General features: G+C 39.8%; 5 protein-coding genes and 1 long non-coding RNA gene across 6 annotated transcripts; 1 reads left to right on the plus strand and 5 right to left on the minus strand.

Annotated features, from left to right (window-relative positions):
* Positions 5,036–6,718, minus strand: LOC109948065. The gene is made up of 6 exons (XM_020559970.1): positions 6,619–6,718; positions 5,916–5,977; positions 5,650–5,709; positions 5,460–5,545; positions 5,185–5,252; positions 5,036–5,064 (listed from the first exon to the last, which is right to left on the minus strand). The coding sequence occupies exons 1-6, from the start codon at positions 6,716–6,718 to the stop codon at positions 5,036–5,038; spliced, it is 405 nt and encodes a 134-aa protein (XP_020415559.1).
* LOC109948340 lies at positions 24,482–24,750 on the plus strand. Its single transcript, XR_002270995.1, has 2 exons — positions 24,482–24,572; positions 24,666–24,750. It is a non-coding gene; the product is annotated as an uncharacterized LOC109948340 (long non-coding RNA).
* LOC109948066 (protein FAR-RED IMPAIRED RESPONSE 1-like) lies at positions 35,861–36,936 on the minus strand. The gene is made up of 2 exons (XM_020559971.1): positions 36,038–36,936; positions 35,861–35,954 (listed from the first exon to the last, which is right to left on the minus strand). Exons 1-2 carry the CDS (start codon positions 36,934–36,936, stop codon positions 35,861–35,863), a joined length of 993 nt encoding a protein of 330 aa, XP_020415560.1.
* On the minus strand, positions 44,660–46,377 carry LOC18765975 (protein ACCELERATED CELL DEATH 6). Its single transcript, XM_020559972.1, has 2 exons — positions 46,243–46,377; positions 44,660–45,316 (listed from the first exon to the last, which is right to left on the minus strand). Exons 1-2 carry the CDS (start codon positions 46,375–46,377, stop codon positions 44,660–44,662), a joined length of 792 nt encoding a protein of 263 aa, XP_020415561.1.
* Positions 46,426–48,244, minus strand: LOC109948261 (protein ACCELERATED CELL DEATH 6-like). The gene is made up of 3 exons (XM_020560703.1): positions 48,202–48,244; positions 46,941–48,107; positions 46,426–46,777 (listed from the first exon to the last, which is right to left on the minus strand). The coding sequence occupies exons 2-3, from the start codon at positions 48,073–48,075 to the stop codon at positions 46,524–46,526; spliced, it is 1,389 nt and encodes a 462-aa protein (XP_020416292.1). The 5' UTR covers positions 48,076–48,107; positions 48,202–48,244; the 3' UTR covers positions 46,426–46,523.
* LOC18766075 (protein ACCELERATED CELL DEATH 6) lies at positions 54,675–58,144 on the minus strand. The gene is made up of 7 exons (XM_020559973.1): positions 58,102–58,144; positions 57,090–57,845; positions 56,860–56,966; positions 56,434–56,721; positions 56,264–56,343; positions 55,587–55,701; positions 54,675–55,145 (listed from the first exon to the last, which is right to left on the minus strand). The coding sequence occupies exons 1-7, from the start codon at positions 58,142–58,144 to the stop codon at positions 54,675–54,677; spliced, it is 1,860 nt and encodes a 619-aa protein (XP_020415562.1).

The raw sequence follows: 71,662 nt of genomic DNA on the forward strand, positions 1-71,662 counted from the left end.
TGTTTCAGTCTTCTCTCCTTCAGTAATTGAAAGCGTTGGGTTTGGTGTGAGGTTATGGTCCATGGTCTTCGATATTTATTGTAGCCTGGTGTACAACTTAATTGGAAAAAAAGGGGACTAAATGCGATGGGAGTGAAATCAGTGGGGAAGGTAATGGCTGTAAGCATGAGTTAATGTGATGGAAGTTTTCATTTCAAACAGTTGGGTAGATTAATATAGGCAGGTTTTAATGACCTGGAGTAACTCAGAGAGTTATTGGCAGGAGGGATTAAGGGGAGTAATTGGCGGGAGGGATTGGCGGGAGTCTTAGGCGGGATAGTATTGGGCGGGAGTTATTACCCAGTTGACTGTATGCCTTTTTGTAATATATTTGTATGTTGGACGTTCCGAACTTGGTAATTTTCCCATTATGTAATTCAAATAAGGGATTTGCCTATTTGCCTAATTGACCAACTCATTCAAATTGACCAATATGGTTATTGTCTTATTTCTCATTTCAGCAATCTCAATTCGTTTCCATTTTTCCATTCTTCATATTTTCCTATTTTCCATGTGTCATCCAATTTTCCAATTTTCCAATTTTTCATTATTTTTGCCTATTTTTTCTATTCCCTATTTTCCTATTGTGCAATTTCCCAAGTTTCCTTTTGTTGTATTTCTAGTTTTCCAATTTTTCAATGTTCCCATTTTCCCATTATGTAATTAAAAAAAAGTTGCCTACTTTGCCTAATTCAGAAAGTAATTAAAATTGTCCAATATGGTAATTGTCTTATTTCCCATTTCCACAATTTCAATTCGTTTCCAATTTTCTTATTTCCATGTGTCCTTGTTTCCTATTTTCATTTTTCAAATTTTAAGTTTTTGTCCAATTATCCAATTATCTTTTTTCCAATTGGACTATTTTCTAAGTTTCCTTTTTATCCTTTTTCCAATTTTCCAATTTTTCAATTTGCTAACTTTCCTTTTGTTCTATTTCCAATTTTGCTATTTTCCAAGTTGCCTTATTTCCTATTTTTCAATTATACAGTTATCCAATATTCCAATTTTCCAATTATCCAATTTTCAATTTTCCAATTTGCGAATTTGCCTGTTTTCCAAGTGTCCTTTTTTCCTATTTCCTATTTCGAATTTTCCAATTTTCATGTTTTTAGAGTTTCCTTTTTTTTTTTTCCTATTTTCCTATTTTCCAAGTTTCCTTTTGTCCAATTTCAAAATTTCCAATTTTCCAAGTTGCTTTATTTTCCAATTACCCAAATTTCCTATTTTCCAAGTGTCCTTTTTACCTTTTTCCAATTTTCCAATTTTCCAAGTCTCATTTAATCCTATTGCCTAGTTTCCTCTTTCCAATTTTTCCTTTTTTCCTATTTCCAATTTTCAATTTCCCAAATTTCCAACTTTCCATTTTTTCGTATTTCCGATTTGCCAATTTTTCTTTTGTTCTATTTCCAATTTTCCAAGTTTCCTTATTTCCCATTCTCCAAGTTTTCACTTTTCCTATTTTCCAATTTTCCTATTTTTCAATTTTTCAATTTCGCTATTTTCCAATTTTCTGTTCTGAAATTCGCAATAAATGCTTAGTTACATAGTCCTATTTTGGGTTGAAATCCACAATTTTCAATTTCCCATTAAGGTTTGCTTTTTTGTCGTTTGGAAGCCAATTTTATTGTTGTTAATGTAATGTTGTACTGTTGTAAATTACAGCCAATGAGTTAATGGTGTAGTTTGCAATCCCATCAATTGAATGCACCAACTAAATACCCAATATACTTCATATAAGTTCGTACATATAACTGAACCTTCCTATATAGAACTGCAACAGAGGCACCTTCTTAACGGGAAAGGTAATTAGTCTTACTAAAACGCAAATATTCTCCACTACAGCTAACCAATTGTCGTTTACAACTGGAGACTGAATCTACCTTTATTTGTTTTGTTGCAGGCATCAGCTGTGAATTGTCCCCAGCAATACTTAAAGATGTCGGATGTACGCCCTCCAAACGAACATGTCAGTTGCCCGGGGGACCAGCCCTGGCATGTGCCATTCCCATCTCCACCTCGGACTCCCAATCATGATCCCACTTCATCTGGAAGTGAGGCTGAGTGCAATGATCCGCTTGACAAAATCTCTGCCGTCAAGCACCACCTCCAATATATGTCAAAGGCAACGGATTGGTGGGAGAGTAAGTGCGATATTCATGGCCAAGTTATAGGAAACTTGGCCAACAAGTTGAACAAAGCATACGCTGGAGAGGTGAAGCAAACTCTAAAAGCAAAAAGTCGGAGCAAAGAGTTAGAGTCCTTGAAGTTGAAATTGGAAGAGAGAAAGAAAAATGACGTCGAAAAATTCGCACAATTTGAAGAATATAACCATGAAATGGTTGAATGTTTCAACAACGGCTTCGAAATGTTTCGAGATTATGCTTCGGTCATCTCACCAGACTACAATTGGAGTGAAATTGATGTAGCTGGTGTCTGGCAGGTGCTGAATATAGGTGCTGAGGGAATGGCTCATCATAGCCTCATGCATGCAGCAAGGAGAAAGGACAAAGACATGGATCTTTTGATGGACCTGTAGTAACGGTGAGTGCTGCTTCAGTTCAGCTCACCCGAGTACATGAATCTTTTGTTGCCTTCATTTTCCCTTCGTGGGCTAGTATTGTTAAGGTTCGGTGGCGATTTCTTTTGCATGTGTAAAATGTTGTCTGTAATGTGTATGTATTGTATGTAGATTGACTTAATATTGTAGTTCTATTGTATGTATATTGCCTTAATATTGCCTTTCTATTGCATAGATAATGTTTGCATATTGCCACCATATTGGATGTATCAATATAACTATTGGTATCGTATTGCCCTTATATTGCTCTAATATTGCCTCTATAGTGCACCTATATTGACCTAATATTGCTCTTATATCGTATGTCAATGGCATGTGCTCTAATAAGTCTCCACTTCGTTGAAAGTAATCCTGAATTCAAATATGATGGACACGACAATTGTTATCCATCCTTATATTACCTTGAATTGATTTGGACCTTTCAAATGATAGTTGGAGTTGCACATGGATTCATATTCAGAAGGAAAGTAATTCTCTCCCTCAATGAATTGTCGTTCAAAAGAAGGCAGCTATCAAATTTTGGGTACAAAAATGCAACATGCACGGTAAATTAATTGGGCACAAACCACATATTACAAAACCAGGATGATTTTTGGCATGCTTCAAAAGAGAAGGGCCAAATACAACAGAAAAGAAAATCCATTCAAGCTTGTACAATAGAATGCACAATAACCCTTTTACATGTCCTTCCAACACCAGTGTTTTGCCTACTTTAGAGTCGCAAGAGGAGAGCATATTGCCATTGCGCAATTCGAGGGTTTGGAATGGTGGCATAAACATGTTTACTTCACGGATCACCTATAGGACAGAGCTTCCTTCTTCCCTTGTCGTCTGTAGGGTTCAACTTCACACTTTTTATATACATGTATGAGAACTGTGGCTATTTATTTATGGCCTTTCTAACACTTGTCTGCCATTCCAAAGTGGGTTGGAGACTTTTTGAGTTGAATGACTGGAAAGACTTCAGATGACAGAAACTAGAGAGTTTGAAGAAAAAGGGTTACCAAGAACAGCAGTCATAGCCACAAAATAAACTAAACATGCTGTAAGCTCCACAGTAATATTTACTTCATCTCCATAATCAGAATATTGGGGAAAAAATACCACGGAGAAATACGTGAAATGAAAAACAACTCGGCAGTTACTGTGAGATTGTGTACATAAAACTTGGAACAACCAAACCAATTAAAGCTAAGCCATCTCATACGTATACCTACATCAAATAACAGTGTATGGTCATCTTGTTTACAATATTGCAATCAACACTTGGTTGAGACCGACCTGCAAAAACAACTGGGTTAAGTACAGATGAAGCCATTTATGAAGGGCAGTTCCAGAATTAAGACCTATGTTAATTTGTAACTGCCACCGAATCAGTTCGTAGTGCCAAATGCATCTACCAGGCACACAGATATGACCAGCCAAAAGAAAAAAAAGCAAAGGAAAAAAGATAAAAGAGGCATGCCATAAATGGGAACCTCAGCAGAAATCATCAGATATGCATACAAGCAGATTGAGTAACATCTCACTAAGTAGAGGTCATGTTGGTAATCGCATGTTGTGTTTGCACACAGACATTTTGGTTTTTGCAAACACAACATGCAATTGCATGATGTGTGTGTTGTGTTTGCACACAGACATTTGGTTTTTGCAAACACAACATACAATTGCATATTGTGTGTGTTGTGTTTGCACACAGACATTTGGTTTTTGCACACACAATATGTAACATTTAGTTTTACCCTTTTATTCTTATTTTCTTCGTTCAAACATGGTGGTGAGACAAGCTCCAAACCATCCCATCATATAAAGCAAAACTCATACAATATTTTAGATGCAAAAGTTATATATTTTATATAATGCATCATCCGCATGGCTTGAAATTACAAAATCACGTTCACATATTACTTTCCACAAGCGCACAGACTAACAATAATAATAATCAACCAAGCAGCTGCGACATTCATCCTATTACGTCCATATTGATAATGTCAGAAGTTTCATCGATAGGCCTCATCAAACTAGAAGTTTTTTAATTTGAATTATGAATTCAGAACTAAAAGCTCATGATATGCAGAAAATGACATACATTGTCCACAATCGACTTTTCGATATATTTCTGCTCTAGCAATTTATCGTCCAAATTCTGGACTCTCTGTGTCAGGTGCTTCTTTGTGTTCTGTCCAGCATAAGAATGTTTAATACTGTGATTTCAATTGTTTATACAAATTGTATAAGTAATATTGATGAGTGCTGTAAATCTATTTGATGTTGGGAACAAACATGGTCCCATTAACAGAAACTCAAACAAAACAGGAATTGTTTATATTTTTTTTGGCATAGACAGCCGAAAAGAAACTTACAGCAATAGCCTCTGTCACGCTCTCAGACGTTTATGCAAATTTGAAACAGCAGCATTCATACTACGCTTGTCACATACACAAGATCTGAGAATTTTAGACCCTAACCCATTTGTGAAGAGCAAATATTAGATTTGCTTAAAGAAGACAACAACTCACAGAACCAATGGATGAAATAATATGAACATAAATATATCATCTGGATACCTTCCACCACATGTAACCATAACCCAATGCCCCCAAGGTAGCTGTTGGCATTATTAGTGATGTCAAACCTATTAAAAAAATCAAAGAAAAAATATAACCAAGTATAAAATGTTTCTATTGCATTATGAAATACATACGTGTAAGGAATTAATCGTTTTACAACTTAACCAAAAAGTCAGGGCAGGAGCATGCATTCATTGAGTGGTTATAAGCAAGAGGAAAAAGCACAAAGCATGCTAAGAATTCATTTGAACACAGAAGAGAAAGTAAGCTACCTTGCAATTTGGCTATCATTCCCCTTCAGGACGGCTCTCTGTAGTGACGAGTCTAGTTGCCGGACCACAGCTGCCAGTCGGCGCACCTAAAATAAAGTAACACAGAAAAATTGATATCCATTACAAAAAACAAAAATTGAACACGAGAAAGCATCCTTCGACACTAAATTTATAGCAGTTTTTCCAATACCTGTGATGCGATCGCATAAAAGTCACCTTCTGATTGTTCTCCGGTTCCATTGAACAAAGGCTGCAAACAAATCCGAAATAAATAAACTATCTAACTGATCGAACAAAGGCTGCAAACAAATCCGAAATAAATAAACTATCTAACTGATCAAAACCCTAGTTTACCAAATGCATTACAAAATTAAAAACTCATACAAAAATAACACCAAATACAAATGTTCTGCGAGTTCCACTAGCAAAGCAGAGTACAAATCATGAAAATGGTACCTGAAGTTCACTGATCAATTCAGATAATTGACCATTCTTACGCAGGATGGTGCTAGCATACCCTGTAGAAAGAGAACAATCACTCAGATCGAATGCAGCTAAATACACAAGGAAACTAATCCAGTATGCAAGATGAAAGAGGAGTGATTGGTACCTACTCCAGCGAAGATCAGCAAACACAGTATGAGGTTCCAAATTCAAATAACAACATAATGCTAAGCAGAAAAGTAGAATTGCTGCCGAAATTATTTAAAACGAACTAAGTCAAAACTAAATGGAGAAATGTTAACAAAGTTGTATGCTTCAGTAAGTCCAGTAACAGATTCCCAAAACCACAGAGACAAAATGTGAACAATGGCTACAAAAGCATCCATAAAAAGCAACTATGTTTATATATGGAGGTGTACAAAATAGTTAACCTTCAAAATCGAAACAGTGTGTGTGCCATGTAAGGCAATTAGCCACTGCTTCTAGACTGTACAATATTACACCTCACAATAATAACTAAACCAACTAGCTCTAGCAAAAAGGCAGGATGACCATATAAAGTACCCCCAGCAAAGCATCTACGTCTGCATCTTCATATCAAGGAGTTCCTGACATAAGTAATGAGCAAAGTGAATTCCCAAGTCATAAGTCCAGAGTGAGGTGAATTCACGGACATTAAGACATTTACCTCATAAATATGTCTCCCCCCTTAAACCCTCAATTGCAAGCTTCAGTCGGTAATATTTGATCTTCAAAGGGTCAAATTTATCTACCGAAATCCCAGCACTGAGATACTCCATGAATTTGACGGTCATGATTCCGCAAGACGTACTGTGAGGCCAATAAGTTGGGAAATTAGAACTGCAATTATGTAAAATTTGGATAAACTGCACTAAATTCACAAAGCTTGCCCATCTCGTCGTTTTGGCACATCTGCAATGCTGCAAACTGAGAATGGCATAAACGTCGACATCTTCAGCCCCTTTTGCTTAACCTCTTCAACCTCAGAATCTTCATAAAAGTGCATATCGTACAGCACTCGTGCCAGCGTATCGCTAATAGGGTGCAGAAGTGTAACCAGCTTCGAACATTTGGTAAAAGCAACATAGGAGTCATACACAGTTGCAGTATGTCTGATGAAATCAATTTCGATTGCAACCCAGTGAGACCCTTTAAGATTATATAGAAAATAGACCTTCCGGACTTTTGTCCAAGCTTGGCCATACCCGTGTTGCCAAATACCGCGCACAAAGTCATGTATATTCTTCAGCTTGCTGGGTGGAAGGTCAACGGTGTTTGAAGCATCTGCCTTCTTCAATCCACGTTTCTTGGCAGTCGGTTTGAACAGCTCTAGAAATTGCTGCATAAATTGAAATGAAGGCATATTAGAAAATCACAACCGAAAGCAAATGAAGCAGTGAATGTAACATGGTAACATGTTTACCTGCAAGCAACAATCTGTCGTTGTCCAGTCAGTTCCAAATACCAACAGATGAGAGAGTTGCCTTTTCCGGATAAGAAAGGTTGCCATGTCCAGGTGCTGAAAGTTGACACATATAATATCAACACAATTTCATACAACTGTACACTTAAAAAAGGTGAGAAAACAATTGAATTATCGCAATAAAGTAGAGCTTTGTGTATTCTTACCCTTGAGCTAATCCATTCCGTTTCATCGATAAGTCTGTAGAAAAAATCAGCGCCCACTGAAAATAATTCCAGCTGCACCTCCGCACTACAAAAGGCAAACTTGCAACGGTTACTTTTGTAGTCATCTCATAATTCTGACTTTGTTGATGACAAAAATACACATGTATATTAAAGCAAACTCTACATTTTCTCATTAGTCTATGACTACATACTAGAATAGGATGAAGATTGGATTTCAAAGGTAAAGAATCCTAACCTGATATCGTTTTTCCAGGCAGTGCAAAACTCTATTACTGCCTTCACATCTTCAATGGGCACGGATTTTGATGGATCAAAACATGGCGGGGTTGCAGTCGGGAAAGAATTGATTGACTTCAAGGTATAATGTAATGGAACATCCTATGAATTAGTGGCAACCACAATAATAACTCCACTATGGCCCTCCTTTCAAATGTAAGAAAATGAATGAAATTGGCACCATCCCTTCAGTTTTTTCTTAACAAAATAAGAGGTTTGTATGTATTCTCTGCTTTATCGATATCAAAGATAAATTAATAAATAAACCATCAAAACTGTATAAAATGTTTGTTAGACATGTACAATTACAAAATTATAAGTTCTCCTCAGAAACAAAGTTCTCTACGTATCCATACACAAACAAGAAAAGCAAAAGCTTATAGCAAAATCAATGTCCCCATTTCTCTAAACCACACCTGCTGGTGGTAGGTTCCCATCTTCACTCATTTCCCGCTTTCTTTTAAGCAGACAATGATCAAGCACAAAAGAGTAAACTTTTAAATAACTCATATTACACCACACATAGTTTTAAAGAAAACTTATCCATATCCAATATGCAACCCCTAAAGTTAGTAAACAGAGTTATAAAAAAAAATATGTCAAATTAACAAGCATTATTCTCAAACAAAAAGTATGATATGGTTGGGAGTTTACAAGTTCAAAATGATATACACAAGTTAATTGTCTTAGACTTTAGATATCATCTTCAACAAAGAAAATAGATACCGATTAGACTTGTAAGAAGGTTAAATGCAATGGTCATAAAGACCCATAGTAAGCCACCAAATACCAATCAATAACTGCTACAAAAACCATAATAAAACCATAATAAACTAAAAAAACAACAACACTAAAATGCCAACACAACATCACTACATTAGCAATACAGTAGCAACAAAACAACAATACGACATCAATAGCAACAGCAAAACAACAGCAGTGCAAGCATCAGTCCACAAAGAACAAACCCATTCACTGTTTCAAACAAGGAATCATCATACTAAGATCATTTCAGAGAAACCCCAAAACCAATTTCAGTGAAACCCCTAAACCAATTTCAGAGAAACCCCTAAACAATTTCAGAGAAACCCCTAAACCTTCAACCAATTTCGAACAAATCCCTGAACCAATTTCATAGAAATGCATAAACCCTAAACCAACTTCAGAGAAACCCTAAACTGTAAGAAAATGACGATGAACAGTACTTGTTCAAGGTGAACGATGGAGTTGAGCTTCGATGAACAGATTTCGCTCGGAGAGGAAGAGAGAAGAGAGAGTCAGAGCTGAGCGACGAGAGATTGAGGGCTGAGCGACGAGAGAGTGAGAGCTGATCGACAAGAGATGAGAGAGTGAGAGCAAAGCGACGACAGAGTGAAGAGAAATTGAGAGACGGAGCCAAGAGAGAGAGCTGAGAGAGAACTTCAGCAAAACTGATAGAGAACTTCAGAAAAAGTGATATGTGTACAATAAGGGGACAATAAATATATATTTATAGGTTATAGTTCCAAATTTTTTAAAAAAGAGTGGTATTTTCAGTTACAATTATAAAAATGGTGGCATTTTGAGCTATTTCCCTTAATTTTTTCAGCATACTCCAAGTGAAACGACGTCGTTTCACTCAAAGATTTTTTTTAAAACTCTGCCTTGCCAAACGACGTCGTTTGGTCAAGGCTCAGTCAAATTTTTTTTAATTGACCTGGCCTCAAAACGACGTCGTTTTGGGCCTGTTTTATACATTAAAAAAAAAAAAACTGCACAAAACAGAACAGCAAAACATGCTTCGACATAACAGAACCAAAGCCATTTCCACAGCCCCTCTTCTCCCACCATCTGAAACCCTAACCTCCCCAACCTCCCACTCTTCGGAACTTTTACACTAAGCCCCCTTGGCCACATAATCCTGGATCCGCCACTGTCCATGTGTTATTATATTAATTTAGAGAAAAGAAAGAAAAAAAAAAAAAAGGTAAGAACAAAAGCTGTCGGTGGGAGTTAGGGAAAAAAAAAAGAAAGATATTACATAAAAGGTAAAGAAAAAAAAGAAAATAAAAAAGGGTAAGTACAAAAGCTACACTTTCACTCAAAAAGACTTGCGTTTTTTTTTTTTAAATTTTTATAAAAGGTAAGTACAAAAAAAAGGTAAGTACAAAAACTGGAAACTGGGTTATTTTTCAGCATACTCCAAGTGAAACGACGTCGTTTCACTCAAAGATTTTTTTTAAAACTCTGCCATCAAAACGACGTCGTTTCATTACGCTTAAAAAAAAAAAAGTAAATTTAGGTTTTACCCATAAAAAAACTTTCACTTTTGGAAAAAGCCAAAGCTTTTTCAAAAAAGACAGAAAAACCTCTCGACTTTCAAATTAAAGACATGCAAATGTAAATGATTCATTAAGAAATCCAAAAATAAATAAGGGCAACTTTGTCCATTTTAACTTCTTTTAAAAAATTTCTCTCTCCTTTGGGTTTTTCCAAAGTCTCCCAAAAAAAAAAAGGGTCATCTTCCTCCTCGCGCCGTCTTCCTCGCAAAGCAGTTTCAGATTTCCAGATTCTGAAATTTCTTCCAGTTCAGAAGTTTCCGAATCTGATACGCGTCGCTCCGCCTAGCCACGCCTTCCAACGCCTCTCACGCCTTCCCAGCGCTAAACGTGCAACTCGCGAAACGGCCGACCGCCTCAGGCGTTTTCCTCCCGCCTCGCTCCGACGCGCGCTCCGACGAGCGCGAAGGCATGCCTTTGAAAACACTGCTGTCAAGGTATCGGAGGGGCTTTGACAGTTCCAAATTTGGTGGAGCTTACACGGCTCCACTCTCTGGATTTGGTGATTTTGCTAGAGACTTAAGAATAAAGGACGGAAGCTTGAGTTTTTAAAAAGAAGGCTGGATATGCCGTACATGTGTGCAGTAGATGCGCCTGGATTTAGTGGTGGTTTATGTGCTTTTTGGAAGGACCCACAATTGGTTGTTTTGTCCAAGTATTCAGATTGTTTTATTGAACTTTTAATCCACGACTTGAAAAAAGGAGATTTATGGAGGCTAATGGCAATTTATGCTAGTGTTGACACGAAGACGCGTGCACAACAGTGATTAACTCTTCAGACAAGGTTGCTGAATTTTTCGGAACCGATCGTTCTTTTGGGTGACTTTAATGACATCCCGCAAGCTACGGAAAAGCAAGGGGTACTCCCCGTAGCCCCAGTAGTATGCGCAATTTTAGGAATTTTGTGGCCAACTGCGGGTTGCTCGATTTAGGGTTTGTTGGTTACCCTTTTACTTGGAGCAATAGGCGAGAGGGAGAGCGTATACAAGAACGCCTTGACCGCGCTTTAGCATCATCCTCCTGGGTGCATCGCTTTGGGGAGGCCAAGGTTTCACACCACTTGGTATCAGGCTCTGATCATGCTGTGATCCTCTTGGAAGTGGAGCCAGTCCAGGTGACACACCGAGGAAGATTTATTTATGATCACAGGTGGGGTAAGGAAGTGGGTTGCAGAACAGCTGTACAGGATAGTTGGAGGTGGAAATGTAGGGGCTCTGCGTGTTATCGACTGGTGGAAAAATTAAAGGCAGCGCGGGGGAATATGCGGCAATGGAGGAGAGGTGCCAAAACAAACACGCAATGTAGAATTCGGGAGATTAATAAGGAACTCCAAATAAGTTATCAAGCCCCGGGTTTTGATCGGTCTAAGGTTTGTGCGCTAGAACGAGATCTGAAAGTGGTTATTAAAGAAGAAAAGTGTATTAGAGGATGAAATCTAGAGTCCAATGGTTTGTGGAGGGTGATAAGAATACGAAGTTTTTTCATGCCAAAACTGTGACGCGGCGGCGACGAAATAAAATTAGAGGCTTGGAGAATGAATTGGGGGAATGGCATGATGATGAGAAGGGGATACAAGACATCGCAGTTAAGTATTTTGACCAGCTCTTCACATCTGCAGCTTCTCTCCAGTTTGAGGAGATTATTAACTGTGTGGATCATCGCGTATCGGAACAGCACAATTTTGAACTCACCCGAGAAGTTACAGCGACTGAAATTAAAGAGGCTATATTTCAAATCCCTCCAACCAGGCCAGATGGCCTCACTGGGGGTTTTTTATCACAATTATTGGGACATTGTGGGAGAGGATGTGGTAGCTGCAGTTTTGGCATTCTTCCGAACAGGGTATATTTTGAAGAAAATTAATCATACCCATGTTGTGTTAATCCCAAAGGTGGCGAGTCCTACTCGAATGACACAACTACGACCAATCTCGTTATGTAATGTCATATATAAAGTGATATCGAAGGTCTTAACGAACCGCCTGAAACGGGTGCTTCCCCACTTTATTAGCCCGAATCAGACGGCATTTGTCTCCGGTCAGCAAATAACAGACAATGTCTTGATTGTCCATAAAGTACTCCATTCGTTAAAGACAAAAACACGTGGGTTGGAGTCTGATGTCGTGGTTAAGTTGGATATGGCGAAAGCTTACGATCGTGTGGAATGGCCCTTTCTTCTGGCCATGATGCGAAAGTTGGGGTTTGCTAATCGCTGATGCGATTGGGTGATGGGGTGTGTCACTACAGTTTCTTACAGTATTATGGTGAATGGTACGCCGACGGGTTTCATCCAGCCCCAACGAGGCTTGCGGCAAGGGGACCCATTGTCTCCATATTTGTTCTTGATTTGCACGGAGGGAATGACAGCGCTGATACAACACTTTGCGGGGAGGGAGCTGTTGCATGGTATTAAGGTGTCCAGCAGCAGCCCACCTCTCTCCCACCTTTTATTTGCAGATGATTCGATATTATTTTGTAAAGCCTCTGAAGGAGAAATGGACATGGTTAAGCACGTCCTTGATCTGTATGCAAAAGGCTCTGGGCAGCAAGTGAACTTTGACAAAAGTTCTCTCTTTTTTAGTACCAATTGTTCGCAAGAAACTCGTGATCGTTTGGCAAGAAGTTTAAATATTCCCCAGGGGCGGGGATTTGGGAAATACTTGGGACTCAAATTTGAATTTGGCCACTCCAAGAAGGAGGTGTTTGAAGAGATCAGGGAGAAGGTGGCGACACGGGTGCATGGATGGGCAGAGAATTTTCTAACCACGGCTGGAAATGAGGTGTTGTTGAAAGCGGTGGCACTTGCGCTACCCACGTATACTATGTTCTGCTTCCTACTTTCGCAGGGCGTGTGTGCGGATATCCTTCGTGCGCTCTCTTCTTTTTGGTGGGGTAGCCAAGGTACTGGCAAGGGGTTACACTGGGCAAAATGGAAGACGCTGACACAGAGGAAGGAATGTGGGGTGATGCAGAATGCATATTATTAGTTTTCCTAATTCTACTTGGATTAGTTTTCCCATCTCTTATTAGTTAATTTGTTTTCCTAATTCTTAAAGATTCCTTCTTGTTAAAAGGATCTCTTATTAGTCAATTTCCTTTCCTATTTCTTAAAGTTTACTTTTCCTTTTCCTAGATTAAAAAGGGTTTTGCCTCTATAAATAGAGTTGTTTGTAATCTTTTAAGGCAGACTTGATTAATGATAAATTTCCTTGCTTTAAACTCTCTGATTCCTTCCCTTTCCCTTCGTCTCTTCGATCTCTAATTCTTCTCCTCGATCCCTTATTTCTTCTCTGTTCTATTGCTCAAAGCGTGTACTCTAAACTTACGGGCTGTTTACTCTAAACCTACGGGCTGTATTTCTTCTCTGTTCTATTGCTCAAAGCGTGTACTCTAAACTTACGGGCTGTTTACTCTAAACCTACGGGCTGTTCTACATCAGGGGGGCTGGATTTTAAGGACCTGTTTTGCTTTAACCGTGCTATGCTTGCCAAGATTGGTCGGCGCTTATTATCGCAGCCAAATTCGCTGCTTCATCAGGTGCTGCAAGCGAAATATTTTCCTAATGGCTCTTTTATGGAGGCCCAGCTTGGGCGAAGGCCATCATGGGGATGGTGAAGTATTTTAAAAGGCCGGCAGGTGTTAATGCAGGGCTAAGATGGTGTATTGGAGACGGAAAGTCAGTCCATGTTACACGAGATCCGTGGTTGCCGATGCCCTACCACTTCAAGGTTAGGACACCATCACCTTTGCTGCCGGAAAAGGTATCGGATCTTATTGATCCTGTTTTGCGCCAATGGGATGTGCAGACGGTATGTCATGTATTTAACGAGGAGGCTGATTCCATCCTGGCCATGGCGCTTAGTCGATTTGGATGTCCGGATCATTTGATGTGGCATTTTACAAAAAATGGACTCTATACTGTAAAGTCGGGGTATCGAGTGGCAGTGGAGTTGGATTCCAATGGCCTCCTTGGACGACGAGGGGGTGGAAGAACTAGTGTTGATAGAGGAGGAAGACGGCTATGGAAATCAATCTGGGGACTGAACGTGGCGAGCAAGATTCGTCACTTCGTCTGGAGATGATGTCGGAACTATTTAGCTGTGCGATGTAATCTGAGGCAGCGGGGTATGCAGATTGATTCGGTGTGCCCATCCTGTCAGCAACCTGAGGAGACAGTAGCCCATCTCCTGTTCCAGTGCAACTATGCACGGTTGTTCTGGTTTGCATGCCCCATTCAATTAGATGTGCGGTCGTTGCAGGGGGGACCTTTGCGGACATATGGTTGGAGCTGTGTGATCGTTTTGCACAGGAGTCTGGAAAGGATGGGCTGTTGAGTTCCATTGCATACGGGCTCTGGCGGCTTTGGAAGTGCCGAAACAGTCTGGTCTTTGAGGGGATTCCGGTTCACCCAGCTGCAGCTGTGGAGCTCATGATCAAACAGCAAACTGAATTTTTGTAGACTAAGGAGCTGGGGACGGAGACGACACCCGTTCATGGAGGTGGCGGAGAACATCGACTCATGGGCACTCAAAAATGGTCCTGCCCTCCGATGGCTTTTGCTAAAATCAATTGTGACGGGGCATGGACGTCACAAATTTTGCGTGGTGGGTGGGGTTGGGTGATGCGTGATGCAGCTGGGGTGTTCAAGGGGCCTGGGGTTGAAGGGGGTGTACGATGCGGCGCTGCAATAGTTGCTGAAGCCGAGGCATTACAGGCAGGGCTGTGTGCGGGGATGGACCAGGGCTGGCAACGGGTGGTGCTGGAGTCTGACTCCAAGCTCATGATTGATATGTAAGTCTTTACTAAACTTTTATACAATAATACTAACCTTGTTCAGCCATTGTAGCAGTAGAGTATCTTGATTTCGTCTAGAGAGTCTTCTACCCTATGCAGCACTTTAGTTTCTCTTTCTCTTAGATAGGGTGAGATCTGATTTGAGAGAGTGTTTGCTGCAAGGGGAGGGACCTCTATTTATATGTGCATCACTCACAAAGCTTTGCCTATCAAGAAGCGTTTGAGTGTCCTTTTTGCATTAGAATAGGTTTGTTTCAATCCATGTTATATTAGAAATCCTGATAATACTTGTGTTTAACTTTAATAAGCTTTGTACAAGTATTATCTCATAAGGATTGAGTTCTATTTCCTGATCAAACCAAAACTCGAATCCTCTTGGGATTAGAAGATCATCTTTTATGGGCTGAGACAATAAATCGTCTTACATTCTCCCACTTGATCGATTAATCCCAAAGTTTTGTGTTGATCACTTAAGGCCTTTGTGAAACATAACTCAAACTGATTCCATCAAGCAATTGTCAATTTTAAAGAATGAAAAGGAACCATCAAGACTTCACTGGATATCTAATGCTCCAGGATCTTTATAATTACATTAATCATTCTTTAAAACCACATAAGCTTCCATCAAGATTAAACAGAAAAATAAACATGTTCTACTGTAAAGCTTTATGAACATGTTCATTCAATGTCCCTTAATTTGACTACTAAGGTCTTATCACTTTTAAAATGATATCCTGTCATGAATGAAAACCGTATGCAGATATCTTTAGCTAGCTTTCTTCTTAATTCATTCAAGTATTTATAAGCATATACATATATAACATTTAAGCATGTAAACTGTTTTAATGAGAAAACTTTATTTCTGAATCACAAATAAAATAAACATCCATCGAAAACCATAACCAACTGTGAATTAAGGCTATAACAGAAAACTACTCAAAACTTAACAAGGCTCCCACTGATTTAAGCATTCAAATCATTCCTTAATCCCATGCTCATAACATGCCTGTGAAACACTGCATTTGGGATTCCTTTTGTGAAAGGGTCTGCAATCATTCTGTCTGTAATGATATGACTTATATTAGTATAGCCTTGAGCAATTTTCTCCTTCACTATTATGAACTTGACATCCAACAGTCTTGAACCCTTTGTTCTTTTGTTTCCTTTTGCAAACAAAACTGCAGCACTGTTGTCATTCCATATTTGAATTGGTCTATGTATTGATTCAACCACATTCAAGCTGATGATGAAATTTCTTAACCATATGGCTTGAGAGGTAGCTTCATAGCATGCTAGAAACTCAGCAAACATAGTTGAACCTGCTGTCAGAGGTTGTTTTACACTTCTCCACGACACTGCACCTCCGCCAAACATAAACACAAAACCTGATGTAGATTTTAAGGAGTCTTGACATCCTGCAAAATCAGCATCTACATAACCTTGTAATTCCAGTGTATCACTTCTTTTGAATGTCAGCTTGTAATCTTTTGTCCTTTGCAAATATCTTAACACTCTTTTCCCTACAATCCAGTGAGCTTGTCCAGGATTAGACTGAAATCTTCCTAGCACACTGACTGCAAAGGCCGAGTCAGGTCTGGTACAAACCTGCGCATACATTAAGCTTCCAACTAGTGAAGCATATGGTTTATCAACCATTTCCAGCTTTTCTTGCTCAGTCTTAGTTGCTTGTTCAGTGCTCAGTTTATCCCCTTTTGAGATAGGAATGTCACTTCCTGCGCAGTTTTGCATATTGAATCTCTTGAGCACCTTTTCTATGTAGGATTTTTGTGATAGTCCAAGTACCCCATTCTTTCGATCTCTGCTTATATCTATGCCTAAAACATATGATGCCTCAGCTAGATCAGTCATTTCAAAATTCTTAGATAGGAAATTCTTGCAGTCATGTAGCATGGTGAGGTTTGTGCATGCTAGTAGAATGTCATCCACATACAGAACTAGTATAATGAAATGTCTCCCACTCATCTTCATGTATATGCATTCATCTAAAACATTCTCACAAAACCAAAATCTTTCACTACCTTATTGAACTTTAGGTACCACTGTCTAGAGGCTTGTTTTAATCCATAGATTGATTTGGATAGCTTGCAGACCAAACTTTTCCCCCCTTCTTGAACAAAACCTTCAGGTTGTACCATGTATATGTCTTCTTCCAAATCTCCATTTAGAAAAGCTGTTTTGACATCCATCTGGTGCAAGTGGAGGTCAAAATGTGCTACAAGGGCCATAATAACCCTTAATGAATCTTTGGTTGAGACTGGTGAGAAAGTCTCATTAAAATCTATTCCTTCTTTCTATGTGAATCCCTTTGCAACCAACCTTGCCTTATACCTGTCTATCTGTCCTTTTCAGTCCAATTTCGTTTTATATACCCACTTACAACCAATTGGTTTGCAACCTTGGGGTAAAGTTACAAGCTTCCAGACTCCATTTTTCTCCATTGAATTCAGTTCTGATTTCATTGCTGCAAACCAGTTTTCTCTCTTTTCACTTGTCATTGCCTGTTTGAAGGTTGCAGGATCTTCTATGATATTCACATCATGTTCTGCTCTCTGCAAGTACACAAAATAATCATCTCCTAAAGCAGGTTATCTTTGCCTTTGTGATCTTCTTAGTTCCACGTTGGGTTCTAGATTTTCTACTTCAGGTGCTTGAGCCATGACTTGGTTTTCTGCTGGCAGTGCTTGATCATCATTTAATTCCATTAGTTCTGCAGTTTCAAGTCCATTTGTATTGATCTCCTCAATGTGTACCTGCTGAGTATTGCTTGAATCAATTTGAGGTAGTCTGACAATATCTTCATTCGAAATCTGTGGCATGTCATGGTTCAAGGTTATTTCTTCAAAACTGAAACTTTCCTCCTCGTCTCTTTCTTGGTCAGTTTCTATAAAGATTGCTCTTGAGGTTTCTATGAATCTGGTAGTGTGTTTGGGGCAATAAAATCTATATCCCTTTGTTCTTTCAGGATAGCCAACAAAATAACCACTTATGGTTTTTGGATCCAACTTCTTTTCTACAGGATTGTAAGGTTTTGCTTCTGCTTTACAACCCCATACTCGCAGATGTTTAATGCTAGGCTTCCTTCCATTCCACACTTCATAGAGGATTCTATTTATGCTTTTGGTTGGAGTTCTATTTAGAATGTAATTTGTTGTTTTTAAGGCTTCTCCCCAAAGAAAAATTGGTAAATTTGTACAGCTCATCATGCTTCTTATCATGTCTTTCAAGGTCCTATTTCTTCTTTATGAAATTCCATTTTGTTGAGGTGTACCTGGGTTGGTATACTGAGCTATGATTCCTTCTTCTTGAAGAAATTTAGCAAAAGGTCCAGGATTTCTTCTAGTCTCATCAAACCTTCCATAGTACTCTCCTCCTCTATCCAATCGAACCACCTTTATTTTAGAGTTCAACTGGTTTTCTACTTCAGCCTTATAAATTTTGAACTTGTCCAATGCGCTGGATTTCTCTTTAATAAGATAGATATATCCATATCTTGAAAAATCATGTGTAAAGGTTATAAAGTAGTTAAACTCTTCATGAGTTGGATTTGGAAAAGGTCCACATATGTCTGTGTGAATGAGCTCTAGTAAACCTTTGCTCCCCAATGCCCCTTTCTTTCTTAAGTTGGTTAATTTCCCTTTGATACATGGAATGCAAACTTCATCTATGTTTTCGTGATTCAATGGTGGTAAGACAGATTCTTTGCACAATTGTGTTATCCTTTCTTTTGAAACATGTCCAAGTCTCTTATGCCATAATTTGAAGGAAATCTCATTGGTTTTAGTTTGCACAATGTTTATTTCCATTTCAGTTCTTTTACAGTTTAACCGAAACATTCCATCAATGAGACTTGCTTTGCCAACTAAATCTTTATTTTTGAAAATAGAACAACCAGTTCCATCAAAATTCAAACTGAACTTTGATTTTACAAGTCTAGTAACTGAAATCAAACTCTTCTTCATAGAAGGAACATAAACTACTTCATCTAATTCCAAAACAAAACCAAATTCTAGCTTGATTCTAACTGTCCCTATGTAATTAACTTGGACTTCTTCTCCATTTTCCACGAACACCTTCACTTCATCCTTGCTTGGCAGCCTCTTGCTTGTAAACTCCTGCAAGGAATTAGCCACATGAATAGAAGCACCACTATCTAACCACCATGAATCACACGAGAAATTAAACAAATTAGATTCAAAACAGACCAAAATCAGATTGTTATTACCTTTTCCCTTCTTCTTTTCCAGCGACCTTTTGTATTTCCTGCAGTCTCTTTTCATATGCCCAGCTTTCTTGCAAAAGAAACAACCCAATCCAGTTGTAGGTTTTAAAGCCTTTTCTGTAATGCTCTCTTTTTCTTTCCCAGTTGCAGTCTTATACTTATTTTCCTTGTTCTGTTTAGTCTGAACCGTGTTGACCATTTTGGCTCCCCTTTCTCTTATGATGTTGTGCTCTTGTTGGACAGAAATAGTAATAAGATCATTCAAAGTCCAGTTCTCCTTCTGAGCAATATAGGTTTTCTTGAGAGATTTAGATTCTTTAGGCAATGAATTTAGTGCAAAATGGACCATCATATCTTCATCTACTGTCATATCCAATTCCTGTAGTTTTGTCCCTAAGTCAATCAAGTTCATGATATGAGCTCTCACACAACCTTGCCCATCATATTTCATATCAATCAATTGATTCAGCAAGGTACTCTTGATAGCTTTTTCGGATTCCTTAAACCTGTGTGCAATTGCCTCATAGTATTGCTGTGCATTCTTAGTTTTAGGAATACTTCCTTTCACTGATGAAGACATAGCCCTTTGCATGATTAACATAGCCATCTTGTTTGCCTTTTCCCATTTGGCAAACTTAGTCTTAGTTTCTGCAGAAGCATCTGCAGCTGGTTCTTGAGGAGGTTTTTCTTTGAGCACAAAATCGTAATCTAGAAAGCCTAGAGATATTTCCAGATCCTGTTTCCACTTGCTATAATTCGATCCAGTCAAGGTTTCGATGGAGTTGTGATTCACTGTAAAATTTGCAGTACAAATTAAATAAAACTGTCCCTGAATCTTTACTTAAACATGTCAACTTATACCTGTGGGTTTAAGTTTAACGTGTTCCAAAACCCTAAACGGTTAACTGTACAGGCTTCCTACGCAAGTAACTCACATCTGTGGATGTAAAGATACTTACAAGCCAGTGCAACTAACTGTCCAGAGTGTTCCATCAGTGGCGATCAATCTGTACAATTTCCATCTGTGGATGGAGAATCATATAGAAGGCTACAAACACTGATGCAATTTTCTGACCAAACTGTCAAATTCAAGAACTCCTACACAACCTGAGCAGCTGTGGCTTACTCACTCTGCATAGCAGTTTTCAAATTATTGGTCAAAACTTTATGAGCAGAGATAACCTTATGCTCTTAACAGTTAAGATTTTTAAAACAAGGAAAACTGCATACTTTTATAGCTTATGATCAAATGGTTAGATTAAGGGACAAAAGCCTAGAGCTCTGATACCACATGTAAGTCTTTACTAAACTTTTATACAATAATACTAACCTTGTTCAGCCATTGTAGCAGTAGAGTATCTTGATTTCGTCTAGAGAGTCTTCTACCCTATGCAGCACTTTAGTTTCTCTTTCTCTTAGATAGGGTGAGATCTGATTTGAGAGAGTGTTTGCTGCAAGGGGAGGGACCTCTATTTATATGTGCATCACTCACAAAGCTTTGCCTATCAAGAAGCGTTTGAGTGTCCTTTTTGCATTAGAATAGGTTTGTTTCAATCCATGTTATATTAGGAATCCTGATAATACTTGTGTTTAACTTTAATAAGCTTTGTACAAGTATTATCTCATAAGGATTGAGTTCTATTTCCTGATCAAACCAAAACTCGAATCCTCTTGGGATTAGAAGATCATCTTTTATGGGCTGTGACAATAAATCGTCTTACATGATATGCTGAAAGGGGGTGGTTGTTCTGACTCCCGGGTTGAAGGTATTGTGCATGACATTAGAATCCTGATGCGGCAGTTGCAGACTGTGGTCTAGTCTTTTGTTCCTAGAATAACTAATAATGTCGCGCATGTAATTGCTGCCTTTGCGTCCAAAACCCAGGGTCCGAGTAGGTGGGAGGGATCTTCCCCTTATGGTTAAGTAATTCGTTGGCAATGGATGTAACCTCTGCTTTTACTGTTGATTGAAATGGAATTATCGTTTTGACAACCAAAAAAAAAAAATTTGCACAAATAACTGACTTTTCAAATATTAACAATCTAGCCCTTGGCACATGCCAATTAGTTTTCTTTTTTATTTTTTATTTTATTTTTAGAATTAAGAAAAGATAACATGAGTAGTTATGTTCCATAAAAGTAGGACCTATTATCTTATTTTGTTTTTAATTTTATTTTTTTTGATATGAAAAAAATGTGAATTTATCATATTATCCTCATTTAATTAATAATTTCAATTCTTAATGTTTGAATTAACTAATGGCATTTTCTGGTATTTTGAATGTTTCACTATTCTCTGCTTTTTTCTTTATATATATATAAAATATTAAAATATTCATTAATCAATTAAACTTAAATACATAATAATTTAAATACAAAATAAAAACTAGGGGTAGAGATATGGGCATCGGGGAAGATGGCTCAGCCTTCACCCCAACCACCAATGCCCACTAGATGTTTCTTTTCTTTGTGTTTCAGGCCTGTGGTTATTATGGGTGTGGGCAAGGGCGGAACTACGTTTGGGTTTAGGTTGAGATGGGCTCCAGCCCAGTGCTATGTTTTGAGAATCGCTCAGACTATAATGAGTGGAAAGTTATAAGGGGTAAGTTATAAGGGGTTCACTTTATAGCCATCAGATCAATCCAAGGGCTGGGGAGAATTGAGATAAAGTTTTAAAATCGGGTAGGTGAGGAACCCAAACCCGAATTGAATATCCAGCACGTCCGAAAAAGAAGAAGAGGCAAGCACGTCCGAAAAAGAAGAAGAAGAGGCAAGTTCGAAGTTTGAACAGAAACAACTCGTCTCTCTAAAACCCATAGCTCTGAGAAACGGTTGAAGGCAACGGTTAACGACGGTTGAAGGCAACGGTTGAAGCCACTCCGTTCTCCAGACCCTAAAAAAGTATTTATTTTGAGTAGAAGGGGCAAAGGTGTGGATTCCGAAACAGTGAAGGGGCGAAGCAGTGGAAGGGGAAGGAGAGAAGCCGTATTCGTTGGAAGTGGTAGGTTCCATTTGTGGAGCAAAGCAACACAAAGACCCCGCACAGACACCTTGCGATTGTTCAATAACCAGCATTTGGTGAGTAATTTATGGAATTTGAGTTTAGGGTTAGAGTAATGGTTTTCCCCAATTTGTACCATCAATTTTGTTGGATTTGGCATCTCTTCTTTGTGCTTCAGTTGCATGTTAATTTTTGCTTGGGTATATGTTAAAAAAAGAATGAAAATCAAGTCAATAACACGTGAATAACATGTCAATAATGATGTGAATAAGATAATGGTGTTGAATTGGAGGAGGTCCTCAAAACCTTCCACATTTGAAGCAGTGCATACTGCAGATTATCTCTCTAGCGCTAGAATATATATATTTTTTGAAATAAATATGATTTCCTTTGTTACTAAATTTGCCTGAGAAACATGAGAACAGATAAGAATAATAAACTCATGAATAGAAGTGCAAAGCATTTGATGAGAAATTTATGGAATTTGAGTTTAGGGTTAGAGTAACGGTTTTCCCCAATTTGTACCATCAATGTTGTTGGATTTGGTATCTCTTCTTTGTGCTTCAATTGCATGTTAATTTTTGCTTGGGTATAAGTTAAAAAACGAATGAAAATCAAGTGAATCACATGTCAATAACATCTTAATAACATGTTAGTAATGATATGAATAAGATAATGGTGTTGAATTGGAGGAGGCCCTCAAAACCTTCCACATTTGAAGCAGTGCAGAGTGCAGAGTACCTCTCTGGCGCTAGAATTTATATATTTTTTGAAATAAATATTATTTCATTTGTTACTAAATTTGCCTATGAGAAATGAGAACAGTTAATAATAAACTCATGAATAAAAGTGCAAAGCATTTGAAATAAAGGTTGATCTATGACGATTGTGGCTGACTGAAGAAAAAGCTAGAAAGAAAGAAGGATGTGGCAATTGCTTAGCAAGCAGATAGCAGAATAGATGCTTTGCTTTGCTTCCTTCCACTATATTTCTGATTTATTTATTTTGTGTTGTGTATGAGATGACAATAATTGTCATGTGTGTGAAGTGCAGAACTTGCCTAGATTGCACTCACACTCACTCATGCATCAACCATTGATTAGAGTTTGGATCCATAAATAAAACACATGAAATTGTTTGTAATTCACATAATCATTGCATTAACAGGTATTTGCACAAAATTTATCATATTGCTTTGATGATGTTAAAGCCTGTGATCAGTAATCCCTATGCTCATGTACTTTGTAAAATTTGTAATGTGCCTGGTTGACTAGTTGTGTAAATACCAATGTGATTGTGCAAATACGTGGTAGTATATGTGTTCACGTTATTTCATCTTGTATTTCAGGAAATGGGATCCAACGTGGAGCTGGTATGGCCAGAGTCAGAGGCATATTCGTCACGGGTGAACAACTGCTCACATGCAAATTCATCTCTAGCTGCAATTCGAGCGAAGTTGAGTGCGGAACAATTAGAACAATTCAAGACATCATGCTTTGGCCATCTTCTGAATATAGATAAGATTCAGTTTAGCGGGCAGATTGTGCATGGGGTTGTGTTGCGTAGCAAGGTGTGAAAGACTTGGATGGACTGAGTTTCTTAATAAGGTGTGACGTTGCTCAGTTCACTCGGCAGGGTTTCTGTTTGATCACAGGGCTTCGTTTTGGGGAAGTGCCTGAAGTTTCCAGTGGAGAGAGTGATGAAATTAGACTTCAGAAAAGATATTTTATAGACGAAGGAATTACATGTAATGCCTTAGAAGAAGCATTTCTGAGGTGCACAGAGGAAGATGACATCTACAAGCTAGCTCTTGTTTACTTTGCTGAGTTAGTGGTTTTGGGAAGGGACAAACATTTGAACATCAATCTAAATTACCTGACCCTTGTAGAGGACTTGGATGCGTTCAACAGGTATCCGTGGGGTTCGGTGTCCTTTGACAAAACCCAAGACAGTCTATTTTCTGCACCAACAAAGTATGTGAAAAGCTCTGAAAATGAAGAGGGAGGAGGGAAGAGGGAAGGGGAAAAGTAAGGTAACGGGAACAAGCCAGAGAAATGAGAAGGGCAAGAAGGATAAGCATGGTGAAGCGCAAAGGGGTGGATGGAGTTTTAAAGGTTTCACGTATGCTTTCCAGGTACATGGTAATAATGTTCATGTCAATTATGTTTTGTGGACTTTAAAACTTAAATAATGACTTTTGTCCTGTAAATTGTGTAGATTTGGGTATATGAATTAATTCCTAGAATGGCAGACCTGAATTACTGCAAGGTTGTTGACCCGACAGCTGTCCCGCGTATTTTGCGATGGAGAACTACTACGTCTGTTCCCGAGATGAGAAAGTTGAACAATTATTTTTTCCAGAGCAAAGAGGTTTGGTTTGCAGCCCTTAGAACTATTTATAAGATTCAATGAAATTATGAAGTAGAATGATTGAATATGACTCTTGTCTGTATTCTGAAACAGTCAGTTCAGTTGCGGGCGCTATGTCCGAGTGAAGAGGAAATGAGACAACCATATTGGAGTTGGCCACAGGATCGCCCTGCTGTTGTCTCGGCAGAGTCAATTCCTTCTTCATGTGCTGACCTTGATGAGTTGAACAAGGTGGTAAGCTTGTTGAGGTCCGAGTTGTTTCAAGTAAAGCGGGAAAAAGACGTCCTTGAGTTAAGGGTCATACGGATGGAAAAACTTTTGGACCACTGTTTAGGTCCTCAGTTTGAGAAGGAAGTAAGGAAGGACCTAGCTTTACTGAAAGAGAGGACGAATCGTTGTGTCATCTCACATCTATTTAAGGGAAGTGAGGAAATTGATGACATTCAATGGGATGAAGGGCCAAGTAACAGAAATAAGGGAGAGGAAAAGGAAGATGAAAGGATTGAAGGGGGTGAGGGGCCAAGTAATAGAGATGAGGGAGAGGAAAAGGAAAAGGAGGGGATTGAAGGGGGTGAAGTGCAAGGAAAACCAAGTGAGGTAGAGGAAGCTCAAAGGAAAAGAAGTGAAGAAGAGCAAGTGAAAATAAAAAGCAGCAAGGGAGAGGAAGCGCAAAGAAAGAGCAGTGAGGGAGAGGATCCGCAAAGAAAAAGAAGGGAGGGCAAGGAAGTGAAAAGACAAACAAGTGAGGAAAAGGAAGTGCAAAGAAACCAATGTGAGAAAGAAGATAATGAAGTTATGTTGCTTGGCGATGACATTGTCGAGAGCACGGAGGGGACAAAGGTTGAGTTTACTGTCGGGGACATTGATTTGGATCAACCTACAGCTGTGCTATCTCAGTTGAACGTTTGGTTGAATGATAAAGGTAAAGCTGTGGAACAAGGGGTCCAATTACGGAAGAGGAAGAGGATCATTCCTATGTGGAAGATCATTGAAGGTAGTGAATTGGTTCCAAATACTCTAGCAGAGACAACCGGACTTCAGACGTTAGACCCAATGAAGGCGATTCCGCATGATGATCTGGTGAAATTGCTAAAACTTTGTTGGGAATGGCGCCATAACCCAAAGTAAGTCCCTTGTTTTTTGAGATAGAAGGCATGAGTGTATATATTTTTTAATTGTTGTGTTCTAAAACTTTTTTATATTCATAGTTTGGTGATGCAATTTGGCAACGTGGAAGCTGATATTGAATTCTTCGCTTCCCTCGTCAAAGTTGATGGTTGGCTGAAAGGAGATGTAAGTTTAATTGATTATGCATTTGTTTTAATGTACATAGATTATGAGATTGACAAGAAAAACATGTTGCAGCACATTAATTTGGGGTTGTATCTCATCCGGAAGCGACAACAAGAGTTGGAGGAAGTAGAAATATCGGACTGGACAACGACCGATGTATTTTTTATGGTATGTCATGGGCCTTGACCAAGTGCTGTTAATAATTACAAATTATCCATACTTGCTTTGTGGAGGTGTTTAACCATTGATTGTTTTCTATTTGACAGAATCACATTCGTACTTGCTTTGCGGATAATAAAAAAAAAAAAAGCAAGTTGGGTGGAAAATTAGAAACAGTTTACTGAACGTTGTAAATGGCAAGGTTCCGGCGTGTGGGATGGATTGGCAGAACGCATATAAGGTGTATGCCCCTTGTATGTTGATGAAGTACAAGCATTGGGTGGCTGTAATGATTGATCTGGTTTTGTCTGAAATCAATGTGTACGATTCAAAGGTTTCACTTATTCCAGATGAGATCTTAAAGGAAGAACTCGCCCCGCTTTCAATTACGAATCCAAATCTTCTCAACACCATCGACTTTTATGAAGAAGGTGTTTACGCAAACAATTGCAGCCAAGATTGGTGGTGTCCGTGGCCAATAGAGCGTGTGGATGTTCCACAACAGTCTAATCAGTAAGCACAACTTGTTATTTTACTTTATTACTTTAAATTGTCAATTACGTTAGAACTTCATTAGTTGAATTGATCGAGTTCTTGTTTTGCTTCAGAGGCGATTGTGAAGTACATTGAGCTTTTGAGCGCTGAGATTCCGTTAGCTACTTGCACCTCGCAGAACATGCCCTTTTTCGGTTGAAATTGGCTGCAGAGATAACACGGGGAGATGCTTACAAGCCATGATATGGGTTGAACTTGGTTTAGGTACATGATGATTAAATCGGTTTTGGGAATGTCGAATTTCAAGCTCATGTAAATACACAATAAAGACCTACGGGTCCTTTTCGAATTCTACCTCTGCTCCTCTATTCTTCTTTGTCTTTCTCAATCTTAGTGTATTTTTGTACATAAATTGGGGTTTAAGTTATTGGACAATAACAATTAGAACCAAAATAGTGACAAATATTATAGCGGATGCATGCTTTCATTTTGATTAGTGTGATACTACGCTACGTTTATTCTGATATTGTCCTAAATGAATATGGAGTTGGATGCAGAGCATAGACAGGAAAATGAAGAAACTGAAATGGAGATGCTGAGGCTTGGTGAGGAGAAAAGTAAATGGATCTGTACATCTATTGCACGTAGGCAATCTAAATGGATAGGCAGATGAGTTTTTGAAGTTAGACACATGTCATTCCCATACATAGAATGTGCCTATGGTTCCGTAAAGTATTTTTTAATTTAATGAAACAAACTTCTGTGTAATATTAGCCTAACTCCTTCACAACATTTACATAACCTTAACCAAATTGCATTGAATTGGGATTTAAAGACTGCATATGTGAATTGGGATTTGAAGATGGCTTTTTAAGTGTATTACATCATTGCAAAGTGATGTGTCATCGTTTATGCAAGCCACCATTAATCGCAATGGGTTGCATCTTAATAAGGTACATAATCAGCGGCTATGGCCTCGCCTCCAATGTTTTATTCAACCATGCCCTCTTTATAGAAATACATAAAAAAATATCTCCAGGTGCAATGCTATAAAAACTCCCTATTGGTTCCGTACCGCCCCTCGAGTTTGAATCCCTCTCTCCTTTATACTTGGTTAATAAATTCGTTGATTTTTTTTATTGGTTTTGGACAGCTCAGTACCATAAAAGTAATGTATATTGGTGCGTCTATATTGCTTCTCTATTGCATGTATATCTTACATTTATTGTATGTGTATTGATTGTTTATTGCTTATGAAGGAAATAAATGACAATACACAGGCAACACACAAGCAATATACACACAACAGACAAACAATATACACACAATAGATATGCAATATACACACAATAGACATGCAATATACACACAATACACATGCAATATACATCAGTCCCCAATTACACCAACCATAAGGAAGTCGTATTCAATAGGAAATTAAACTTAGCAATTGTTCTTCCTACTAAAGGAATAATAAGGTCCGTTTCCCTCCTTAAATCTTACTTGAGTGGTACTTGTGGCCCCAATAAACATCCAATATTGGAGCAATAACATTCGATATACATGCAGCAAACAATCAATAAACCTTCAATAACCATTCAATATCGGTTGAATAACATGCGAAATACATGCAGTTAACAATCAATAAACATGTAAACAATTAATAAACATTCAATATCGGTTCAATAACATGCGAAATACATGGATTTAATACTCAATAAACCTTCAATAAACATGTAAACAATCAATAAACTTTGAATAAACATTCAATATCGGAGCAATAACATGTGAAATACATGCAGTAAAAAATCAATAAACCTTCAATAAACATTCAATATCATGCGATTTATATGCAGTAAACAATCAATAAACTTTAAGTATACGCAAATAAACAATCTATATACACTAAATAATTATGCAATTTTCAAAAAAATTGTATTGTCTTGTTATTGCATCGTATTGGCCCTGTATTGTGATTTTATCATCTTCGTATGATTTTCTTTTTTTAAAGTAAGTCTTGGAAAGTTTTTGCTGGGTTTCAAACAAATAAATGCTTTTGTTTAAATTCAATGCCAATCCACCTATTTCAAGAACAAATATTAAAAAATGGGTTTGAAAACTCATTGGTGGTGCGTGCAACATGTCTTTTTGGGGAGAACTTTCACAATCTTTGAAACCGTGCACTTAATTGCTCATTAAAAGAATAAATAATATGACAATTGATACAACTAATAAAACTAATACCAAGTCCTTAATGGACTTCAGCATATTCAGCACTGTAGCATCATACGTGTCAGCTTGATGTTCTGCTTCAGCGGAGGTTACATCAACCCATTCGAATCCATTGCAACTGGTGGCTCCCTAATTGCAAGCATCATATATGCAAAATAATTATGTTAGAGTTAGACATAGGTTTTTTTTTACCCACATACATATTTTTGAAATGAAAACTTACATAGGAGGTTAGACACTTCCAAAATGGCTTCCCTCGATTTTTGTCTGATTTTGAAACCCGAAGCACCATTGTAGCTCCACAATACTGACACCTCTTTGTATGAGCGGGAGATGAAGACGAAGACATGTTCAATCTTCTCAGTTGTACCTCTTCTCACTCAGATCTTCTCACTGAAACCTCTTCGGACTCATACCTTCTCACTCATAGTTCTCAGTCATACCCCTTCACTCATAACCCTAAACTTCTCACTCAGCTCTCTCTCATCTCTGCCCAAATTGAATTATATCCTTCTTTTCTGTGTGTGGGTGGGTTGGTCACGATCTGGACACCTGTACCGTCAGAATTGTGACATCTTTTACCCCGAAAAGCAATATAATATTTCACTACCAAATATTAATCTGAAAATTGAGGGGACACAGCTTGAAATTTATTATTTTATTTATATTTCATTAAGGCAACTAGTTGGATAAGAATCCATCATTATTGGTTCCATTTTAATAACATTACTAGGGGTAGTTAGGTGTGGGAAAATGAAAAAGTATATGATGGGACCTTCTGTCACTAGTCAGTAATCCATCACATTTGTATCAATTAATTTGATAGCGTTAAAATCCCAAAAATGGCTATGCAAATAGGTTATTAATTGACTTTTTGACTGTCTGACTCTCTATGCAATGTTATGACGTTTTCCCTTCTTTTGTCTTCAGTTTTAGGGTGTTGGGTTCAGTTTCTTTAAAAACGGTCAACTTGGAAAAACCCCAACTGAAAACACCTTTTCAAAACACTATAAACAGAGGCTACAACAAAACGTGTACCCCAAATATTCTGATTTCTCCCCTCTGCCACTCCTCAAATCGTTCCATTCCAAAAACATTTCAATGAATTCGAAATATTTCACTACGGTCGGAGGAAAGAGAAGGAAGCATCTCCGTTTGGATATGCCCCAAGCCTTCATCCCGAAGTTAGCTTGGTTTAAAGTGATGTTATACGCGGCAACCCAATCATCGAAAGATCTCTTCCGTATGGCATCTGTGTGCCCATTGTTCCAACCCAATCATCGGAAGATCTCTTCCGTATGGCATCTGTGTGCCCATTGTTCCAAACTTTGGCAAATAGTCCACAAGTGTGGAACACCATTTTAATGGCAAAGTACCCAGACCATCCTAGCTGGTACCGTGCCAGACCTGCGGTCCAGCATTTCTTGCAAAAATGCAGGGCTTGCAATAACCCTGAGTCGATATATAGAGAAGCATTCCAAGTTTTTTCAGGCAGGGTAACGTGGAAGCGTTGTATGGGATGCGCATTGCAGCCAAGGCAGGCCATATGGAAGCGGCATATGTAGTTGGACTACTTGGTATGTCCGGAAATGGTTAGTCAAAAGAGGATGCATTAGAATTCTTGTGTTCTTTGAATCAACGTAACAACATTGATATGAAAGGAACCAGGGATGCTTTGACACGAAGATTAAGCGGACCAACAGTTGCAAGAATATCGTAGATATGTTTGACTATGAGAAGATTAAGTTCAATCACTGCAGCGCTTGTAACAACAATGAATGGTATTTTGTTATTCAAGGCTGGCCTAGTGAAGAAAAGATAAATCCTGCCTTCTGGACTTGTTGCAATCGATGCAAATGGCACCGTGAGAGTATTTTTTGGTTCAAGGTGATGCGTGCGTATGTTGTGCGAGTGAATCCATACCCTTTTAATTAGTTGTAGTATGTTTTTACGATTTTTATGCATTGTGGACTTGCTTCTCTTCGGTTCTAGGTTGGCTGGCTATGTTGTACAAATGTTGTCTAAATGTTGGGTTTTAATCTATTTTGTCTGGTGTTTGTGCTGTCATAAACCGTTTTATATATAAATGTATAATATATATTATATAGCTGATTTATTACTGACATCATAGACGGCTAGGAATGACATTTTACTGACACAGATATTTTGCACAACTGCAATCTTCATATTTGGTAAACGAAAGGTCATGCATGGAGTAAATAGGTGTCTTTTCACCAGTGCTTGGGAATGACATTTTCCCACTTAGCATATCCCAACTGATTTGGTTACACGTTTCTTAAGCAAAACATATATGGAGTGAATGACGTTGAATTATTTTTTCCTGATGGTGTACAATGGATGACTTGTATATTTCTATTTTATTTTTCAAAACATCCCTACAACCTAAAAAATTAAAAAATTAACAAATTGAAGAAGAGAGAAACTGATTAGCACCAGAAATGGTCTATTCGCATGGAAAATAAAATTTAATAAAAAAGCTGGAGTAAATATAATTAACAAATGGACAGCCTAAAAAGTAATATCATAATAATTCAATTAATTTAGGATAACTAATAATAAAATACTAATGTAGCATAACCATGAAACAGGGAATTCAGTAGGAAGCTGAAATGTCAATAAGTTCGTAGCAATTTTCGGAACATTATTGGGATTTTTGTGTATTTAGTTATGAATTTTCCAAGAAAAAGTAATAAAATAATAATTTAGGGTAAAATGCAAGGAGGTGGCCATGTTGACTGACGTACACTTGTGTAAGTGGTGAAAGGTGACGGGCTGAGATCGCGCCAGGTGTCCTCTTGCAATTATTTTGGCTTTTTTAGTGCAAAAATCTCCTTTTTTCGGTAATAAATAGTAAGAAAATCCTAAAAATGCCCCAAAAATTACTCCGGCCTCCTTGTTACTTTATAAAACTAGGGGAACCTATAAATCATCCGTTTCGCAATGAAAAAATCCAAATTATTCTTACATAACTCACTTTCCTTTTAACCCTAAGTATATATGTTTGTTAACTTAAACTTCAATAACCTACTTCAACAAGCATCTCCCGTTAATGTTCGGAATAATTTTTTAAAATGTGTAACAATGAATCGGAGAATTCAGCAAGGGAGATGGAGTGTCAATGAGTTCGTAGCAATTTTCGGATCATTTTTCTAATTTTTGTGTATTTAGTTATGAATTTTCTAAGGAAAAGTAATAAAATAATAATTTAGGGTAAAAGGCGAGGATGTGGCCATGTTGATTCACGTACACTTGTGCGAGTGGTGAAAGGTGACGGGCTGAGATCGCGCCAGGTGTCCTCTGGCAATTATTTTTGCTTTTTTAGTGCAAAAATCTTTGAAAATAGGTAATAAATAGTAGGAAAATCCTAAAAATGCCCCAAAAATTACTCCAGCCTCCTTGTTACGTTATAAAACTAGGGGAACCTATAAATCATCCGTTTTGCAATTAAAAAATCCTAATTATTTTTACATAACTCACTTTCCTATTAACCCTAATTCACTTTAACAAGTATATTTCCTTAATATTCGTTTTATAATTTGTAATAATACAAGAATTAGTTTCCCTATATAAAATAATATGTGGCTTATAATAATTGCACATGCTTTGAAGCCATCATTGCAACTACGCCTAGAGCTTTCAACACCTCAGAAGTATTCAATAAGTTGTCCGCATGCAACTGCACCTACAGTTTTCAACACGTCAGAGGTATTCAATAAGTTGTCCACATGCAACTGCACCTAGAGTTTTTAACACGTCAGAGGTATTCAATAAGTTGTCCATATGACGCCGTATTGGGAATCAGTAATATATTTTTTATCATGTCCAATCACATAAAATAATGCCATACTTTTTCTGAAAAACCTCACACAAGTGAAGCAATTTTAAAATATTAGTGAATATTTGCCCTAGTGTATATGAGTGATTATATATTGAGTCTGCATTTTTTTTCACAGTATATGTTAACTTTGAGAGGGATTCCACAAACATATAATATAAAGAAAGAAAGAAATAGTAGGAGATGAACCAGTACAAAAAATAATATATAAATGGTACATAATAATTCCATAACCTTGTCACAAACGCACACACAAATGCTTTTCCATAAACATTGTCCTAACATATAATAAATAAAGGCAACATTGCATATGATGCAACCATGTCCAAATCTGATACGTGATCAAAAAATAATGGACATGGCAGCAACATATGACTGAAGTAGATGGGCTCTTTGCATCTTGTGTTATCGTAATTAAAGACATCAAAATATTAAGGTTGAAATCTTCCATAGTAGTAAGCATCAAAATAGGTTTGAAGCACAGTTTAACGAAAATTCCAATTCCACTGATTTGCCTCTGCTCAAACACAAGAACCAAAATGGTTACTTCCCTTGCTGAGTATATTTGTTAACGTCAGAAACGGTAATAGATGACCAATCAAACCCGGGTACGACGAGTTTTGCATAGGATCGGAAGTAGTCGAATCCAGCTTGCATCAAACGCTTCTTTGACTCCACTGCATTAGATGAGTTCTTGTATTTTTGAACAGCTACACTCCGAAGTCATTTGTGTCTACGCTTCATGCGCTGCAACTTCGTCCTATCCAGATTGGCCTGCCTTTTGTCATCTTCAATTTGGCCTTCAACAAATTCCAAACGTGCCCTTGCCCTTTGGATTTCATCACCAAGTTGAAGATGCCTCTTCTTCCAAAAAGCAAGAACTCTTTCAAACTCAAAACTTCCAACAAAATGGTCATTCTGTCTAGGAATGTGACATTGCTTGTCTGGTGACTCACTTGCGTTTCGAAGGCGGTCTTTGTTTGGAGGGGTGTTTATTATGCTCACATCAAACTTAGTTAGTAAATCCATTCTATGGGGGGAGTGAGTTTCTATGGAGGAGAGAATTTTAGTAGATGGAGACAGATTCGGTGGAGGAGTGAGTCTTGTGTGGAAGGAGAATTTCTATGAAAGGGGTGATAGTAATACCAATAAAAGGGTTCCCGCCAAAAAATATTTGCTTGACAATGTATAAATTATTTTTTGGTCTGATACAATCTAAGTTTAATCCTAACTAGTTTGGTTGAGTTCACTAACTAGATGTCACTTCCATTGAGTTTCTTTCAACCACTATCAGTGGTGTAAGGAGGGTGTGAGGTTGACATGCTTGAAAAGCAAAACCTGACACCTCTTTTTTTAAAAATTGAAAAAAAGTACATATGTTGACTACACACAAGCTTTGGTATGTTGGTCTATAAACCTATGTTCCCTTTCTCAAACGAAATTGCATATGCAATCCTCATCCTCCCAAAACAAAGAGGATTATTCAAGCATGTCAACCTCTTCAGGCGCCAACAACACAATCGAAGATGACAAATTGGAGTCGCAGGTTCTATTTCCACATTGTACTCACCGACCCCTTCCTTTTTCAACATCATTTGGGAGTGAGGGGGACTCCGATGATCCATTAGAGGCAATACATGCAGTCACTGGCAAGCTGGATTATAATTCCAAACTGATCAATTCATGGCACGAGAAATGTGTTGAAGACGAGGGAATTTTGGCTGATCTTAACATTAGAGTGAACAAAGCGTTCTCCCAAAAGAACAAGTACTTGAAGCTGAGTCATAAAAGGAAGCTGAAAGCTGAGGAGTTGGATACAGTAATGAATGATGAAATTAAAGGTTGTTTGATGAACCATATGCGATGCGAAGAGCACCATAGTGAACTGAAGTTGGCATTCAACGAAGGATTCGACAAATTCCGAGCATTTGCAGCAACTACTCATACAAGTTATGATTGGAACTATGTGTCCCCTGATGCTGTGAGAGAGATACTAGACGATGGTGGTGACATGAATGAGCATAAGCACGTCAAAGCTGCTCGGAAGAAGCCGACCGATACGACTAAGTGATTGCGGCTACCGCTGTTCAGTTGGTTGAGGGTGATCGTGGTATTGCACAAATTAGAAGTATATTCCCTTAATGTCATTTTCATTTCAATAAAACACAAATATCGGTTTCATTTGCTTCATATATAATTATTGGGACTATGTATTGCAAGTCATCATGTGTTCCTTCTGTCTAACATTATATTTTGCAAATATCGAAATATTATTCAATAAGCAGTGAATATCACAGCAAGCTGGGAATCAGTAAAGTCTCATTATCATGTCCATTCACATTAAAGAGCTGGCGTACTTTTTCTCAAAAAAAACTGACACGTGAGTCATAAGTAACATAACATGTGCTATACATTGTTTAGTGAATGGTTTATGGTTTATTTATATATAATAAAATTCTAAATATTGCTAAAGATTTATTTCGTCTATATCACTAGGGACATGAGTGACCATAAGCATGTGAGACCTGCTAAGAAGAAGCTGACCAATACGACCGAGTGATTGTGGATACCGTTGTTCAGTTGGTTGGGGAGATCGTGGTATTGCTAAGAGGGAGCACATAATATGTTTTGCAATCAAATTTTCTTTTGTGTGTGGAATTAAGAGTAGTTATGTAAGTTAGTGTACCCTTTAATATTCTCCAACCGTTCGAAATGTAATTAGCTGCAATGTACTTTTTCTTTTTTACACGCTGCTTTCTATTCGCTCTGTTCCAACAAAGTGCTTCAAGTATCCTTCAGTTACAAATGTTTACAAAATCGTGCCCCTAATAACCAGAACCAAAAAGTGGGTACTGCTGGAAATCATTACTGCTAATGGAAACAACAGCTGGCTGCTGAAAATGCTGCATTAGGCTGTGATATAATCAATGAATCTCTGTTAAAACATAATTCACCCTAAACTACCCATTTTACATGGTAAAAGTCATTGTTTCTTCACATAACTCAAAATTTCATACTTTATCAAATGTCTATGAAAATTTCTAAATAGGGAGAAGACGTAAAATTAACATGTGTCCAAATTTCATGCAAGAATGAAACCAAGCAAATTTTCATTTCAATTACCAGTGGACATAGTAAGACCTCATCGGTGGACATGAACAAAAAAACAATAATAATCAAAAACTGAATCTATAAAACTTCACCTGATCATTAATCTTCATAACAACCAGATTTCGTCTAATAGAAACATAAATCATTCAGTTGGTCCGTGCATCCTGTCAAATTCGTCGAATAATGGGTCACTACGATCTATTGGAGTTGATTCGTCATTATTCGACGGTGATGTCCTGCATAAACATCAAACACAAGCACATAAAAAATTTCCCTATTCAAATTTTAGATGTTATTATAAATAGTGTTAGCATCTTACGGTGTGTTCAAATGTCTTGGGCATTGTCTTCTATCATGACCAATGTGTCCACACTCTCGACAGTGTCTAATCCCTCGCTTCATTGCCTTTTCCTTTGCTCCCGTTACTCCTTTCGACCTTCCTTTACACCTCACTCTCTTAGGGTCTTTCATATATTGTGTTTGAGAGCTGGACCCTCCAACTTCGTTATTACTTGGTCCATCCTTCAACAACTTCAACTTCACCTGCAAACTTTTTAGAGTCTCTGACAGTAGCTCACATCCTTCTTCACTCATTAATGCATCCTCAACCACATCTGAAGCAAGTCGAGACATTGTACACCGCTTTATTAAAAGACCAGGATCTGCACAGTCTTTAATTTCGTTGCCATTTGCATCTGACACCAATCCAGATTTCGCAGTTTTCTTCCACCTCTTCAAAATATATTTATCGGCCATATATTCAATCTGGTCCCTTCTGAACAATGCTAGGATGTGCTTGCAAATAATTCCAACAAATTCAAATCTTTTGCAGCTACACGATGTGTTGTCAGAATCTTTGACATATACGACTTCTGCCACTCTTGTTTCCCAATTTTTCCTTTCGCTCACGTTAAAGACAACTTTAGAAGCATCCTCTGTTTTGAGCTCTAGGAAACATGTTGTACTTTGTATTAGTTCTTGCTCAACCTTTTGAAACATTGTCCTTGTGTACAAGGTAGCCATTTGTTTGTTCATTGGCATCGGTAGAATACATTGAGCCACTTCAAATGCATCTACATGATCAGCAACTAACTCTTTTTCACGTTGATGAGAAAGTGCCCTCTCAAATCGTATTATGAAATCCATCAACGAATTTCTCCTTGATATGTATTGCTTGAAAAAACCATGAGAACCTTCTGCTCTTTGGCTGCTTGACATTCCAACGGCAAAAAATTGTCGTGCGTAGGCTGGAACCCAAGATTCCCTTAAATCAAACATTGAACTTAGTCATGGATGGTCAGTCAAACCAGCCTTTGTAACCACAATATTCCATTTTGCATCAAACTCATCCTTATTGTCAGTATCCCATATGGCTTTCTGAAATTCACGCCAATACTCCTTATAAGCATAATGTGGTAACTTAACAGAGAACTTTGATGTGATGTGCCATATGCAAAGTCGATGAAATGTAGTAGGGAAGGATATTGAAATCGCTATGGCCATTGCCGCATCTTGATCTGTAATGATCGTTTTAGGTTCGCCACCTGGCATGGCTTTCTTAAACTCCTCAAACATCCAAACAAACGACTCAGTCGTTTCCTTGCTCAAAAATGCGCATGCTAAGACAATTGTCTGACCATGGTTATTAACTCCCAACATTGGTGCAAATGTCAAGTCGTATCGATTCGTATTGAATGTGGTATCGAATACAACAACATCTCCATAAAACCCATATGCCCGTCTAGAAGTTGCATCTGCCCAAAAACATCGACTAAACCTGTCATGGCCATCTCCCTCAATCTTGAAATAAAAAGCCTCATTTTTTTTCTGTTCAGCCATAAAATACTCGGTCACTAGTTCAACATCGTGGTTCCTCAGCTTCCCATTCACACTACATTCAAGATTGTAGATATCTTTTTTGATAAAACCGATTTTATCCATTCCTCCGGATTGCACCTCGAAAATAGTTACCTTCTAATGAATGGGAATATTAACTGAACCCAACTGTTTTGTGAGTACTTTTGTAGAATCTGAAATATGACGGTGTGATCTCAATAAATGCATTCTTTCTGAGGGTGTCATCTTATGATTGTGTCCCTCTGCAAAAAGAGAGATGGTATACTTCTTGCTCCCATTTGTCTTCACAACCACAATCTTAGCTTTGCAATTGCATCTACTTATTCCCCGTTGTCTTTTTCTCTCCCGAGTTTCATCTCTCCTGTATGCACCTTGTTTGCAACATACAAATTCTTTCCTCAAAATCTCTTTCTTATTTTTCCCCCAAAAGTTGGAATGAAGTCGAATACCAAAGCCAGCCAAGAATACATATCTATTATAGAAATTGTAAACGAGGTCAAGCGAGTCGAACTTCATCCCAACTGCTGGTGTTTCCTCATTTCTTACTTCAGGAATATAAACCCTCCTATTAGCTGTTGCACATTCATCACTCTCTGAGCCCCCAGATATTTTATCTACGTATATTATTGATCCACTTCTATATTACTGCATAGCAAATATTAATTCATTATCAGTCATTACTGCATCACAACATATCAATGCATTCCACTTACACAAAACATTGCCCAAATTGACACAAAATACGCATAGCCTAACTTCCGATTACACAAAACGCAAGCAAAATTTAATAATAGTTACATCATCTCTTGTGAAATAATCTGGAAAAAATAACATTAGAACCAACATGTTCAACTAAGAACACAAATGTAATTCAAACCACCAATTACAGAACTTCATCCAATATCCTCTCCAAATGCTTACTCCTAATGTCATTAAGCCTAAGTTTAGGATCTTTTACATACATTTCATAATTTTCCACCCCCACCAAAAACAATCAACTAAGTATATTGAATATTCATAAGGAAATGACACATTATTGATTCCAAAAATGACGCATTATTGATGCCACAAATGACGAATTTCCCACCCTCACAAAAAATAAACCAAACCCAATAAAATCAATCCAGCAAGTGAACTTACCTCTCAAAATCAATCGGGAGCTCTGAAGTCAGTCAGCTTGAGAGAATGTAGTGGACATTAGAGAAGACTCTTTGGTATTTGAGACTCCATCTCTACCAAAATCGAGGAACAACTGCTGCTGCGGCGTCTAGCTACAAAAAGAGATATGCTACTTTGCTTTCATCTGGAATCTTGTCAGCTGAATGAAAAAGAGAAGGGGTTTTCACTTGACCCATAGAATCAAAACAGGGCAACAGCTACGTAAGAGCCATTCTTTGTAATACCGAGGATACCATAGATCGCAGGCCTCCCAAGGAGCTAATGACAATCGAGTGACTATAAGGTTTGGGAGATTTGGATCCTTCTAATTGTGGGTTTGCTTTACATTCAAAAAGAGAGGATTGTGTTCTTGAGTTTTTCACAGAGAGGGAAAGAGGGAAGATGTAACACCCCGACTCTAAATTTAATTCATATTTTAAATTATTTAAGTGAATTTACGAATTTACCCTCAGGGTAGGGGTAAATTGGTCATTTTATTGCCCGAAAAGTGTTTGGGGCAGTGATTGGTATTTTTGGGTAGGTGGTACTGAGACGAATTCGTAGACACGCGGTAGGCTTAAATCAGAGTTGTAACGAAGAAGTTACGGGCAAAACATCGACAGTGGCAAAACCGTAAATATTTCGAAGTTTGAGTTTAAAATATCTGACTTTTCTCTCTCTCTCTCTCTCTCTCTCTCTCTCTCTCTCCCCCGACGCTCTCTCTCTCCCCTAAAACCCAACAGCGACGGTTCCACCGTCGCCACCGCCGCCACCAGCCACGGCTGGCCTCGAGACCGGTCCCAATCGAACCGCCGTCGCTCGCCCTTCCTCTCCTGGCCAGCACCGTCCCTGGAACCACCAGATTCCGTCGAAAAATGCTCGGAATCGAGCCGGTTTGACAGAAACTTCCAGCCGCTCGATCTCCTTGCTCCGGCCACCGTTTCTGGTGAGTGAGGTATGGTTTCTCACCTATTTTCCGAGTTCTAGCTGATGGTTGTATAGGTTTGGATCGATTCGTGGTCTAGGAAATCGAATTGAAAATCTAGGTTTTGGCTGAATTTCAAAATGAAATTCCGGCCAGTTGCCGCCCGAATTGGGCCTTCCCGTAGTTGAATAAAGTGTTCCACTCTTCGAGTAGAATCTGTAGCCGGAAGGGTGAGCTCGGGTGTGGAGTTTTTCCGTCGCCGGAATTACTCTACACACCCACGCGCTGCCGGCGTGTGTGGCGGCGCGTGGGCGAGGCTGGTGAGGCTGCAATTTAACTCGATGAGATCCTTAGGTTGTCACGAGCACGTAGGATTTCGCGGATCTCAATTCGGACATCGTTTGACTATCGAATGGATTTTCGCATATTGTGCGTTATCCGGGTTCGATAGGTTCCGACCGTTAGATCCTTTCCGAATTAAAATATGTTGTTCTAGGTATTCCTAGGATCGTATAGGAATTTGCGGATCGTGAATCGGAACCCCGGATGTTCCGATTCAATAACTTAAAGTTTGTGTTTTATAATAATCGTCCGATTGTGCGATCGTAAGCGATCTAACCATCCGTTTCAGACTAAACTTGCGGGACGGGTATCTTAGACCTTGTGAAACCTTTAGGAACTTTCGGATTGTAAAATGGAGGTCGTGGGTCCTGTGGGCCCGGTTGACCCAAATTGGGAAGTTTGACCGTCGGTTGACCGAGTGTCTCCCAAAGTTGTTCCATCGTCCAAATTGAGTAGTTGGACCTTAGAACGTCTCGTTCCTAGTACACTTACTAGAGACCTGGGAAATTAGGATATTTAATTTAAAGTACTCGTTCCAAACGTTTCGTATTAATCTCGTATACGTATTCTGAATTAGGTACTCCGACTACGCATCCACAGTAGGCGGGACCCTCTCAGGGTCAAGCAGCGTGGGACTACTTGTGAGTGGACTTTGTTTTCAAATCTTATGCATGGTTTTATTGGTGAAAGATTTATGCATAATGTTTTTAATGATTTATTGAATATATTATATTCATGAGTTGAACTTGATGTTTTTATAGCGCGTTGGTAAAATATTGTGGGTTTGGTATAGTTGGGTATTGAAAGTATATTTTCTATGGGTTTTGGGAAATAGTATGCATGATGTTTTAATTGGTATTTTGGATATATTATTTATGAAATTGTTGAAAGTGATATTTTTATAAGGCATTAAAATATATTTTGGGTTTTGACGTATTTGAGTATCTTGAGTATGAATATATGGATTTTGGGGATTTATATATATATTTGGTTATGTGTGAGGTACTTGGGTTGTTGAGATGAGATTGTGGAAAGTGGTGAGTATAGAATGTCAGTTTGGTGTGCGGTAAGCACTACCCTATGTACCTCCCCGGATGTGGAACTTGGATACGGAGACTTGAGATACTTGGAATTGTTGGGACCCGGGGCATCCTTGACGGGATGTTGCTGTAGACCCTTAATTGGGTAGTCTGCGCGCGTAGGACTGTTCACAGACGTACGGGTTTTGAGGTTATCGACGGTATGTTCTGGCTGAGAGTTGGTCCCCCAGTTGGACGGCTCGTTCCCTAGTCACATGGTGGATTGAGGACTCATCACGAGGACTCTGCCAGGGTGACTAGTCAAACAATCCCCCGGTTGGATTGTTTCCCCGGTACAACTAGGTGATGGTTATATTTATACTATTTATTATATATGTATATCTCTTATATTATATATTTATATCTATTCATTCATTCTTGTTTCTCGGTGTGGATACTTCCTTGCCGGTCGTGCCAATGGGTACGCTTTCGAGAGTTTGGTTGTGGGATTTATAAGTTTTTGGATGGTGGGTTTTGTAAAGCGTTCGTTTTGGATTTTGGACTTGGCATCTGGTATTGATTTGTTTTGATATATATTATATATATATATATACGTGAGTATGACGGTTTTGAGATGCATGGGATTTCTTGCATGGTTTTCTAAACGGTGGGGTTATATTACGTTGGTTTACACTGAACTGAATTTATGTTTGTCCACTCACAATTTTCTGTTTTGCGCCCCCCAGCTAGTAGTTGACTGAGCTCCGCAGCAGAGCCGGATCGTGAGCTTCCGAGCCTTGAGTCATCGTAGGACTCTTTCTTCCTGTTATTTCCTTTGTACTCTGTTTTGTTGAAATTGAAGTTCTTAGACATGCTCTGTTATCGCCCTGTTAGGGTCTGAATTGTGAGGCCGGAGGCCATTTTGTTGTAAACTGTTTATTCGCTGTAAAGCATGCTGCTGGTTGGGATTATTCTATATTTTTATGCAGGTTGAATTTTGTTGGTTTGTTCAATTCATAAGGGAGACTCCGCCAAAATTTTGGTAGAGAGTCTCGGTTTCTAGTAAGTGGGCCTGGCATCGGGGTGATGTCGGAACAAAGACGGGATTAGCCCCGGTGATCTTCAACTGAAGTTGGGTTTCTAAACGGGTTAGATTTCAACCCGATTCTACATGCATCCTCTTTTAAAAACTCACCGTTGAATGAAATCCAACGGCTCTTACATACCCCTCAAAAACACCCCTTATAACTTTCCACTCACTATAGAAGCTCCCTTAGAGAATAGGCTTAAGGGGCTTAATTATACAAGCCAAACTTATGTAAATAAAAAATTAGCCCACCGTCTAGAGCCTACCTCCATTTAAATTAATCAAGTATACTCCCTTCCCAACCATTGGATTGATTTTGGAGTCCCTTTTTCGAGAACCATCAAACGGACCAGACTCAAGTATTTTGGCAATGACACAATGGAATTATCCAAGTGATGCTTTCTTGTTTGTTTGTCATATCCACGTGAAGCTTTCCAAATTTTAAAGTGTAAGATATTAATTTATTTCAAATCTTTCAAAGCTTTCCTTTTCATTCTTTCTCCTCTGAATTCTTTATTGAGAGTTTGTTTGGGATTAATTTTGAATAAGTCAAAAAATACTTCTAATTATTTCTCCAAATAATCATTTTAAGTGGGTTTAAGTAATTTTATGGAAAAACACATGGGAGGTGCTTCTGCCCAGAATCACTTAAAATCACTTAAAGTGATTATATGGAGTACAAAGAGGTGGTTCTCCCCATAAGTGATTCTGGTCTATGCATAATCACTCACAAACGAGCCCTTAATTTTACTTTCATTATTTTTCCTCATTATCTTTCGTCCTCCAAAAGATGGCAAGAATTCATTTGTTTCTTCATGGAAACATTAGAGCTTTCATCATTTTTCCTCATTCTCTTATCTCTTTCTTTTTCCTTCACTTCCTTCACTCTCTTCTCTGTGTTCATTGTTGTTGTTTGTTTGCTAATTAATTGGCTTCCATTTTTATTACTACTGATTTGTGTTTTTTTGGGGGTGGTTTATTGTACTTAATTTTGTTGCCTCGCCTACCAACAAAAAATTCTAGACATGATATATTATATAATAGAAGAAGCTAATAAATTTTTTTTAACCTATCCTTAGAAAAATTTCTGATTTCGCCATTCGGTGTGGGTGTTTGGGTACTTTGTTGGGATGGTTGCGATTGGGGGTATACTAGATTGGTGGGGTTTGGTGTGCATTGGGGGTGGCGGCTCGGGGTGGGTATGGTTAGGAGGTGAAGGTGGCTAGGTGTGGTGGGAGTGTTATCAGTCTTTTGGGGTGGGGGATCATATTTGGACCGTGGAGGAGGAGAAACTGGGGTGTCAACGTGGGGAGGGAATGGTGGCCCCGAGTTGAGGGTAGCAATTGGCGGTGGGGAAGGTTTGTGTTGTGGTGAGAATGGGGGCGGTGGGAGGTGTGGTGCTAGGGGTTGTCGGGTCAATAAGGAATTTTTCATTATTTATTTGTTTGCATGGAAGTCAATGTCATTAAAAAATAGGGCACATGTTTGACATATTAGCATTTAGAAAGGGTTTTTAGGTTCAATGGTCCTTGAACTTTGATACGATTCGCATTTTAGTTCCTCAATTTCCAAAATCATTCATATGGTCCATCAACTTTAGTTTTGTTAGAACAAATTGTCATGCTATCAATTTTATCAACTTTTTCTTTTAAAATTGAGCATGTGCATGGCACATGGTGTACTGCAGAGGGTCAAAATTAGAAATTTCCTCACTCCTGGGGTACATGTATAATTCCTAATGCACCCAAACCCCACATCCACTCCCCCACCGCTGCAACTTAACTCTTCCCATCCATATATCTCCCTCCCTCCCTAAGCCAAGCCCATTAAAATCCACCACCAATCGATGAATGATATATCTCCCTTCCTCCAACCCAACAAAGCCATGGACAACCTCCACCCAACACCAAGCCAATTAACCCACCGCTTCAACAAGAACTAATGGAGCTCCCACAACCTAGACCTCCACCCTCCCTGTGATGGGGACGATTGGAAGAAGATTTTTTTAGTTTTTATTTTTATTCTTTGGGGTGAAAGGAATACTCAGATTGTGTAAATTAAAAATAATACAAATAGACCATGTTGCCCCTGCATTTACCAGAGAAGATAACAAAATTGATGACATGACCATTTGTCCAAACGAAAGTGAAGTTGAAGTACTATGGGAATGATTTTGGAAATTTAGGGACTCAAATGATAATCGGGTCAAAATTCAGCGATCATTGGACCTAAAAACTAACGGGTTGGCTAACGGAGTGGGTAAATTGTAAGTTTTCCAGGACTTTGAGTATGTACTTATAAATGTCCTCAAAGGCGATTATGAACTTGAAAATGACCATATAATTTGGAGGGTGTTTTGTAGTTTGTCCAAAATAAAATTTACACAGTTAATAATACATACATTCTCAAAAAGTTCTTAACTACAACATAAAGTGCATGAAACATAAAAACTACTACTTTTTTTTAGGGAACACAAGAACTACCACTTAACATTCCAAGATGACAAGTTTGAAGGCCCAGAGTATCGCGCAACCAAGGAGATCAGTCGTCTTCTTAGTCATCGTTGTGACTTCCAGAAGCCCATACTTCCACACAGAAGAGAAAATAAGTGATCCAACGAAAGATGCGGGACCCAGAAGTAGTTTTGCAAAAGAGTGGAGTGAAAACTACTAAGACAGTGAAAATGAAAAGGACTCCCAGGATCAATACAACATAGGCAAGCCAATGAAGATTGCTAACTACCACATAAACCCCAGCCATGAAGGCTAAGGAAATCATGGTAAGCGCAATCCCCAACAGCGGCAATGCCAGACGGAGAGCTATATCCACCAAATTTAAGTCCCCCAACTGCGCCCAAATGAGACAGACTGCAACAAGGATGGCAGTATACATAGCTATGGTGTTACAAATCACAAAGGCTTGGAACATAGCGTTGGTTAGCAAGATTGCCATGCCCTCTTGAGGGGCGTCACCGTTGTTTCCACCTGGCATTGTGAAACCGGCTGCAAATGCCATTGTGGCAACAAGTGTGGTAACCACCAATAGAGTATTCACCCTGTCCCTAATGCTTTCCTCGTTTGGTAACTTCAAGTCAGTCGAACCTCCACCATTGTCTGCTACTTGTGGCGATCTCTGTTTTTTTCTTTGGAGGACATGCAAACTCTGAGCTCGCTGTGCGAAAGCAGATTTCAATACCGTCCAAGTAAGCCTCTGCGCAGTACAAGAAGAAACAATCCAATTACCAGACACACGTCGTTGGTAAAATAGAAACAAATCATATAGAGATAACAAAAAGAGGTACTAACATGTAAATGATGATGATAAGTTTTAGTTGATCACTATTTGAGCGCTACATAACTTGGAGTTTCTAATCACAGCTGGAGCTCCCTATATAGGTTGTTTATGCCCAAATAAATGCATAGTTAGTGATGTCTTCATTTTGCCCAGTACAACTATTCATTTTCTTTCCCCACATGTTTTTTCCATTTGCATGTTCTTTGAATTTGGCAGGAAGACTTTATCTTGTAAAGTCCTTATATATGGGATCTGTGCAGTGACCGATCCATGAATTTTTCTTATTGGGGGCAAGATGTAGACCAAATCTACAAAATCTACTACACGTTTCATACATCATTCAAATACTCAACAAGTAACAAATAAGGGTGCTAGATACTTGTAAATCTGCAATCCACAGAGTCTCATAGATATCCAAACCTTCCACAGCTGCCGAGAATACCACGACATTTTGTCTCTCTAACCTGCCTTGCTCAACAGAGCATCAATGGAACTTCATGGGCAGTAAAAAAAGGTGAGTAGGGCCAATAGTCGTCACTATCCCCTCAAGTGGATCTGTCACTGGATGCGTGGCGTATGTTTTATATCAACCATTTTAGGTGAACTACATCAGCCATAGAGTTGTAATCCTACTTCAATAAAATCTAGAGTGTTTTCTCAATTTATTTGTTTCTCCTTTTAGTTCTCTGTTCAATTTCTTTGAGAATATACCAAACTGGAACTAATGCGTACTTGTTCCCAACACACTAAATAGAACAAGGATAATTCCCTTGGAAATGATAGCCAAAATCATCATCATCATCATCAGTCATGTGATAAAAGTAGATATAGTACTAACTTACCCCATGATATGATGCAATAGTTTCCAAAGTGCTTTCTGTAATGTCAAGAGCTGTCATGTGCCTATCATTCAAGAGCTTTAAGTTTGTCCTTGTATCCCAAGCCAATCTGTAGACAACCTTGGGGTGGTGGTGCATCGTTGCCAAATGTAAAGGAGTATTTCCGTTCCTGTCTTTTTGGTTTACCAACATTCGAAACTCACCCTTTTTGAGAAAATATTTGACAAGATTGTCTTTACCGCATCTTGCTGCAACATGGAGTATATTTTCGCCATTAGAGTTTTTCAGTTCCTTTGAATCGGGACAATGTCGAAGCAGCTCTTTAACAATCTTGACATGACCTTTGCTTGATGCTGAATGGATTGGAAAGTTGCCGCCATGATCCATTTGATGAGAATCACAGATGCGCGTCTGCCTAATAAGAAGCGAACCCCTTCTACATAACCAATTGATGCTGCAGAATGTAGTGGAGTCCTCCCCTTCTCATCTTTTGAGCTCAGAAAAATTTCCTCCATGCTTGATACTATCTTTAAGATTTCTAATGGAGCCAAAGTATAAATTAGAAAAATATGAGTCAAATGAGCGTTTTTCTTTCAAGTTGAAAATGTAATAATAAAAAAATTGGATCAAAAATCCATCACACTAGCCGTTGTGGCAAAGCAGAAAAACAGAAGTAGTATTAATTGAATGTACTAACATACCATTGTTCCGGCGGCTTAGAATTGCAGCATGCAACGGAGACTTGCCATTAACACGAACTTCTGGCTTTTTCTCAACTGCTTTTTTGTTTATTAGTTTCACGATCTCATCAAACCCTTCCTCAGCGGCCAGATACAAAGAGGACTTTGCTTCCTTATTGAGATAAAACGAAAAGGCAGGATAGGCCTCTATGAAACACTTTGCTACTGATTGGTGACCATGAATCAGGGCCTCGTGCAAGGGAGTGTTTTGCTCATCATTTATTGAGGTCAGCAACATGAATACCTCATCAGCATTTTCAGCGCCTGGGGCTTCACAGAGAAGAGTGCTTGCTGTATCTAAATCCCCTGTTTTGGCCGTAATATGGAGCGCAGTGTCGCCCTCAAAGTTTTTCTCAAACAAAAGGGGCTTGTGAAGGTGTATGATCTCGGCTGCTAGTTTCGCATGGCCGAAATTTGCAGCTATGTGAAGGAATGTGTTCTTATGAGGGCTTACTCGAGACAGAAGCCGAACGCGAGCATTGGGATCATGTACTTCATCTGCCTCAAGCTTCCTTTCAATGGTGTCCTTAAAGCTATCTATCTTGCCCTGAGTTGCGTAGCCGTACAACTGCTGGTACAAGCGCAAGCTACTAGAATCTTCATCGCCGTCTGTTTGCTCAAGGAGTCCTCGATTGAATTCCTCTGATGGTTTTGTTGCAGTTGGTACCTCCCTAGTGCCATGGTAAAAATTAACATGTTGCGCTGCGAATTTTACATCTACCACAGCGGTTCTTTTGTACACGGGTACATCAAGAACGGGCCTTTCGTGGACTACCTTCTTCTTTGTTAATTTCTTTGATGCATTCTCCCTTGTCCCATGGAAAGCATTAGCATATTGCTCACTGAATTCTACATCTTCCGAAGCGGTCCGCACAAAGTGCAAGCCACTTGAATCTTCATCGCCATCTGTTTGCTCAAGGAGTCCTCCATCGTCTTTTTGGTGCATGGGCAGATCGAGGACCACTGCTTCTTTGCGGGACACAGGCCGATCACTAGCCAAGCTTCGGAGGTCCACGCCGTCATCTTCGTCGTCAGCTATGCTGATGCTTGCAGCTGTGTCCTCGTTGGTGGCTGCACGCAGCTCTTTGTCTGCCATATATGGACTTCAACGTTGCTTTAGATTCCGATCTGCACTTCAACGTTGCTATAAGATATGAGGAGCGCTCAAGTATTAACTGATAATTAAGTAATTAGATACAATTAGCGGTCTACGTGTCCTTACCAAATACTGGAGGTGTGGAGAAGCCTGAGAGAGAACGATAGATATAACAACTACAACTCAATGCCACTTGTATATAGAGTAGGAAGTAGCTAGCTAGGAAGACAGACAGCAGAGACTGACAGAAATAGAAATTATACAGACAAAAAAGAAGACACTAGATAAACCATGTGTTTTGTGTGCTTACTGGCTCTACAATAATTCAGGGCAATAATAGACCATTATATATACGTTAAAATTGTCTTTTTGTTGTATAGAAAATGATGGAGTACACATAAAGAAAATAAAAAAATAATATTTAAAAAGTTTAATGATATGTTAAAAGTCATTCAATTTGTCTATACATAGACTTCGTATTGCTTAGCAAAACACATCAAAGTAGAAAAGAGGAAAGAAAAGAAGAGAAGACAGGAAGAATGAGTTCTATCTAAGAGGAAATTCTGTCAATGTGAACATCAGAAGAGTGTTCACCCATTTTAGATTCGTTCCTGTAATGGTATGGTAAAGTTCCCCATTATCTCGAAAACCATTGACTGGTCAGCAAGTCAACTTTCTTTTGTGTATGAGCGTGTCACTGCTAGCAATAAAAACTCTAGCAATAAAAACTCTAGCAGACTTCTTTAAAAATAGATAACTTGCACCCCAAGTTACTGATTTCTAAACAAGCGATTGTGAATTTGGGTGAGGAATATCTCCCAAGTAAGTTCTTTTCTTGTCGCAGACTAGTGAGGACTTCACAATTTTTCATAGTACAAAACTGGTAGTTCTGGCCAGAATAAATGACAAGAAAGTAAACTGTTTCAGGCAGAACTGCCTTTACAAGGCTCAGAAAGGGAAAGACCAACTCTAAAAAGACAAAAAGAACATTGGACTTCAATTTCTGCCTGGATAGCTACTTTTGATTCTGGATGGATTGGATGTGTTTGTGCTGGATTGGACTATCAACACCTTCAACTGTCAAGTTTCAGCTGTAAATCGATACCAACGTTCGAGTTTGGCAGAGCTCTAATCTATTTCAAGCCCGGAAGGCTCTTTGAATGGGCAAAATTGGAACCTCTTCAGTCTGGAAGAGGCAAAAGTGGCTGGATATTTGATGATTACTGAGCTGAAACTGTACTGTAGTACCTTTTCTGCTTGATCAGGGCTCTCCATAAATTTGTTGAGGTTTTCATATTTGTAAAAACTCGGACTCTGCTTGATTTGGCTTGTGCTGAACCAAATTTGTAACTGAACTTTTCTCTGAAACTGAACTGAAATTAGAGATTCTGGATTATGGCTGACTTGTTTTTTGTGGCTCAATGAGCTTTTGGTTGCTTCAGTGTTTTGAAGGCTTTTGAGATCAAGTGATCATTTTGAGTTCTGTTTTTTATTGATTTTTTTTGTTGTCTTTGATCTGTTCATCTCCTCTCATATTTATAGAAATTGCTGGAGTGGGATTTCTAATCTCTTAATAATGGACGGCAGATTTTCCAAAAGGAAGATCTTTCATTTTAAATGTCAAAGAAAAGGGTAATTTTATCTATTCTGGCAGACAAACCACCAACAGTCAGTTCTTTATGGTGATCACTTCTCTGCTCTTTTTGAAAGAAAACCAAATCTCTTTTTGACTTTTAACTTCTCTTTGTAAGAGTTCAATATGCCGTGATGGTTACTTTGATTTTCCAGATGAACAACTCCCTGCACCCTACTTATTTCTTTAGAAAATGTAGTCTGCTTATCCCTTGAAAATGATGTCTGTCCTGATGCAGAATTATATAAAAAGAGATTTTGATCTTCTTTTGATTGAAAAGACTGGAGATATCTTCCTATTTTAAGACCTGCCTTCATTAACTCCCTATCAACGCTCTTATGATAGTTGAAATTGTTGACTTTTCAAATTCAGGTAATCACGTGGGTTTTCTGAGAATAGGTTTTCCAAGAAGAATCTGCTAACTCGTTTCTGGGTTTTTTTTTAGAAGAACGGTGATAATTTAGAAACTGGGCCCAATCCAATTCTTCTTTAGAATTTTACTTGGCCTGCTTGGTGATGAATTGCCATTTAATTGGCAATTTTATTGACTTGTTTTGTGTTTTCTACAACTCTGCCGCTTCGTAAAAGATATGGGCCTCTTTATGTTTGTTCGGGCTGTTTTTAGAGTCAAGGCCCGCCCAGTCTTTTGTTTTTTTTCTGTCCCTAAGCTTCTTTGTGAGAAGTGGGCTGGCGTGTGGAATTCTTGGCCCAAACAATGCCCCCTTAAGTCTGAATCGTTTTTGAAACGATTTCAGACTTAATGATTAGCCAATCAATGATGCGCACCATTTCCTGCCGTTGCACTAGTGCACGTATGCCTATTCAATTAGGCTTTAGAGGGAAATGGGTTCTAACGGCTAATTAAATATGAGCAAAACTCCTTTCTTCCCACTCTCCCCATGATCTTCTTGCTCAGTTTATAAAAAATTGTTGAACTTCATTACTGTTCATCAAAACCTAGCTTGTTTCAGCTTTCAATCTCTTCAGAATTCCCCCTTTTCTTTGGCTCATGTCTTCAATTCCTCCCTATTCGTTTGATTTCGAGAATGTCTTCTCCAAACACCCATGCCAAGGGCTCTTCCTCTTCACGATCTCCTGCTTATCTTACTGGAGATGGCACTAATAACCACGCAATAGAGGTTCGAAGCAAGCTCTATCCTTTTGCCCAGCAGAACCTAGATGAAAATGTCCTTCACTTGTTCGAGAATACCTTAGTTCTGGGCCCTCACTGGTTTGGCCATGTTCCTACTGAAATGGCTAAGTTGTTTAAAGATGACGCCGAAGCTCCTCTGTGCTTTCAAAGTTCTTCTGCCCTGGCTTCCCACACTTGTGTCAGCAAGAATTTGAGTCGCTCTTTCCCCTCAAGTGAAGTGAGGAATAGTGCGGTGAAGTGGGCAGTGACAGGACCCGCCCCGGAATTTCCCGAAGACCGAAGCAGACCCCGTCTTTATTCCGACATCATCCCAATGCCTGGCCCACCTACTAAGAAATCGAGACTTTCTACCAAAATTTTGGCAGTCTCCCCTGTAATTTAAGCAATCCCAACAAAAATAATTACTCAACCTGCAACAAACACACAATAACTATTCCAACCAGCAGCATGCTTTCATAATTCTACAAGTCACTAAAGTGGCCTCCGGCCTCATAAGTAAAATCTATCATGGGCAATACAGAGCATCTACTGAATTTAAATTACAAGAACAGTTGAGTAGAAGAATTTACACAGTTCCTAACTAGAAAGATGCATAGTTTGAGCTTCGTACACCACTCGCACGCTTCCTGGAGCGATTACTGGCTGTGGGGCGCAAAACAGAAAACATGTGAGTGGACAAAAACCAGATTTGCAGTTAAAAACAATATAGTAACCCCACCTTGTAAAAATAATGCTCAAGCCATGCAGGTTCACAATTCAATAGTTAATTACTCAAAACACGATTCATTAAAACTCTTCTAAAAACACCAGTTATTTCTTTCAAAAAGAATCCCATTCTCTCAATCTTTCAACTCCTGTCAAACTACTAGTTCCTTACACACTCAACTATACATATACATATAAATATACCTATATATATAAATATAACTATAAATAGCTATACGATATACTCATCACACCACCTAGGTACCGGGGAAAACAATCCAACTGGGGGATCGTTTGACTAGTCCGCGGGATTTCCAGGTGCTATCCTGCGTCTAGGGATGAGCGGTCCAACCGGGGGGAAACTCCAAAGCTCCCACACCGGAACATCCAACGCCATGTGTAGCTCCCCAACTATGTCCTACGCGCGCAGACTGGATCATCACACACCGGAACATCCAACGCCATGGTGATGACCCTAAACTCTATACAAAGTCTTTCCATACGCCGGAACATCCAACGCCGCATATGGAAAATGTCTCACACGCCGGAACATCCAACGCCGCAAGTGAGACTAGTAACTGGGGAAGGTAATTACGTAGTGTAATCACACGACTTCTCTCCAAAATCACATTCTTCCATATCACCCTCCAACAACCCAAGTATCTCGTCTATAAAGAATATATAAATATACTTCCCCACAATCCATATAAAATGCACTCTCAAAAACCCAAAATGCCAAACTCACAATATATTGCCAAGTGCTATACAACCATCAAAATCAACTCATGAATATAACATATATAATCCATAAGCCATTAAAACATTATGCAAAAATCTTTCATCAATCAAAACCATGCATATGATTGAAAACAAAGTCCACTCACAAGTATTCCCTCGCTGCCTGACCACGTGGGTGTCCTGCTTGCTGCGTACGTGCAGTCGAAACACCTATTTCGAGATACGAACCGATAATTAATATAAAATTACGTCAAAGCAGAAATCAAAAATTAAATGCTTAAATTCCCAAATTTCCCATACGTGCACGTTGCAGAAGGTATCCTAAGGTCCGACTACAGGTTTAGGAATCGTTCACGATTTTACGGTTATCGCTAACCCGCAAACTTTGCATTATTGAATCGGAACATCTGGGGCTCCGATTCAGAATTCGTGAAGTCCCATACGATCCTAGGAATACCTAGAACAACATATTTTAATTAGGGAAAGATCTAACGGTCGGAACCTATCGAACCCGGATAACGCACAATATGCGAAAATCCGTTCGATAGTCAAACGACATCCGAATTGAGATCCGCGAATTTCTATGCTCTCGTGACAACCTAAGGATCTCATCGGGTTAATTTACAGTCTCACCAGCCTCGCCCACGCGCCGCCACACGCCCCGGCAGCGCGTGGGTGTGTAGAGTAATTCCGGCGACGGAAAAACTCCACACCCGAGCTCTGGATCACTTCATTCAACTACGGGAAGGCCCAATTCGGGCGGCAACTGGCCGGAATTTCATTTTGAAATTCGGCCAACACCTAGGTTTTCAAAATCAAATCCTACCTAGCCAATCAATCCAAACCTATACAACCATCAGCTAGAACTCGAAAAATGGATGAGAAACCATACCTCACTCACCGGGTTTGGGCGGCGGAGGCGGCGGCGCGACGGCGGAAAAGCTCCGGTTTAAAACCGTCGAGCTCGCGGCCGGATTTCGTCGTTTTCGACGGGGAAAACGGGCAGGTCTTGATCGGGGCGACGAGGCGAGTCGATCGGGACCGGTCTCGGGTCCTGCCGTGGCCGGAGCTGAGAGAACTGAGGAGAGAGAGAGTTGACGTCGGGGAGAGAGAGAGACTGAGGAGAGAGAGAGAGTGTCGAGCGCGCGCGAGGAGAGATAGAGTTGAGGTGAAAATCTGATTTTTACCAAACTTTTTGAAATAATTACAAGTTTGCCACTGATAGTGTTTTGCCCGTAACTTTTTCGTTACAACTCCGATTCAAGCCTACCGCATGTCTACGAATTCGTCTCAGTACCATCTACCCAGAAATACTATTCGTGGTCCCAAAATCCTTGCAAAGAAGAAAGTGACCAATTTACCCCTACCCCAAGGGTAAATTCGTAATTTTAATTAAATCGATTAAAATAAACATTTAATTTGGAGTCGGGGTGTTATAGGCAGACTGGATTGACAAGCTCCTTCCAAGGTATGAAGCTCACTAGAAGAGGGCTGTAATTTATGATGCTATCCTTCTGTCCAAGCAGTTGATAAATAGAGACGAGAACCTTCTGGTTGCTGCTCTGTGCTTCTGGAATTCTGCCAGCAATACTTTCGACTTCCGCCTAGGCCCAATGACTCCAACTTTGCTGGACATGGCTCAGATTTTTGGGTTCAGACCCCATGGAAGCCAAGTCTAAAATCTCATGCAGGGCCTACCTAATTTGCTACCCAACGACAATGTCACTACAATAATTCAGGGCAATAATAGACCATTATATATAGGTTAAAATTGTCTTTTTGTTGTATAGAAAATGATAGAGTCCACATAAAGAAAATAAAAAAATAATATTCAACGAGCTTAATGATATGTTAGAAGTCATCCAATTTGTCTATAAATAGACTTCCCATTGCTTAGCAAAACACACCAAAGGAGAAGAGAGGAAAGAAAGGAAGAGTGAGTTCTATCTGAGAGGAAATTCTGTCTATGTGAACATCAGAAGAGTGTTCACCCATTTTAGATTCGTTCCTGTAATGGTAGGGTAAAGTTCCCCATTATCTCGAAAACCATTGACTGGTCAACAAGTCAACTTTCTTTTGTATATGAGCGTGCCACTGCTAGCAATAAAAACTCTAGTAGACTTCTTTAAAAATAGATAATTTGCACCCCAAGTTACTGATTTCAGTCGTCTTCTGAGTCATCTTCTAAGTCATCGTTGTGACTTCTAGAAGCCCGTACTTCCACACAGAAGAGAAAATAAGTGATCCAACGAAAGATGCGGGACCCATAAGTTGTTTTGCAGAAGAGTGGAGTGAAAACTATTAAGACATTGAAAATGAAAAGGGCTCCCAGGATCAATACAACATAGGCAAGCCAATGAAGATTGCTAACTACCATATAAACCCAGCCATGAAGGCTAAGGAAATCATGGTAAGCACAATCCCCAACAACGGCAATGCCAGACGGAGAGCTGTGTCCACCAAATTTAAGTCCCCCAACAGCGCCCAAATGAGACAGACTGCAACCAAGATGGCAGTATACATAGCTATGGTGTTACAAATCACAAAGGCTTGGAACATAGCGTTGGTTAGCAAGATTGCCATGCCCTCCTGAGGGGCGTCACCATTGTTGCCACCTGGCATTGTGAAACCGGCTGCAAATGCCATTGTGGCAACAAGTGTGGTAACCACTAATAGAGTATTCACCCTGTCCCTAATGCTTTCCTCGTTTGGTAACTTCAAGTCAGTCGAACCTCCACCACTGTCTGCTACTTGTGGCGATCTCTGTTTTTTTCTTTGGAGGACATGCAAACTCTGATCTCGCTGTGCGAAAGCAGATTTCAATACCGTCCATGTAAGCCTCTACGCAGTACAAGAAGAAACAATCCAATTACCAGATACATGTCGTTGTTAAACTATAAACAAATCATATAGAGATAACAAAAACATGTACTAACTGTTAAAATTCACAGACTATGATCTGTTTTCTGGTTTTGGATTATTGATAGATGGAGCTCATGTAGGAAGAGAAAACTCAGAGAGAAAACTTAGAGAAGAAGAAGATGAATAATGAGTCTGTTATCTCTTACTTAGTCATGCACAAGCTGTGCAGTACAATATAACCGTTAGGAATCGAATATTCCTCTTACGTCATCCAATCTAACCATTGATTAAACTATCCTATGAGATAGCTACACTTGGCACAATTCTACTAAAACTAAGAGTACATCTCAGCTGTCCATTGGACTGTGATCCAATGGTTCACAATTAAACAAAACACACTCAGCTAAAAAACACTTATACTTTAACACTCCCTTCTAAGTGTTTAGCTGAGATGACTCCAAGCTTGCCCCTTAGATATTCAACCCGATCCCTTGCCAATGCCTTAGTAAAGATATCTGCATTCTGCTCTCCAGTTCTGCAGTATAACAGATCAATCTCACCATTTTGCAAAGCATCACGAATGAAATGAAATCTTCTTTCCCCACATGTTTTTTCCATTTGCATGTTCTTTGAATTTGGCAGGAAGACTTTATCTTGTAAACTCCTTATATATGGGATCTGTGCAGTGACTGATCCATGAATTTTTCTTATTGGGGGCAAGATGTAGACCAAATCTACAAAATCTACTACACGTTTCATACATCATTCAAATACTCAACAAATAACAAATAAGGGTGCTGGATACTTATAAATCTGCAATCCACAGAGTCATATAGATAACCAAACCTTCCACAACTGCCGAGAATACCCAGTCCACGCCACTTTGTCTCTCTAACCTGCCTTGCTCAACAGAGCATCAATGGAACTTCATGGGTAGCAAAATAAGGTGAGTAGGGCCAATAGGCATCACTCTGTCCTCAAGTGGATCTGTCACTGGATGTGTGGTGTATGTTTTATAGCAACCATTTTAGTTGAGCTACATCAGCCATAGAGTTGTAATCCTACTTCAATAAAATCTCTAGTGTTTTCTCAATTACTTGTTTCTCCTTTCAGTTCTCTGTCCAATTTCTTTGAGAATATACCAAACCGGAACTAATGCGTACTTGTTCCCAACACGCTAAATAGAACAAGGATACTTCCCTTGGAAATGATGGCCAAAATCATCATCATCAGTCATGTGATAAAAGTAGATAAAGTACTAACTTACCCCATCATATGATGCAATAGTTTCCAAAGTGCTTTCTGTAATGTCAAGAGCTGTCATGTGCCTATCATTCAAGAGCTTTAAGTTTGTCCTTGTATCCCATGCCAATCTGTAGACAACCTTGGGATGGTGGTGCATCGTTGCCAAATGTAAAGGAGTATTTCCGTTGCTGTCTTTTTGGTTTATCAGCATTCGAAACTCACCCTTTTTAAGAAAATATTTGACAAGATTGTCTTTGCCGCATCTTGCTGCAACATGGAGTATATTTTCACCATAAAAGTTCTTCAATTCCTTTGAATCAGGACAATGTCGAAGCAGCTCTTTAACAATCTTGATATGACCTTAGCTTGATGCTGAATGGATTGGAAAGTTGCCGCCATGATCGATTTGATGAGAATCGGAGAGGCGTCTGCCTAATAAGAAACGAACCCCTTCCAGGTAACCAATTGATGCTGAACAATGTGGTGGAGTCCTCCCCTTCTCATCATTTGGGCTCTCAAACGTTTCCTCCATACTTGATATTATCTCTAAGAGTTCTAATGAAATCAAGTATAAGTTAGAACAATATGAGTCTAATGAACGTTTTTCTTTCAGATTAAAAAATGTAATAATAAAAAAATGGATCAAAAATCCACCACACTAGCCGTTGTGGACGGTACCATTGTTCCGGTGGCCTAGAATTGCAGCATGCAACGGAGACTTGCCATTAACACAAACTTCTGGCTTTTTCTCAACTGCTTTTTTGTTTATTAGTTTCACGATCTCATCAAACCCTTCCTCAGCGGCCAGATACAAAGGGGACTTTTCTTCCTTATTAATAAGATAAGTAAAGGCGAGATAGGCCTCTATCAAACACTTTGCTACTGATTGGTGACCATGAATCAGGGCCTCATGCAAGGGGGTGTTTTGCGCATCATTTATCAAGGTCAGCAACATGAATACCTCATCAGCATTTTCAGCGCCTAGGGCTTCACGGAGAAGAGTGTTTGCTGTATCTAAATCCCCGGCTTTGGCCGTAATATGAAGCGCAGTGTCGCCCTCAAAGTTTTTCTCAAACAAAAGGGGCTTGTGAATGTGTATGATCTCGGCTGCTAGTTTCGCATGGCCGAAACTTGCAGCTATGTGAAGGAATGTGTTCTTATGAGGGCTTAGTCGAGACAGAAGCCGAACGCGAGCGTTGGGATCGTGTACTTCATCTGCTTCAAGCTTCCTTTCAATGGTGTCCTTAAAGCTATCTATCTTGCCTTGAGTTGCGTAGCCGTACAACTGCTGGTACAAGCGTAAGCTACTTGAATCTTCATCACCTTCTGTTTGCTCAAGGAGTCCTCGATTGAATTCCTCTGATGGTTTTGTTGCATTTGGTACCTCCCTAGTGCCATGGTAAACATCAAAATGTTGCGCTGCGAATGTTACATCTGTAAAAGGAAACAAAATAGTCAATGATCTGATTATGATTTAATTAGGAGCAGTTGTAGGATAGAATTGTAATCAACATAAATAGGTTCTGTTTACCTAGAATAGCTTCTCTGTTTTCCTAGAATAGCTTTTGTTTACTTGTATAAAACACATGCCTCTGTATACGGATTATTCAATGAATACAAACCCTATTCTTCATATATCTTTCACATGGTATCAGAGCACCAAGACTGGTGACTCTGAAAACCCACCTACCTTCCGCTACAGACACCCACAAAACTACTAAGCACACCACCATGGGTGAACCACAACGCACAGATTCAACAATCCTCCCAATTCAATAAGCCACAGACTCAACAACCCTCACCAATTCATCAACCATATCTGATCCTCTCGTTTTGCACCATTCCGACACACCAGGGCTCACCCTTGCCAACGCACCACTCAAAGGAGATAACTATGGACAATGGAGTCGCTCGGTGCGTCTCAGTCTCAGTGCCAAGAATAAACTTGGACTAATCGATGGGTCTGTCAAAGCGCCACCATCAACTGATGCCAAATTCCCTATGTGGCAGCGTTGCAACGACATGGTATTGTCATGGCTCCTACACTCGATTCATCCCGATGTTGCCAGCAGCGTCCTCTATTCCGACACAGCAGCCGCCGTTTGGAACGATCTCAAAGACAGATTTTCCCAGAGCAATGACTCCAGGATCTACCAAATTCGACAAGAAATTGTCGAATGTCGTCAAGGACAACAATCAGTCTCCATATACTATACCAAACTCAAGGCACTTTGGGATGAATTGTCTACTTATCATGAACCCCTCATTTGTGACTGTGAGGGCCTGAAAAAGCTTGCAGATCGTGAGGAAAAGGAGAAGGTCATGCAATTTCTAATGGGATTAAATGATTCTTACTCCACTGTTCGTGGCTCCATTTTGATGATGAATCCTATTCCTGATACACAAAGAGTCCATGGGTTAATTCTCTAACATGAGAGACAGATGGAAGTGGCAAGTCGCCGAGAAAATCCATCTTATTCTCACGCTATGCAGACTTCGCGTGCTCCGGCGACCACAGGCTTCTTCCGCTCCTACAAACCCTCCAAATGCTCTCACTGTGACCAAGAGGGTCATTCAGTTGATCATTGCTATTACATCATTGGATTTCCACTGGGTCACAAATGGCATGGGAAGAATGTGCAACCCAGGAATAAGAAGCCACCTGCTCACAATGACAAGAGGGCTGCTGCTCACAATGTAGAATTGGAAACACTTCCTACCAAGGGTCCAACAGCTTCTGCTACTGGAGGCCCCACCTTCACAACCGAGCAATACAATCAACTCCTTGCTATGCTTCACAATAAGAACGATAATGCCCAGTCATTTGCAAATGCAACAGGTACATTTTCCCCCACTTGCAATACTGCACATCATGATTCGCATTCTACCTTACATTGGATTGTGGATAGTGGAGCAACAGATCACATATCTCGTTTAACACCCAAGCATTATACTCATATTGGGACTCAGCATGTTTTGTTGGTTTGCCTAATGGTGAGCACGTTGCCATTGAAAGTATAGGATCTGTGCGCCTGACACCTGATTTGTCTCTTGATGGAGTTCTACATGTGCCCAAATTTCGTGTGAACTTATTGTCTGTGAGTAAATTAACTCGAGCATTGAATTGTATGGTGACATTTTATCCAGATTTTTGTGTTGTGCAGGACGTGGAAACGAAGAGGATGATTGGCCTGGGCAAGCATTTTGATGGGCTCTACTACCTTACGCCACAACAAAATCCCCACCTAGCTCATCATATTCACCGTACCTCGGATCTCTGGCACCAACGCCTTGGGCACCCTTCCTCTGCTCCTCTCCATTTTTTATCCAAAGCCATTCCCCATATTATGTTTGATTCTATGCATGTTTGTGATGTCTGTCCTCTTGCAAAGCAAACACGCTTGCCTTTTACTCATAATTCAATAAAATCTACCGCAGCTTTTGATCTAATACATTGTGATATATGGGGCCCACACAAAATTCCTACACATTCTGGGGCACGGTATTTTTTAACTATTGTGGATGATTTTACTCGCTTCACATGGATTCATCTTATGCGTTTTAAGTCTGACACACAAATCTTGTTAAAATCTTTTTTTTCTTGGGTCAAAACGCAATTTAATCATGATATCAAAGTTCTCCGTGCTGATAACGGTGGTGAATTCATCTCCATGCGTCCTTTTTTGGATAGTCGTGGTACCATTTTTCACCACACTTGTGCTCACACACCGCAACAAAACGGGGTTGTTGAACGCAAACATCGCCATCTTTTGAATGTTGCTCGAGCCTTACGTTTTCAAGCTAATGTTCCTTTGAAATTTTGGGGAGAAAGTCTTCAAACTGCTTCTTATCTCATCAATCGACTCCCTACACCCTTACTTGCCCATAAATCCCCTTATGAACTGTTGCACGGGGTTCCACCTACCTATTCTCACCTCCGGGTTTTTGGGTGTTTATGCTATGCTACGAATCTCACTCCCATTCACAAATTTGATACTCGTGCGCGTCGATGTTTATTTTTAGGATATCCCCTTGGTCAGAAGGGTTACCTTGTCTATGATCTTGATAACCACAAAATTGTTACTTCACGTGATGTTCTATTTCATGAACACACGTTTCCTTTTGCTCACTTACCCTGTGAAGACCAACAAGACGTCCCAATCTTACCTATCCCACTTACTGACCCACACATAGCTGGGCCTAATTTTTTTGAAACATCCCCAACTCATTCCAGCCCACACACCGACCCCCCTTTAGCTGTTACACCTCCAGACCTACTGTCCTCACCGTCCAGCTCTTCCACCACCACTCCAGACCTTCCTCTCGATCTCCCTGTGTCACCTTCACAAGACCCAACCGATCCACCACATATCCCAGCTCTCCCAGACATCCCTTCACCCGATCCGGACACCATCGCAGCCGGCCCTCCTCTTCCCCTTCGTCGTTCCAACAGACCCTCCCATCCACCGGCTCATTTTAAACACTACCAGGCCCATCATGCTGCTCTGCTCTGGCCTGGTCTTCCCTCTTCTTCTACGTCCCGCACCCGGTATCCCCTCCATCGGTATGTCTCTTACACTCAGTTATCTCATGCCCACCGTACTTTTGTTTCCAACATTTCTCACTTGGTTGAACCAGCAAATTATACACAGGCAAGTCAGGATCCCAAATGGCTTGCTGCCATGAGTTCTGAGATCAAGGCCCTTGAGGACAACCGTACTTGGTCCCTTGTCCCTCTGCCCTTGGGTCATCGCCCCATTGGGTGCAAGTGGGTCTACAAGATCAAGTATCACTCGGACGGCACCATCGAGCGCTACAAAGCTCGACTTGTCGCAAAGGGGTTTACACAACGCGAAGGCATCGATTACAAGGAGACTTTTGCTCCCGTGGCCAAATTGATCACCGTCCGTTGCTTGTTATCCATTGCTGCAGTTCGCGATTGGCCTTTACATCAAATGGATTTGCAAAATGCATTTTTACATGGGGATTTGCTTGAGGAGGTTTACATGTTACCACCTCCTGGTTATTGTCGACCAGGGGAGCAGATGGTTTGTCAACTCCACAAATCATTATACGGACTTAAACAAGCCTCACGCACTTGGTTTCGTCGGTTCTCTTCTGCCATTCAAGACATTGGTTTCCAACAATCTCGAGCCGATTACTCGTTGTTCACTTTGGTTCGTGGAAACTCTATTACTGTGATATTACTGTATGTTGATGACATGATCATTACAGGAAATGATGAGCAGGAAATTCAGAATCTCAAGCAGTTTCTCAATGGATGTTTTCGGATTAAAGATCTTGGACTATTAAAATATTTTCTTGGTGTGGAAGTTGCACGCTCTAAAGACGGGATTTCAATTTGTCAACGAAAGTACACTCTAGACATATTGGAGGAAGCTGGTTTGCTTGGAGTGAAGCCCACTAAAGTCCCCATGGAACCTGAGTTGGTACTAACGACAACAGGTAGTGATGCCCTCAAGGAACCAGCCCAATATCGACGATTAATTGGAAAATTAATCTACCTCACCATCACCAGGCCAGAGATTACATATGCAGTGAATACTTTGAGTCAGTTCATGCAAGAACCCAAGCTACACCACCTCAAGGCAGCACGTCATCTTCTTCAATACCTGAAGAACGCACCTGGGCAAGGCTTACTGTTTTCTACAACAAGTCAGCTAAGTTTGGTTGGTTATTGTGATGCGGATTGGGCCAAGTGTCCTATGACACGACGATCAGTGACAGGATATTGCATTTTCCTTGGAAACTCACTCGTGTCCTGGAAGAGTAAGAAGCAAGTCACGGTGTCTAGATCATCAGCCGAAGCAGAATACCGTTCGATGGCTGCAGCCACTTGTGAGCTTACTTGGTTAAGATATTTGTTGAGAGATTTACGGGTACCACATTCTGGGCCAGCAAGATTGTTTTGCGACAATCAAGCAGCCTTACATATTGCTGCAAATCCGGTGTACCATGAGAGAACTAAGCATATCGAGCTAGATTGTCACACAGTTCGTGAAAAGATCCAAAAGGGTGAAATCAAGACAGCTTATGTGCCAACAGGAAATCAGATAGCTGACATCTTTACAAAACCGCTGAGGGCACCCATCTTTCATACGCATCTCAGCAAGTTGGGTATAATTAACATCCATACTCCAACTTGAGGGGGAGTGTAAAAGGAAACAAAATAGTCAATGATCTGATTATGATTTAATTAGGAGCAGTTGTAGGATAGAATTGTAATCAACATAAATAGGTTCTGTTTACCTAGAATAGCTTCTCTGTTTTCCTAGAATAGCTTTTGTTTACTTGTATAAAACACATGCCTCTGTATACGGATTATTCAATGAATACAAACCCTATTCTTCATATATCTTTCACAACATCGTCCAAAGCGGTTTTGCTGCACACTGATAGATCAAGAAGGGGCCTTTCGTGGACTACCTTCTTCTTTGTTAATTGCTTTGATGCATTCTCCCTTGTCCCATGGAAAGCATTAGCATATTGCGCAATGAATTCTACATCTTCCAAAGCGGTCCGCTCAAAGTGCAAGCTACTTGAATCTTCATCGCCATCTGTTGGCCCAAGGAGTCCTCCATCGAATTCCTCTGATGGTTTTGTTACATTTGGTACCTCCCCAGTGCCCTGATATAAACCAAATTTTATATCGTCTTTTTGGTACATGGGCAGATCGAGGACCACTGCTTTGCTGGACAGGAGCTGGTCACTAGCCAAGCTTGGGAGGTCCACGCCGTCATCTTCGTCGTCAGCTATGCTGATGCTTGCAGCTGTGTCCTCATTGATGGCCGCACGCAGCTCTTTGTCTGCCATATATGGACTTCAACGTTGCTTTAGATTCCGATCTGCAACGTTGCTATAAGATATGAGGAGCGCTCCAGTGTCAACTGATATTTAAGTAATTAGATACAATTAGCGGTGTACGTGTCCTTACCCAATACTGGAGGTGTGGAGGAGCCTGAGAGAGAACGATAGATATAACAACTACAACTCATATGCCACCTATATATAATAAACTAGGAAGTAGCTAGTGTTGGAGGAAAATGTGATCCTCCTAATATAATTTCACCACCACTAATTAAATAACGGGGTTTTATTATCTTAGGTTCGACCCATTCGAGACGCAAGTCTCTTAATTACAATCCCTTGCTTCAAGGGAACACCCTTTGATTCCATCATAAAGAAACAGAACGTGTGTGTTTGATTTTGCAACTGCTCCCAAGTCCAACCTCAGGATGCCTACGTATCCCTTGCTGGAATCAAGCCACTCGTAGTTCAAAGAATCGCAATGAATAAATGACTCATTGCGAGGGAAATTTGATTTGAATTGTATTGAGAAGTGTTTGAGTGAATTTAGCTGCATAAACCAGGGATTCGATATGGGATTGCATTTGGGATGGTTGCATCTAGATTGAATCTCCAGACTGCCTACGTACCCTTTCAAAGGGATCAAACCAACATAGTTCGGAATTTGGAAATTAACGGGTAAGTGTGGCCCACTAATTGAGAATTTCTGTCTGAGAGACTTGGATTTAATCTCATTAGAGTTTTCATGGGTAGATGACCCATGGAAAATTGGATGGTTTTGTACCACTTTCGTTGTTGTCAATGTCCAAGAAAAATAATGAGTAATTTTAATTATCCCATTAATTTTTCCTAAACATTGACAATTGCGTTTGGGGGTTTTCATAGGTAGATGACCTATGAGAAAAATTGGAAATTAATGGATAAGTGTGGCCCACTAATTAAGAATTTGTATTTGAGAGATTTAGAATTAATCTCAATGAAATTTGCATGGGTAGATGACCCATGGGAAATATTGGAAATTAATGGGTAAGTGTAGCCCACTAATTGAGAACTTGAATTTGAGAGATTTGAATTTAATCTCATTGAAATTTGCATGGATAGATGACCCATGAAAAATTGAATGGTTTTGTACCACTTTTCTGGTTGTGAATGTCCAAGAAAAATAATGAGTAATTTTGATTATCCCATTAATTTTCCCAAAAAAAATTGACAATTGCACTTGGGAAAGTGTTTTGGCGAAATCTGGTTAAGATGAACCAGAGATTTATACTTGATTGCGGTTGCGTCTATTGGGATGTTAGACTGCCTACGTACCCTTGACGGGATCAAACCGACGTAGTTCCAAATTTGGAAATTAACGGGTAAGTGTGGCCCACTAATTGAGAATTTGTGTCTTTGGGACAATTTGGAGATTTTCATAGGTAGATGACCTATGGGAAAAATTGGAAATTAACGGGTAAGTGTAGCCCACTAATTAAGAATTTGTGTTTGAGATATTTGAATTTAATCTCATTTGGAATTTGCATGGGTAGATGACCCATGAAAAATTGGATGGTTTTGTACCACTTTCGTTGTTGTCCATGTCCAAGAAAAATAATGAGTAATTTTAATTATCCCATTAATTCTCTACAATTGACATTTGCATTTGTATCCATGCATGATTTGGAGGATTTGAGATTAATGGGCTTTTTTGATCAACAAGACCCATTAATCCATATTGATGCTCCTTTAAAATCTTTTGGGAGTTGAGCTTAATGCTCCGCGCATGACCAATAATTTATTTGGACTGGAGTCACCGTCACAGCATGGTTGAGTCACTTGGCACTCTTTTCTGAATAGCTTCTTTGCCACAATGGTTGATTCCCACATTTCTTAGTGTGGCTTTTGAAGTGGTTTTGTACCCCTTGACATCTGGTGTGGTTTTGTACTACTTGAGTCTTCACTTGACGTTGAGTCTTCACTTGACGATTTGAGAATTAATGGGCATTTTTGGAATTTAAGCCCATAATCCATCATTTGCGGACTTCAGGAATTGGAGACTTAAAGGAAATCTCAAACAAAGTGGCTGACGCCATTTGACTTTTCTTCCCTTATTTCGGTGCGAGTCTTCCTCTTCGTTTATTTGTTGTTGCCATGTGCAGCACCAAGCCAATCCCTCTTTCGTCTTTCTTTGGTTTTGACTTGTTTTTTTTTCCTTTGTTTTTGGTTTGCTGCACAACACCAAGCTGCCAACAAAACGTGGCTATCCTTTTTTTTCATTTTGTTTGTTTGTTGTTGCTATGTGCAACAACACCAAGCTGCCAAAACGTGGCTGTCTTCAACAACTTTTTTTTTTAGTTCATCGTGTCTGTATGCACAAATGCTGTTTCGTTTCTCCATTTTTTTTTTTTGCTGTAACAAACCTTCGTCGCCGTACAAAATGCAAAGCCTCTCCTCCAAGCTTTTTGTTTGCTGACTTCCCATTTCCAAATGGGTCTGAAGCCAATGGTTCTGTTTAACTCAGGATTCCATGGCTGTGCTCCTTCTTTTGTTTTGACAGAGAGGGAGAAAATTGATGAGATTCTCCAAAGGCAGAGGTAGAATCCATTTTTATTTGCTGTGAAATTAAGCTTCCCCCATGGTTTTGTTTGTGGGTTTTGTACCCAGATTGGATCGGTCACAGAGTGTTTGATTGAGGGTTACACACCCATGATGGATTTTGTATCCAAGATTTGTTTTGTGGGTTTGGATGCTCAAGGCATCTGTGAGAGAAATCTCACGGTCCTGCTGCATTTAAGAACAACGAACGAAGAACTTCGTGTTTGTTACTCTCGGTAGAAATCTATCAGCAAATTCATTTGCTCTTGTATGCTCTCCTCCCCTTCCCAGCGGCTGTTCTTCCCCTGCCTTTGTGGCCTTCCAGTCTCTTTTTCAGCCTCCTGTTTTTGTGGCCTTGCACCACCGTTTTTTTATCCTTGTGCAGCCTGCCGGCTGCCCCCCTTTGTTCCTAGGCGTCATGCCTCTTATAGAGGCTATATTATGACGAGTTTGAATTCAAGCTGATGACCACTTCTCAACCGAGATACTTATCTCTTGGTGTTTCAAAACCACTGAAATACATCTATTTTATTTTTATATGTTTTTCCTGATAAGATTGTAGGGACAAAAAAAATTCAATTCTAACCCAAGTCAAATTCTTGGTTAATTGCTTTTGTGAAAATTTTCCGTTCAACAGATGCCTTCTCAAGCGTTGTGCATGAAATGACTTTTTATGTGCAACGCTTGATAGCTTTCCCTTTGAACTGCGCATCCCCTGACTTTTCTTGTATTAATTATTATTATTATTATTATTATTATTTTTGTTGCTCTAACTTTTGCTTGGACCGCCCTTTTGGGTTTTTAGTCCAACGAGCTTTTTTTCTCACCATCAGGCATAAAACTTCTTGACGAATTTTCCATTCACACAAGGGTATACGCACTTGCCTTCGGCGTTTGACAACTCATAGGCACCCCTGGAGAAAACCTTAGTAATGACGTAGGGCCCCTCCCACTTGGGTTCAAACTTACCGTGCATTTTCCTGGTAATGACAAATGGTCTTCGGACAGTTAAAACCAAATCTCCAATTGAGAAAGATCTGAACTTAACTTTTCTATTGAATGCCCCTGCAACCTGGGCTTGATATATTTCGAGCTTTTGTTGAGCTGCCAGTCTTTTCTCATCGAGGGCTTCCAGCTCTGCCAGTCTCACATATGCGTTTTCGTCGGGGTTTGTCAGCTATAGAGCTACCCTTAACGATGGCAATTGGACTTCTAACGGTAGAACAGCCTCAGAGCCAAACACCAAATTGTAGGGTGTACATCCTGTTGAATTGCATATGGTCGTCCTATAAGCCCATAATGCTTCAGGGAGGCGCTCATGCCAGTCTCTTTTATTTCCTGAGACCGTCTTCTTTAGGATGTTGCACAGTACCTTATTGAAAGCTTCAGCTTGACCGTTTGACGACGGATTGTAACTCGCGAAAAACGAGTGTTGAAATCTATACTTCTCGCACAACTTGGTCATGGACTTGCACTTGAAATATAATGCATTGTCGGATATTATCTTCGATGGAACCCCATAACGGTAGATGATATGATTCCTTATGAAGTTTGTAACATCGTCTGCTCGTACCTCCTTTAAAGGAATCGCTTCAGCCCATTTAGAGAAGTAATTGGTCGCGGCCAAGATGTATTGATGTTGACGTGATGACTTAGGCTTTATCATGCCAATAACATCTAATCCCCAAGCTTCAAATGGCCAAGACAAAGTAGTCGGATGTAATTGTTGGGGTGGCTGGTGAATAAAGTCTCCATGTAACTGGCAATCTTTGCATGTGGTTGCAAATTTCATTAAGTCTTGGACCATTGTTGGCCAGTAATAACCTAATCTCTTCAGTTGGTTTGGGAGTTTTGGACCAGCTTGATGAGCACCGCGAGTGCCAGCATGAGTATCATGGAGGGCCCTAGTTGAGTCTTGTTTTGACAGACACCTTAACAACATACCATCAAATGATCTTTTGTACAAGGTGTCATTTAGGTACAGAAATCGAGTGACTCTGCGTCGGACTTCAGCCTTTTTCCTTGAGTCATTTGGCAACTTGCCTTGTCGGAGATACTCGATTATGGGATGGCGCCAATCAAGATCATCTGGTTCCCCCTCACATTCGGAAGCCGTAATGACGTTTGAATCAACAACTTCTTCAATTCTCTCTATAGCTGGGAGTAGTAAGTAACGTTCCCCAACAGTGATTTGGATATCCCTTTCGTCAGGTAGTGTTAACGATGCAGCCAAATTAGCTAGTGCATCAGCTTTATCATTTTCCGACCTCGGGATGTGGCTAACATGGATGTCTTGAAACTGTGACATGAGATACTTTGCCCTTTCATGGTATGGGACGAGAGTAGTATTTCTGACTGCGTATTGGCCATTCAACTGTCTAACGACTAACTGTGAATCACCGTATGCTTGCAAATAATCAATATGCATCTCGAGAGCAATTTCAAGGCCAATGATGAGTGCCTCGTATTCTGCCACATTATTGGAACATAAAGCTAGTAAAGAGAATGAGTATGGGATTAAGCCCCTAGACGGCGTGATGAATACTACTCCTGCCCCAGCTCCTTTTCCTCTTGCTGCCCCATCAAAATATAACTGCCATATAAGTGCTTCTGTCGTGAACACCTCTTCGTCAGGCAAATCATTAGATAACTCCATGTTGTCGGGAGTAGGATGAGCAGCCAAGAAATCAGCAAGAGCCTGCCCTTTGATTGCCCTTTGTGGCACAAACTTTATTTCGAACTCGGAGAGAAGGAGAGACCACTTGGCTATTCGCCCAGAAAGCACAGGCTTGGACATTAAATATCGGAGTGGATCTGCCTTGGAAATCAAAATGACTCTATGAGAGAGAATGCAATGTCGTAGTTTCTGTACAGCGAACACCAAAGCGAGGAAGACCTTTTCGATCGGGGTGTAATTTTGTTCTGCCCCTACGAGAGTTCTACTTAAGTAATATAATGCATTTTCCTTTCCATCCTCGTTGTGTTGGGCGAGCAATGCACCTAATGAGCGTTCTAATGCCGCAATGTATAGGATTAGAGGTTTCCCTTTGATTGGCGCCATTAGAACTGGCGGATTTAACAGGTATCGTTTAATGCTTTCCAAAGCATTTTGGCATGCTTGATCCCATATCAACGGAACATCCTTCTTCATTAGCTTTGAGAATGGTTGACACCTTCCAGAGAGATTTGAGATGAATCGTCGTATGTAAGCTAGTCTTCCTTGCAGCCCTTGCAGCTCCCTTAAATTTCGAGGGGGAGGGATTTCACGGATTGCCTTGATTTTTGAAGGATCAATTTCAATTCCACGATGTCGGACGATAAAGCCAAGGAAGCTACCAGAAGTTACCCCAAATGCACACTTTAAGGGGTTCATTTTCAACTGGTGCTTTCGAAGTCTATCAAAAACTCGTTTTAAGTCCCTCAAATGATGTTCTCTTTTTCTGGTTTTGACAACCAAATCATCAACGTAGCATTCAATGGTATTGTGAAGCATGTCATTGAAAATTACCGTCATGGCTCTTTGGTAAGTCGCCCCTGCATTTTTCAACCCAAAAGGCATCACAGTGTAGCAATATATTCCTTTTGGAGTGCGGAAGGCAGTTTTCTCTTGATCCTCTGGAGCCATTTTTATTTGGTTGTAACCCAAGAATCCATCCATAAATGATAGAGCACCGAAACCGGTTGTTGCGTCTACCAATAATTCTGTAATTGGGAGTGGAAACTCATCTTTTGGGCATGCATCATTGACGTCTCTATAGTCCACACATATACGTAGTGCCCCAGTTTTTTTGAGGACCGGGACGATATTGGACAACCAGGTGGGATATTGGACCTCTCTGATAAAACCCGCGGCAATAAGCTTGTCAATCTCGATTTCTATTTGGATTGTTAGCTCTGGCCGAAAACGGCGTGGCGCTTGCTTCACCCATCGAGCCTCATCAGGTATCCCAAGTTTGTGAACTGCAACGTTTGGGTCTAAACCTGGCATGTCTTGATAACCCCATGCAAATACATCTCGGTACTGTTGCAACAGTTGTGTGTATTCTTCTAACTCTTGCGGTGTTAACAAAGCACTGACAAAGATAGGCTTTAGGTTGTCAACTGTACCGAGATTAATTTCTTGCAGATCATCAATTGTGGCTTGACCTCCCTCCTCCATTTGTGGTGGAGCTGGTTGGACTATGTCGATGAATTCCTCAATATCTTGAGGACTATCATCTTGGTCCACTGTTTCTTCGCAAGAGGTGCAATTGACCTGGACAAGGTCATCCTTTATTTTCACCCTTTTGATCGTTTCGATCACCGCTTTCTCTTGACTCTTAACTTTCCATTTCCTTTTATTATGGACCTTCCCTTGTTGAGAACTGGAAGGGTTCTCCAGGTGTTGAAAGACTGAGATGCGGGGTGGTTGTCTGCCCCCTAGGCGTTTGAACACGGAGATGCGAATCGGCTTTATATTCACCTCATCTTCTCTAAACATAGCTTGTTCCATATTAGTGAGTATCTCAGGCTCGGCGGCTTCTAGATGTGGCCTTCGAAGAGACACTTTGAGTCCACCACTCTCATTTTGAACTGTGAGGCCAGCATTGCTTTTCTTTGCTTTTCGGCCTTTAAGTTCTATCTTTAATGGAGCAGATGTTGTTTCTGACAATGATGCCTTTTTGTGAAAAACTACACGTTTACTTGGGCCATCGTTTTTGCCAAAAGTAGTCGAAATGACCAAACTGCCCCCTGGGATAGACTGATTAATCTTACGAAGAGGACGAGTGTAACTTGCTGTCATTAGTGACTCCATTGTTTGTTTCAATGAGCTTGTTTCCTTTTCACCAGGCTCCTTTTTTGAAGTCTTGACAATTATCTTTGGCTTGGGAGCCTTTGCAGTCGGGACTTCTCCCACTTTTGAGGATGACGCACCACGAGGTTTTAGCTTCACTTGGATTACTTTTGAAGGTTTGGATACTTCATTATTTTGGGCTTTTCCTGTTTCAACAGTCGCTCTTTTCTCCTTATCAACCTTTGATGGCTGTGTAAATGAGAGACCAAGTGGGCTGTAAAACTTCGCATCAGAGTAATTTACCTCTTCACCTTTGAACGGGTCCATGTCAGCTGAAACACTCTTGACTTCCCCATCCACCAAGTATTTAAAGCACTGGTGAAGTGTAGAAGGGACTACGCCATATGTATGGAGCCATGGACGTCCTAACAGGACGTTGTATGAAGTATCAGCCTCGATCACATGGAATAGGGCGTCTGAATATAAGTCTCCTATTTCCATTTGCAATGCGATAGAGCCCATGACCTTTTGCCCAAGTTGATTGAACCCTTGAATAGTCAGCATAGAGGGAGACAACTGTCGGGCACTCATCCCTATAGCATGGAGCGTCTTTAATGGGATAATATTCACGGCCGAACCACAATCTAACAAGATTCGATTAATGGTTGTGCCTCCAACTTCGCCAGTGACATACAGAGGTCGATTATGGAATTTGGACCCAAGTAAAAAGTCATCTTCACCAAAGGTAATTGCTGCCAGACATGATGCACAAAACTTCGAGGTTTCAGTTGTGTGGACCTCTGCTGATTTGAAACATGACTTATACAAATCTGGGTTCATTAAAGCCATTACAAGTGCCTCCCTAAGTTCCCTCGACATTTGTAAAGCGTCATAGACACTTAGAGGAGCGGGAATGCGCTTAAGATGAGCTAGAATATCGTACTTAACTATATGTGATTGTGATGGCTCCTTTGCTTTACTAGTATCGGGCTTAGAATCCTTTGCTTTTGGAGAGGAAGGTGGAACTTCCCCTGCAACAGTTTTTTCTGACAAGAAGACCTTAATCTCTTTT

The sequence above is a fragment of the Prunus persica genome, chromosome G3 (genome assembly GCF_000346465.2).
Source record: "Prunus persica cultivar Lovell chromosome G3, Prunus_persica_NCBIv2, whole genome shotgun sequence".
NCBI classification, from domain to species: domain Eukaryota; kingdom Viridiplantae; phylum Streptophyta; class Magnoliopsida; order Rosales; family Rosaceae; genus Prunus; species Prunus persica.

What these genes read in the sequence shown, in the direction of transcription:
- LOC109948066 (XM_020559971.1), bottom strand. Translation starts at nt 36,936, where the DNA reads ATGTCAAGCAGCCAAAGAGCAGAAGGTTCTCATGGTTTTTTCAAGCAA. An exon ending in CCAAGACATTTGAACACACC is followed by an intron (nt 35,955 to 36,037) that starts GTAAGATGCTAA and finishes ATGTTTATGCAG; the next exon opens with GACATCACCGTCGAATAATG.
- LOC109948065 (XM_020559970.1), bottom strand. Translation starts at nt 6,718, where the DNA reads ATGACCGTCAAATTCATGGAGTATCTCAGTGCTGGGATTTCGGTAGAT. An exon ending in AATTGATCAGTGAACTTCAG is followed by an intron (nt 5,710 to 5,915) that starts GTACCATTTTCA and finishes ATTTGTTTGCAG; the next exon opens with CCTTTGTTCAATGGAACCGG. An exon ending in TTTATGCGATCGCATCACAG is followed by an intron (nt 5,546 to 5,649) that starts GTATTGGAAAAA and finishes ACTTTATTTTAG; the next exon opens with GTGCGCCGACTGGCAGCTGT.
- LOC18766075 (XM_020559973.1), bottom strand. Translation starts at nt 58,144, where the DNA reads ATGGTGGTGTGCTTAGTAGTTTTGTGGGTGTCTGTAGCGGAAG. An exon ending in CAATTGGTTACCTGGAAGGG is followed by an intron (nt 56,722 to 56,859) that starts GTTCGTTTCTTA and finishes CCTGATTCAAAG; the next exon opens with GAATTGAAGAACTTTTATGG. An exon ending in AGAACTGAAAGGAGAAACAA is followed by an intron (nt 55,702 to 56,263) that starts GTAATTGAGAAA and finishes GTTATACTGCAG; the next exon opens with AACTGGAGAGCAGAATGCAG.
- LOC109948261 (XM_020560703.1), bottom strand. Translation starts at nt 48,075, where the DNA reads ATGGCAGACAAAGAGCTGCGTGCAGCCACCAACGAGGACACAGCTGCA. An exon ending in TCTAAGCCGCCGGAACAATG is followed by an intron (nt 46,778 to 46,940) that starts GTATGTTAGTAC and finishes TGGCTCCATTAG; the next exon opens with AAATCTTAAAGATAGTATCA.
- LOC18765975 (XM_020559972.1), bottom strand. Translation starts at nt 46,377, where the DNA reads ATGCACCACCACCCCAAGGTTGTCTACAGATTGGCTTGGGATACAAGG. An exon ending in CTATTGCATCATATCATGGG is followed by an intron (nt 45,317 to 46,242) that starts GTAAGTTAGTAC and finishes TGTACTGCGCAG; the next exon opens with AGGCTTACTTGGACGGTATT.